At 45.4% G+C, this 72089-nt stretch overlaps 1 protein-coding gene across 1 annotated transcript; it reads right to left on the minus strand.

Moving 5' to 3' along the window:
- Positions 1-29266: 29266 nt before the first annotated feature.
- On the minus strand, positions 29267-29923 carry LOC144593106 (histone H1.0-like). Its single transcript, XM_078398563.1, has one exon. It carries the CDS (start codon positions 29891-29893, stop codon positions 29411-29413), a length of 483 nt encoding a protein of 160 aa, XP_078254689.1. The 5' UTR covers positions 29894-29923; the 3' UTR covers positions 29267-29410.
- Positions 29924-72089: the final 42166 nt, after the last annotated feature.

Below are 72089 nucleotides of genomic sequence, written 5' to 3' on the forward strand. Positions count from 1 at the left end.
TACAGACAATTTACAGAGGCCAATTAACTTACAAACTCAAGATAGACACAAGAAGCTGGAGTAACTCAACGAGTCAGGCAGCATCTCTGGAGAAAATGAATAGGTGACATTTCGGGTCGAGACACTTCTTCAGACCTACAAACCCACATGTTTTGGTGATGTGGGAGGAAAATGAAGCACCCAGAGGAAATACACACGCTCACAGGAAGACGAGCAAATTTCATACAAACAGCACTAACGGTGAGGAATGAACCCAGGTTTCTGATGCCATGAGGCAGCAACTCTGCAGCACCACTGCACTGCATACCAATCTACTCAGAACTCCACAGAAAATATGTTAGATATCTTACAGGGTATGATGGATGAGTTCTCTCTGCCACCCCCTTCAAGTGACATGGAGCTGGTATCTCAAAATCCTCTTTCTACTAACAGCTTGGCAATTTCAGTGTCAGTTATAATCAAGTCACAAGATTTACAAGAAGTAGGTAGTATCCCAGAAGAAATTTCAGATAAACCGATATGTTACTTAGTATAGACAGACACAAAGTGCTGGAGTAACTCAGCAGGTCGAGCAGCTCTGGAGAAAAACGAAGGGTAACATTTTGGTTCCACCCCCCACGTAAAACAACCTAAAGAACACTAAAAGCATACATTTAACACGTATTAAAGAAATACCAGAGAAGGAAGGGACAGACAGACTGTTGGCGAGACAGGCGTTGCTGGCGACACCCGGCGCCACCCTTCTTCAAACTGAAAGTAGAGGGTCTGCTTTCGCCTACTTTCACTCCCTACTTTCTGTCTGAAGAAGGGTCCCGAACCGAAATGTCACCTATCTTTTCTCTTCAGAGATGCTGCTGACTACAAATGAGCATGCAGGTTCATGTGGGCAGTATTCAGCAGTGTCCTTGCACCATTAATGATGCTTGCGAAAGGCCATGTACGACTTCAGCATCTGCAGGACCATCGCAACCCAGAGACATTTCTAAAGAGAACTCTGAGCTAATCATGGCAGCTACTCCATGGCAGAAGACAGGTATCTTGACATAACAAGCAGAACCACACAGAGTAGGGCCAAGTGGAGAGTCATAGCCATGTAGTAAAAGGATAATATTTAAACCACTGCACACTGGACCAATAAAATGAATGTCTTTATTTCAGGGGTACAGTAGCAGAGTGTCATAGAACGTAGAACAGCACAGCACAGGAACAGGCCCTTCAGCCCACAATGTCTGTGCCGAACGTAATGACAAATTAAACTAATCTTGACTGCCAACATGTGATAAATATTCCTCCATTCCCTATCCAAGTGCTTAAATAAAAGCCTCTTAAAAGCCACTATCTGCTTCCATCTGGATAGTGCTAGTGTACAGGGATTGTGGTTGGCGCGGACTTGGTGGGTCATTGGGCCTGATTCCGTGCTGCATCTCTAAACTTAACTAAACAAAACTAAACCTTCGGGAGTATTATACAAAGAGCAGTCAGATGAATGATGATGGGATGCAAATAGAAAACTTCTGTGGTACTTACTGCTCGTCTATACCACTATATCAATAACCTCCTGCTGGAAGTTCTTCCTTTCCTGCTTTCTCTTCCAACAGTCTGCCTGCTCTGCCTAACCTTTGCTCATTCTCCCAGTCATCCTGTACACCAGTGAAACATCTACCATTGTATTCAAACCTGGGTACAAATCGTTTGTGCAGGAGCCGGGATATCAATTAAAAAATACCTCGGCGCCACAGGTCAATCTTGCCGACTTCTTCCAGTTTGATACAACCACAGAAAACAGTAGATACTTGAAATATGGCACTAACAGTTGGAAAAACAGAACCATCAACTACCCTGGAGGTAAGTGAAAATTTCCTTAAATAACGTATGAGATCTTTTGCTATACCTTGCAAGACTAAGAGAAACCGGAGTGTTGATTTCCACAATAGTATTACCAGTGACAAATCGGCATGGGACACAGATTGACAACATGATTTGTCTGTTCTGCGTACTTCCTGCAGATGTTCTCAACCTTGGCAGTAACACCTTCGTCGGTATGATGCACTGAGCAATTTACTCCAGCAATGATGTAGATTGAAATTTAGATCACTGAAAGATAGGTGCCATTAAGCCTAATTCTTACTGATAACTGACTTACTGTTTCTGAACATTCTGAAACACAGATATATTCCTGGAGGTCATAGCTTTATAAACCAAAATCAAACCTGTTTGTTGACATTTATACTTAGTAGGAAATTCTAGGTCTACCACTGTGTACTAGTGATGCAGCCTGACATAATAGGTTACACTTTCCTTTTAATACTAAGGTCCAAAGACGTACAGGTATGTAGGTTAATTGACTGGGTAAAATGTTTTTTTAAAAATTGTCCCTAGTGTGTGTAGGATAGTGTTAATGTGCGGGGATCGCTGGGCGGCGTGGACTCGGTGGGCCGAAGGGCCTGTTTCCGCACTGTATCTCTAAATCTAAAATCTAAAAAATCAATGGAGAGATGCTTAAGTTGCAGATTTAGAATATAAAACATCTCAGCAGACAATGGTGTCTGTGAAAAACAAATCGAGGAGGGAGTCCAAGCTATTGTTAAAACAATGTGTTCGTGCATGTTTGTGATGAGAAATTATGTTGAGTAAATGAACCAAACAGTAGCAACTCAATTTATGCAGGCAAGGCTTATTTAAATAACAATATTAGGCATCTTTTCAATGCAGCCTTAAACAGCAACACAGCTCAATGAACATCCTATGTACTAATAAAGTGCAACGTATGAAGTAGCAGCTTTTTTATAAGCAGCCGCACAAAAGCATGAGTGCCTCAAACAGGCACTTAAGTTAAAATATGTGTGTTTGATACTCTTTGGAAATTCACAGTCAAATGCTACATTTAACATTGGATCGAGACCTGGTAAGTTATGATGGTGATCGGATAGATTGAGGCAAATCATTTAGAGTTTCATCTTGGTTTCTTTTGGAGAAGATGAATAATATTAAAGGATGATTTTGCCCAATTATGCATACAGATAACGTTCGGTTAAATTGTTTTTTTAAACTATTTTTACTTAGTTATTACTTATATCACAGCATCATCTTGAAAAATGAAATCTGCAAAAGCAGGGCATTTATAAATAAACAACTTATTTACAATTCATGTGAAAAGACAATATTGCAATGCAATAGTAACTGGTATTTCAATGGTATCTTTATGTAAAGAATATCATAATGTGCTTCATAGAAACATCGAAACATAGAAAATAGGTGCAGGAGGCCATTTGGCCCTTCGAGCCAGCACCGCCATTCATTGTGATCATGGCTGATCATCTACAATCAGTAACCTTTGCCTGCCTTCTCCCCATATCCCTTGATTCCACTAGCCCCTAGAGCTCTATCTAACTCTCTTTTAAATTCATCCAGTGAATTTGCCTCCACTGCCTTCTGTGGCAGAGAATTCCACAAATTCACAACTCTTTGGGTGAAAAAGTTTCTTCTCACCTCAGTTTTAAATGGCCTCCCCTTTATTCTTAGACTGTGTCCCCTGGTTCTGGACTCCCCCAACATTGGGAACATTTTTCCTGCATCTAGCTTGTCTAGTCCTTTTATGATTTTATAAGTGTCTATAAGATCCCCTCTCATCCTTCTAAACTCCAGTGAATACAAGCCTAGTCTTTCCAATCTTTCCTCATATGACAGTCCCTCCATCCCAGGGATTAACCTCGTGAACCTACGCTGCACTGCCTCAATAGCAAGGACGTCCTTCCTCAAATTAGGAGACACTGCAAAACTGCAACCTTCAACACGGTCATCCCCACCAAGCTCATCACCAAACTCCACCAGCTAGGCCTCAGCTCGCCATTATGTGACTGGATCCTGGACTTCCTGCTGGAACGACCGCAGGCAGTGAGAATGGGACCGCACCTGTCCTCCACTATCACCCTGAGTACCGGCACACCACAGGGCTGTGTTCTGAGCCCCATGCTCTACTCCCTCTTCACACACGACTGTGTTCCTGCATTTGACACCAACACCATTGTCAAGTTTGCAGATGACACAACGGTGATCGGGCTGATCACCAACGGGGATGAAACAAACTATAGAGCGGAGGTGCAGAACCTGGCGGACCGGTGCTCGGATAACAACCTGTCCCTAAATACCACCAAGACCAAGGAGCTGATCATCAACTTCCGTAGGTCACATAACGGGGAATATGCCCCGATCTCTATCAACGGGGACAGTGTGGAGAGAGTGTCCAGCTTCAAGTTTCTGGGCACTCACATTTCGGAGGACCTAACATGGTCCAATAACACTGCTGCGCTGGTCAAGAAGGCACAACAAAGACTGTTCTACTTAAGAACACTGAAAAAGTCTGGTCTACCCCAACAGCTGCTGACGACCTTCTACCGCTGCACCATAGAGAGCATCCTAACGCATGGCATCCCTGTGTGGTACCTCAGCTGCACGGAGGCAGAAAGGAAAGCTCTACAGCGGGTAGTCCATAGAGCTCAGAGGGCCATCGGAACACAGCTACCAGACTTGGAGGGCATCTACAACACACGATGCCTCAGAAAAGCCACCAGCATCCACAAAGACTCTTCACACCCCTGCAACAGTCTGTTCGAACTCCTTCCATCGGGCAGACGATACAAGGCCTTCTATGCCCGCACCTCCAGACTCAGGAACAGCTTCATCCCCAGGGCCATAGCTGCTATGAACCGGTCCTGCTGAGTCGGATGGCCACAACGCATAGATCAACTTGCACTTTACCCTGTCCAAAACTGTTACAACTGTTTCGTTTCGTTGGGTTGCTGCTGTCTAAATTACCTAAATTATTGCATGGTATGGGAGGCGCATTCCCAATCTCGTTGTACCCCTGGGTACAATGACAATAAAGATATATTGTATTGTATTGTATTGTAGATGTGGTCTCACCAGGGCCCTATACAACTGCAGAAGGACTTCTTTGCTCCTGTACTCAAATCCTCTCTTTATGAAGGCCAACATGCCATTAGCTTTCTTCACTGCCTGCTGTATCTGCACGCTTACTTTCAGTGACCGGTGTACAAGGACACCAAGGTCTCGTTGCACTTCCCCTTCACCTAACCTGACACCATTGAGATAATAATTTGCCTCCTTATTTTTGCCGCCAAAGTGGATAACCTCACATTTATCTACATTATACTGCATCTGCCATGCATCCGCCCACTCACTCAACCTGTCCAAGTCACCCTGCAACCTCCTAACATCCTCTTCGCAGTTCACACTGCCACCCAACTTTGTGTCATCTGCAAACTTGCTAGTGTTACTTCTAATTCCATCATCCAAATCATTAATATATATTGTAAATAGTTGCGGCCCCAGCACCGAGCCTTGCAGCACTCCACTCACCGCTGCCTGCCATTCTGACAGGGACCCGTTTATTCCTACTCTTTGCTTCCTGTCTGCCAACCAATTCCCTATCCATATCAATACCCTACCCCCAATACCATGTGCTCTAATTGTGCTCATCAAAGGCTTATCAAAGGCTTTCTGAAAGTCTAGTTACACTACTTCCACTGGCTCTCCTTCATTCATTTTACTTGTCACATCTTCAAAAAATTCCAGAAGATTAATCATGCAGGATTTCCCCTTCATAAATCCATGCTGACTTAGACCAATCCTTTTACTGCTCTCCAAATGTGCCGTAATTACCTCTTTAATAATTGACTCCAGCATCTTTTCCACCACCGATATCAGGCTAACTGGTCTATAAATCCCCGTTTTCTCTCTTGCTCCTTTCTTGAAAAGTGGGATAACATTAGCTACCCTCCAATCCACAGGAACTGATCCTGAATCTATTGAACATTAGAAAATGATCACCAATACGTCCACGATTTCTTCAGCCACCTCCTTGAGTACCCTGGGATGCAGACCATCAGGCCCTGGGGATTTATCAGCCTTCAGTCCTATCAGTCTACCCAATACTATTTCTCGCCTAATGTAAATTTATTTCAGTTCCTCTGTCTCCCTTGATCCCCTGTCCACTAGTACATCTGGGAGATTGTGTCTTCCTTAGTGAAGGCAGATCTGAATTACCTGTTCAACTCTTCCGCCATTTCCTTGTTACCCATATTAATTTCACCCGTTTCTGCCTTCAAGGGACCCACATTTGTCTTTACTAATCTTTTTCAGATAGGCGTCAAGGGGAAATAATGGATTGCAAGTCAAATAAGGAAAGAATCATCTGCAGAATGTAGAAACAAGGAACTGCAGGTGCTGGTTTGCATCAAAGGACACCAAAGTGCTGGAGTAACTCAGTGGCTCAGGCAGCATCTCTGGAGAACATGGACAGGTGACATTTCAGATCGGGACTCATCTTCAGACTGATTGTGGGGAGGGGAGGGGGGAAGGAAGCTGGGAGAGAGGAGAGGCAGGACAAAGCCTGGCAGGTAATAGTGAACGGGGGGGGGGGGGGGGGGGGGGGGGGGGGGGGTGATAGGCAGATGGTAGGAACAAAGGCCAGAGATAAAAGCAGAAGGTGTGAGACAAACTGTTAAAGTGTTGCAAATTGTGATGCCAGAGTAAGACAAGTCATACGAGGAAGAAGTGGATCTGCAGTTGTAAAGTGCTTTTAGTAACTTGAATGTATCAAAATGTCACACAGCCAACTAAGTACCTTTGAAATGAAGCCACTGTTTAATACAGGGACAATTTGCTCAAAGCAATAACCCTTCCTCAAGTCTGATATTGTGAACAGGTTATATGTTATTTTTGGTGATATTAATTGGGACATAATATCATCCAGGGTACTGGGAATAGTTGCTGCTGTTTTGCATGATATTTCCATCAATAATGGGGCAAATAAAATCTGGCCAGTTGCTGCTCCGTCAGCTTATCCTCACTCGTTAGTCAACATTGAAGGACTGCATGAGGTTTGCGGGAGTGTCCCGGGGAGCCGCGCGCGCGGCGGGAGTGTCCCGGAGAGCCGTGTGGATCTGATCCACCCACCGAACAACCGTGCCACCGACCGACCGGCCTACCAACCCGGTAGGCCCAACGCATGCCATAGGCCTCCTAGGGGACCGCGGAGAAGCCGGACAGCGAGGCCTGTCTAGACCAAGGAAGACCTGGAGGCGGCAGCGGTAGCCTCAGCAGCCATGACATAGGTGGCGGTAGGGCCTCGGTGGCAGCATGAGCTTCGGCCGCAACGGGCTTGGTGGCGGCAGGAGCCTCACGATCGACCCGTGATCAGCGGTCGATGAGCGTGAGGGGGGGAGGGGAAGACAATGGGGACTGCCGTGAAGAACAATGGGGACCCAGCGTGGGGGAACCGTCGTGAGGGACGGTAGGAGAACAAAGGGGGACCCAGTGTGGCGGGGCACTCTTGTTTCGAATCCTCGGCCCAGGGAATAAGCCTGCGTCTGTTTGTTTGTTTGTTCGTTCCGGTTAAGGCGATGTGCACACGTCAGCTAACCAACAGTCACTTGTCTCTTTCTTTTTGTTCACTTTTAATTTCACGTTTTTGTGTACCTTGTGTGGTGACTTTTGGCAGACCAATTTCCCTCCAGGGATGAATAAAGATTTATCGTTGTATCGTATCGTATCGTATTGTATCGTATGTGGGTGAGCTATTCTGTAGATTGATCTTGCAATGGATTTCCACATGACCACCTGCCAGCCCGGCACACCTTTACTGACCTCTCGCGCACATGGAGCACCTAATCCAACCAAATAAAACATAGCACAAAAAGTAAGGAAATTTGTGTTTGGTAGATTATTTCTTTGTTGTAACAATGCTTCTTGGCAATAAATCTTATACCGTTGGAAAGCCTGTTTATTTCCCTTTTAAATGGTGCCACATTTGTAAGGAACATGCATTTGTGAGATGAGCAGCAGAGCTGAGTATGTGGGTTGCGCCCATGAAAAATCTGGCAAATCTTCTCTGCCAATGCCAAACAGCTTATTCTGCCATTGACTCTTGTTCGGTGTTGTTTGGTGGATTGGATGATTGAAGTCTGAAGAAACAAGACATATTGGCAATTTAACAATTTATTCATTTAATAAACAGGAGCCTCAGTAGCGTGTGGAAGAACCATACACAGCCACAACAGCCTGGCACCTCCTCCTCATGCTGGTCACCAGCCTGGTCACACACTGTTGTTGGATGGCATCCCATTCTTCAACCAGCATTTGTCGCAAGTCAGCCAACGTAGTTGTGTTGGTCACTCTGGCACGAACAGCACGCCCAAGCTGATCCCACAAGTGTTCAATGGGGTTGAGGTCAGGACTGCTGGCAGGCCATTCCATCCTCTCCACTCCCAAATTCTGGAGGTAGTCTCTGAGAAACCCTGCTCTGTGGGGGCGAGCATTGTCATCTTGGAGGATAGAGTTCGGTCCCAGACTGTGGAGATATGGGATTGCCACTGGTTGCAGAATCTCATCTCGATATCTCTCTGCATTGAGATTGCCTCCAATGATGACAAGCCTCGTTTTTCCAGTGAGGGAGATGCCGCCCCACACCATCACACTGCCTCCACCAAAAGATGTTACTCTATCGGTGCAGCAATCAGCATAGCGTTCTCCGCGTCTTCTCCACACTTTGACCCTATGATCTAACTGCCGTAGGCAGAATCTGGACTCATCGCTGAACATAACGTTCCTCCACATGTTCAGGTTCCAGTGCACGTGGTGCCGACACCAGCGCAAACGGGCCTGATGGTGAAGGGCAGTCATGGCAGGCCTCCTGGCAGCCCTATGAGACCGGAGATCGGCTGCGTGCAGTCTGTTCCGAATTGTCTGGGCAGAGAGCCGTCGGCCATATCGTCCTGCAAACCTTGACTGCAAATCTGTAGAAGATAGCCTACGGTTCCTAAGTGCTGACAGGGTGAGGAAACGGTCTTCTTCGGGTGTCGTCTTCTTGGGACGCCCACTTCGCGGCCTGTCTCTGACATCCCCCGTTATATGGAACTTGGCCTTCACTTTGGAGATGGTACTAGGGCTCACTCCAAATAATGCCGCAACTTGGTTTTGCGGAACACCAGCTTGAAGTTGCCCTATCGCACGGGCCCTATCCAGATCAGTCAAACGTGGCATGCCGATTCTTGGAGCAGACACCTACTGACCACTGTAGCAGGGCCCATGCTCACAGATGCTGCCAATCAGGTGCCAATCAGGCACCTGATTGTCAGCACCTGGGGGTACCAGAAGCTCAAAACAAGAGTCAATAGCAACAGCAGAATAAGCTTGTTTGGCATTGGCAGAGAAGATTTGGCAAATTTTTCATGGGCGCAACCCATATACTCAGCTCTGCTGCTCATCCCACAAATGCATGTTCCTTACAAATGTGGCACCATTTAAAAGGGAAATAAACAGGCTTTCCAACGGTATAAGATTTATTGCCAAGAAGCATTGTTACAACAAAGAAATAATCTACCAAACACAAATTTCCTTACTTTTTGTGCTATGTTTAGTAAATGTGTAATGGGCCCAATGAGAGTCACACCCTTGAAAGTGGAGAGGAAGAAAAGAGACAGAAACCATTCACATATTTAGAATGTATTCGCAGGTCATGCAAAATGTAGTGTAGCTTAGAGATGCAATGTAGAAACAGGCCCTTCAGCCCACTGAGTCCACGCTGACCACCTATCCCCATACACTAGCACTATCCTACACACTAGGGACAATTTACAATTTTTACCGAAGCCAATTAACCTACAAACCTGTACGTCTTTGGAATGTGGGGGGAAACCGGAGCACCCAAGGAAAACCCACTTTGTCAAGGGGAGAAGGTGCAAACTCCGTACAGACAGCACCCGGAGTCAGGATCCAACCCAGGTCTCTGATGCTGTAAGGCAGTAATTCTACCGCTGTGATATCATGCCACCCGACTGAGCACAAAATACAGGAATAACTCTGCGGGTCAGGCGGTATCTCTGGAAGACATAGATAGGTGCCGTTTCCGGGTCAGTTTAGTTTAGAGATACAGAGCTGTAGGTAGCATGTAGGCACATTGGAAAGTCGACATCGTAGATTTTGTTATATTTGTGCAGTTTGATAAAAGACTTTGAAGAAATTGGATTTTGTTTCACAAGAAGGTCTATGTCCAAGGTGCTGAGATCTATGGGCAGTTTGATTGAGATTATCAGAATACTAAACAATCTGATAAAGTAACTCAGATAGATTGCTTCTTTTGGTCAACAAAAAGATACAAATTTAAGGTGGTCATTGAAGGTCAAGGGACAAAAAAATCTTGACCTCATTGATGATAAGATAGAAAACTGTTATCTTCTGAACAATATGTTGAAATAAAGCTGCCTATTCTCTCAGGCTGTTGTATTAGTTCCCATGGTGCGGTTTCAAATAGCAGAACATTTCTCCCCACTCACCTCACTTAACATTCATCTCTCAAGCAACATCACTGACAACACACTGGGATACAAATTTATCTTTGGTTGCTTGCACGAAAATCACCTGTAATTGTGGCTATTCATTGCACTCTGCTTCGGAAAGCTGGATTACTTTCAGGTGATTGTTATATTGTGGTGGCTGAACAGCTTTATTTCTGATTACTCCTCACATTATTGTTGTATTATTTTGTTCTAGTTTCAGTATAAATGTGCTGAAAAAGGAAGGTTGGAATTTTGTTAGACTTATCACTGAGTATCCTTATTTGTAGATGCTGGGATGTTGGAAGAACGATGACCAAAATAAAAATCGCTCAACCCTATAATAAATTTATAGGGTAGCTCTGATCATCATTTGACCTGCTTGAAGTAGTTCCAGAATAGAAGTATACCTTTTATAGACAATAGACAATAGACAATAGGTGCAGGAGTAGGCCATTCAGCCCTTCGAGCCAGCACCGCCATTCAATGCGATCATGGCTGATCACTCTCAATCAGTACCCCGTTCCTGCCTTCTCCCCATACCCCCTCACTCCGCTATCCTTAAGAGCTCTATCCAGCTCTCTCTTGAAAGCATCCAACGAACTGGCCTCCACTGCCTTCTGAGGCAGAGAATTCCACACCTTCACCACTCTCTGACTGAAAAAGTTCTTCCTCATCTCCGTTCTAAATGGCCTACCCCTTATTCTTAAACTGTGGCCCCTTGTTCTGGACTCCCCCAACATTGGGAACATGTTTCCTGCCTCTAATGTGTCCAATCCCCTAATTATCTTATATGTTTCAATAAGATCCCCCCTCATCCTTCTAAATTCCAGTGTATACAAGCCTAATTGCTCCAGCCTTTCAACATACGACAGTCCCGCCATTCCGGGAATTAACCTAGTGAACCTACGCTGCACGCCCTCAATAGCAAGAATATCCTTCCTCAAATTTGGAGACCAAAACTGCACACAGTACTCCAGGTGCGGTCTCACCAGGGTCCGGTACAACTGTAGAAGGACCTCTTTGCTCCTATACCCAACTCCTCTTGTTATGAAGGCCAACATTCCATTGGCTTTCTTCACTGCCTGCTGTACCTGCATGCTTCCTTTCAGTGACTGATGCACTAGGACACCCAGATCTCGTTGAACATCCCCTCTTCCTAACTTGACACCATTCAGATAATAATCTGCCTTTCTATTCTTACTTCCAAAGTGAATAACCTCACACTTATCTACATTAAACTGCATTTGCCATGTATCCGCCCACTCACACAACCTGTCCAAGTCACCCTGCAGCCTTATTGCATCTTCCTCACAATTCACACTACCCCCCAGCTTAGTATCATCTGCAAATTTGCTAATGGTACTTTTAATCCCTTCATCTAAGTCATTAATGTATATCGTAAATAGCTGTGGTCCCAGCACCGAACCTTGCGGTACCCCACTGGTCACTGCCTGCCATTCCGAAAGGGACCCATTTATCCCCACTCTTTGCTTTCTGTCTGTCAACCAATTTTCTATCCAAGTCAGTACCCTACCCCCAATACCATGTGCTCTAATTTTGCCCACTAATCTCCTATGTGGGACCTTGTCGAAGGCTTTCTGAAAGTCGAGGTACACCACATCCACTGACTCTCCCCTGCAAATTTTCCTAGTTACATCCTCAAAAAATTCCAGTAGATTTGTCAAGCATGATTTCCCCTTCATAAATCCATGCTGACTCGGAATGATCCTGTTACTGCTATCCAAATGCTCAGCTATTTCGTCTTTTATAATTGACTCCAGCATCTTCCCCACCACTGATGTCAGACTAACTGGTCTATAATTACCCGTTTTCTCTCTCCCTCCTTTCTTAAAAAGTGGGATAACATTTGCTATCATCCAATTCACAGGAACTGATCCTGAATCTATAGAACATTGAAAAATGATCTCCAATGCTTCCACTATTTCTAGAGCCACCTCCTTAAGTACCCTGGGATGCAGACCATCAGGCCCTGGGGATTTATCAGCCTTCAGTCCCATCAGTCTACCCAAAACCATTTCCTGCCTAATGTGGATTTCCTTCAGTTCCTCCATCACCCTAGGTTCTCCGGCCCCTAGAATATTTGGGAGATTGTGTGTATCTTCCTCAGTGAAGACAGATCCAAAGTAACGGTTTAACTCGTCTGCCATTTCTTTGTTCCCCATAATAAATCCCCCTGCTTCTGTCTTCAAGGGACCCACATTTGCCTTGACTATTTTTTTCCTCTTCACGTACCTAAAAAAACTTTTGCTATCCTCCTTTATATTATTGGCTAGTTTACCCTCGTACCTCATCTTTTCTCCCCGTATTGCCTTTTTAGTTAACTTTTGTTGCTCTTTAAAAGAGTCCCAATCCTCTGTCTTCCCACTCTTCTTTGCTATGTTATACTTCCTCTCCTTAATTTTTATGCTGTCCTTGACTTCCCTTGTCAGCCACAGGTGTCTCTTACTCCCCTTAGAGTCTTTCCGCCTCTTTGGGATAAATTGATCCTGCAACCTCTGCATTATTCCCAGGAATACCTGCCATTGCTGTTCTACCGTCTTCCCTGCTAGGGCCTCCTTCCAGTCAATTTTGGCCAGCTCCTGCCTCATGCCTCTGTAATCCCCTTTGCTATACTGTAATACTGACACTTCCGATTTTCCCTTCTGCCTTTCCATTTACAGAGTAAAACTTATCATGTTGTGATCACTGCCTCCTAATGGCCCTTTTACCTCTAGTCCCCTTATCAGATCAGGATCATTACACAACACTAAATCCAGAATTGCCTTCTCCCTGGTAGGCTCCAGTACAAGCTGTTCTAAGAATCCATCTCGAAGGCACTCTACAAACTCTCTTTCCTGGGGTCCATTTCCAACCTGATTTTCCCAGTCTACCTGCATGTTGAAATCTCCCATAACCACCGTAGCATTACATTTATGACACGCCAATTTTATCTCCTGATTCAACTTGCACCCTATGTCGAGGCTACTGTTTGGGGGCCTATAGATAACTCCCATTAGGGTCTTTTTACCCTTACAATTCCTCATTTCTATCCATACTGATTCAACATCTCCTGATTCTATGTCACCTCTTGCAAGGGAATGAATATCATTCCTTACCAGCACCCCCTCTGCCCACCTGTCTGTCTTTTCTATACGTTGTGTACCCCTGAATATTCAGTACCCAGCCCTGGTCCTCTTGTAGCCATGTCTCAGTGATCCCTACAACATCATACTTGCCCATGACTAACTGAGCCTCAAGCTCATCCACTTTATTTTTTATACTACGCGCATTTAAGTACAACACTTTAACTTCTGTATTTACCTCCCCTCTCACATCAGTCACAAATGGCCCTGCCCTTAATCTCTTTTCCCCTCTAGAACTTCTGTTCCCATTCTTCCGAGAGTCTTCTGCAATATCTCCTGTATTCCCTTTAACCTCATCTTCATATTCACAATTTGTTAACCCCTCCCCCCCACTACTTAGTTTAAAGCCATAGGTGTCGCACTAGCAAACCTGCCTGCCAGAATGTTTGTCCCCCTGCTGTTAAGATGTAACCCATCCCTTTTGTACAAGTCAACCCTTGCCCAGAAGAGATCCCAGTGGTCCAGAAATCTAAATCCCTGCTCTCTGCACCAGCCCGTCAGCCATAAATTCATACCCTCTATCTCTCTGTTCCTGACCTCACCAGCACGAGGTACCGGTAGCAGTCCAGAGATAACCACCTTCGACGTCCTACTTCTCAGTCTTTTTCCCAACTCTCTAAACTCCCGCTGTAGCACCTCCTTCCTCTTCCGCCCGACATCATTCGTGCCCACGTGCACAACGACTTCAGGTAGATCACCTTCCCTCACTAGGATTTTCTGAAGCCGGTCCGTGATGTGCTGAACCCTGGCACCAGGGAGGCAACAGACCATCCTCAAGTCCCTCCTGCTGCCACAGAATCTTCTGTCCGTCCCTCGGACGATGGAGTCACCGACCACTACGGCTCTTCCTGACTTCGGTCTCCCCTGTCGAGTATCTTGCCAACAGGTCCGCCACTCGGACTGGAAACGTCTTCTGCCCCGACAGTTCCCAAGAGGGTATACCTATTTGCAATAGGCACAGACACTGGGGTCTCCTGTAGTCCACGTCCACTCCCCCCTGAAACAGTCTCCCACCTTCGCTGGACCTGGACCCTTGGCGTGACAGCCTCACAATAGGTTCTGACGAGGAAACTCTCGCATTCCCGGATGGCCCTGAGGTCATCCAACTGCCTCTCCAACTCCACCACACGTCCATTCAGGAGCTGCACCTGGACACAGTTCTTGCAGGTGTAGCTCCCAGAAGCTCCAGCGACGTCCCTATCTTCCCACATCCTGCAGGAAACACACTGCACCAACTTTTCCGCCATTACTTTGTGTCTATCAACAGTTCAGGCGTAAAACAATTGTAACCTCCTCACCTCAGCCTCCTCGCCAAAGACTCGCACTGTGCTCACTGGGCACTGTGCTCACTGGGCACTGTGCTCACTGGGCACTGTGCTCACTGGGCACTGTGCTCACTGGGCACTGTGCTCACTGGGCACTGTGCTCACTGGGCACTGTGCTCACTGGGCACTGTGCTCACTGGGCACTGTGCTCACTGGGCACTGTGCTCACTGGGCACTGTGCTCACTGGGCACTGTGCTCACTGGGCACTGTGCTCACTGGGCACTGTGCTCACTGGGCACTGTGCTCACTGGGCACTGTGCTCACTGGGCACTGTGCTCACTGGGCACTGTGCTCACTGGGCACTGTGCTCACTGGGCACTGTGCTCACTGGGCACTGTGCTCACTGGGCACTGTGCTCACTGGGCACTGTGCTCACTGGGCACTGTGCTCACTGGGCACTGTGCTCACTGGGCACTGTGCTCACTGGGCACTGTGCTCACTGGGCACTGTGCTCACTGGGCACTGTGCTCACTGGGCACTGTGCTCACTGGGCACTGTGCTCACTGGGCACTGTGCTCACTGGGCACTGTGCTCACTGGGCACTGTGCTCACTGGGCACTGTGCTCACTGGGCACTGTGCTCACTGTGCTCACTGGGCACTGTGCTCACTGGGCACTGTGCTCACTGGGCACTGTGCTCACTGGGCACTGTGCTCACTGGGCACTGTGCTCACTGGGCACTGTGCTCACTGGGCACTGTGCTCACTGGGCACTGTGCTCACTGGGCACTGTGCTCACTGGGCACTGTGCTCACTGGGCACTGTGCTCACTGGGCACTGTGCTCACTGGGCACTGTGCTCACTGGGCACTGTGCTCACTGGGCACTGTGCTCACTGGGCACTGTGCTCACTGGGCACTGTGCTCACTGGGCACTGTGCTCACTGGGCACTGTGCTCACTGGGCACTGTGCTCACTGGGCACTGTGCTCACTGGGCACTGTGCTCACTGGGCACTGTGCTCACTGGGCACTGTGCTCACTGGGCACTGTGCTCACTGGGCACTGTGCTCACTGGGCACTGTGCTCACTGGGCACTGTGCTCACTGGGCACTGTGCTCACTGGGCACTGTGCTCACTGGGCACTGTGCTCACTGGGCACTGTGCTCACTGGGCACTGTGCTCACTGGGCACTGTGCTCACTGGGCACTGTGCTCACTGGGCACTGTGCTCACTGGGCACTGTGCTCACTGGGCAGCACCCGAACAGGGCTGCACCCTTTTGCAAGTCTTGCTTATATCACCAATTAAATTGCCTGATTGTCCAATTTACCAGACTTCTCACTTAAATGATCAACCAATCCACGTATTCTCTTCTAACTGACTTATTACACTGTAATTGCCACTCACTTACTTTCAGCCAACGGTCGTCCTCTCTTTTTAAACTGCCATTCCTACCACTATTTTTGCCATGGATGTCCATGGTTCATCTCTTTATATTAATAATGCTCTCTTTGTTGATGGATTTAGTTACAGATAATAGCCAGTGCAATGCTTCACAGTGAGCAATGCCTGAAACATATAAAAGATTGACTGTTATTAATTAGTTCGCTGACGGGTGTTTCATTTCATGTGGGAAAATTTCACAAAACACTCTCGATTGCAATGTGAAAAATGTAAACCCGCTGCAATTTTTTCAGATGTAGGATTAATGCTAAAAAGCAAACATTCTTTTGATGTGCTGAACAACCACCCAGATGGTCTTAATGGAATGTTATATGGGGTGGCACAGGCTTACGGTTAGGCCAGCGCAGTGTTGCAGTGGGTAGAACTGTTGCCTCACAGCGTGGTATTCGCACATTCTCCCTGTGACCACATGGGTTTTGCAGGGTGCTCCAATTTCCTCCTGCATCCCAAAGACGAGCGGGATTGATGGTTAATTGGCCTTTGTAAATTGTTCCGAGAGTGAATGGATTGGATGAGAAAGTGGGATAACATAGAACGAACGTAAGAGGGTGATCAATCATCGGGTGGACTCAATAGACAATGGGCAATAGACAATAGTTGCAGGAGTAGGCCATTCGGCCCTTCGAGCCAGCACCGCCATTCAATGTGATCATGGGTGATGTTTCACAATCAGCACCCCATTCCTGCCCTCTTCCCATACCCCCTGACTCCACTGTCCTTAAGAGCTCTATCTAGCTCTCTCTTGAATGCATTCAGAGAATTGGCCTCCACTGCCTTCTGAGGCAGAGAATTCCACAGGTTCACAACCCTCTGAGTGAAAAAGTTTTTCCTTATTTCCGTTCTAAATGGCCTACCCCTTATTCTTAAACTGTGGCCCCTGGTTCTGGACTCCCCCAACATTGGGAACATGTTACCAGCCTCTAGCTTGTCCAATCCCTTAATAATCTTATATGTTTCAATAAGATCCCCTCTCATCCTTCTAAATTCCAGTGTATACAGGCCCAGTCGCTCCAGTCTTTCAACATACGAAAGTCCCGCCATTCCGGGAATTAACCTAGTGAACCAACGCTGCACTCCCTCAATAGCAAGAATGTCCTTCCTCAAATTTGGAGACCAAAACTGCACACAGCACTCCAGGTGCGGTCTCACTAGGGCCCTGTGCAACTGCAGAAGGACCTCTTTGCTCCTATACTTAACTCCTCTTGTCATGAAGGTCAACATGCCATTAGCTCATTGGGCCAAAGGGCCAATTCATGCTGTATCTCTAAATTAAAACTGTAGCTTCACCACATATAGACAGATTCCTACCAGAACAATTCTCTTAACAAATTATATTATTCAATAAAAACCTTATAAATGCACAAAGCTTTCATTGTGGTTGATTATTTGTGAAGGAAGGAAGCTCAAATATTCTGCTGCAGAAAAAGGGATTTGTATCATCCAATTAAATACTAAATCCCAAATAAAAGCTGAAAATTCTTAATCATGTGGTTGAATGTAATGAAATGAATGTGTTCTAACTTGATGCCTACAAATATTTGCAAAATCTAAGGGAAATTAAAGTAGTTTTGAAGCTATTGTCAAACAAGTCAAGCCGTATTAAATAATATAGTTTTAAAGAATTAACTTTAAAAACTCCTATTGCATTTATTCAGTCAATCATTTTATCTACCAAACTAAATCTTTAACTATTGAATTCAACATTTTCCTCTGTTTGATGATTAGGAGTTGGAATTGAAAAGATATTTTATTCAAGCATTAAGAATTTCTTTTGCAGATATCTGGTATTATTTGAAAATGCCATTTCAGTCATCTTAAGTGGAAACACCTACTCAAATTACCTTGTGAACTTTCTGGCTCTGGTTCGAAAATCTTAGATTATGGAATTTTAGAAATACCAATTTACTGCAACACATAAGAATAGGATTAGTCATTTGGCTATTTGAACCTGTTCCACTATTCAGTGAAATCACCAGATTGTTTGACCTGCCAACTATCGGTCACTGTCGTAACTCATGATATTTACCTTCTTTAACAGGTTGGATGGTGCCCAGGTTGGTGAAGGAACATGTTACATGTCAAGCTGGCAATCCTTTGAACATTTTTTTGCTGGTTTCTCTTCTGCTTGCCTGTTCCACACTGCTGGGAGTAAGGAATTATCATCAGAGAGTCATACAGCACAGAAACAGGCCCTTTAGTCCTACTCGTACATGCTGCCCAAGATGCCGCTTCTAAGCTAATTTCATTTGCCCGCATATGGCCCATATTCCTCTAAACCTTTCCTACCAATACCAATCCTTTGTGTCCGTGAGTGGCTTGCCCTTTGTGTCAGCGATTTATTCTCTGCTGAATTTTTGCGATGTACTGGGACTACCGAGTGACAGGAGCCCTTTGGCCGTGAGATTTTGCGAAGGTACATGATTTCTGGCTGTCAGATTCTTAGGGAAAAGATTGGGAGTGTGGGTGGTTAGGTCTCCTATTTATGTTTGGCGTGTGTTCATCAGGGTGGTACAATGGCTTAGTGGTAGAATTGCTACCTTACAAGTTCACAAGTTAAATGAGTAGAATTAGGCCATTCGGCTCGTCAAGTCTACTCCACCATTCAATCATGGCTGATCTCTGCCTCCTAATCCCATTTTCCTGCCTTCTCTCCATAACCCTTGACACCCTTTCTAATCAAAAAATTGCCTATCTCTGCCTTAAAAATATACACTGACTTGGCCTCCACAGCCCTCTGTGGCGATGAGTTCCACAGATTAACTACCCTCTGACGTAAGAAGGTTTCTTTACTCCTCACTTCCTTTCTAAAAGAATGCCCTTTAATTCTGAGGCTATCACCTCTGGTCCTAGACTCTCTCACCAGTGGAAACATCCTTTCCACATCCACTCTATCTATGCCTTTCATTATTCTGTAGTTTCAATAAGGTCACCCCACAACTCTCTAAACTCCAGCGAGTAGAGGCCCAGTGCTGTCAAGCGCACATCACATGCTAACCCACTCATTCCTGGAATCATTCTTGTAAACCTTCTGTGGACCCTCTCCAGAGCCAGCACATCCTTCCTCACGTATGGGGCCCAAATCTGCTTACAGCACCAGAGACCCGGGTTCCATCCTGACTAAGGCTGCTGTCTGGATGTACGTTCTCCCTGTGACCGGATGGGTGTTCTTAGGGTGCTCTGGTTTTCTCATACATCCCAAAGACGTACAGGTTTGTACAGGTTAATTGGCTTCTGTAAATCGTCCCACATATGTAGTATAGAATTTGTGTATGGATGATTGTTGGTTGGTTGGCATGGACTCGGTGGGCCGAAGGGCCTGTTTCCACACTATATCTCCAAACTCTAAACTTACAGAGTTCATAATGAGTTCATAATGAGTTCTTCAGACTGAAGAAGGGCCTCGACCCGAAACGTCACCCATTCCTTCTCTCCTGAGATGCTGCCTGACCTGCTGAGTTACTCCAACATTTTGTGATACCTTCGATTTGTACCAGCATCTGCAGTTATTTTCCTACAAAGTTCATAATAATACATAATGATCAGGAAAAGGTAGGGGTATTGTCCAGATACATATCATGAAGGGTCAGAGTCAGGAGATCACTGGCTCTTCTGGGAATGAACTCTGCGTCAGTCTGAGACCTGGAAGGGGTGGTTGAGAAACTGTTCTGGGTGTAAGGAAACTTCAATAACCTGCAATAATGTCAGCTTACCTAATCATCCATACAGAGTGTCAATTATTGATTTTCAGTAGAATTACTGATGTGGGACATGTGCAACTGACAAGCCAATGATTCCGAATGAATTGACAACAAGTTGGGCACAAGCTTGGATAACCCACCTTTCAACATCACCCTCAGCAATAATGACCCCTCACATTGCAGTAGAGACATAGTATTGTAGAGGTTCCTTCAGCAGCTAGTAACAAAGTTAAAGCTATCAAACATGGTTTAACTCAGAAATAACATGTTGCTGAAATCGTTGGAATAAAAGTATACTCAAATCTCTTTAAAACAATTTAATTACACAATCAAACTAAGTAACTGTTTGTCTGACGGCAGCATAAAATTCATAATGTAGGTTCTAAAGCATTTTGTTGCAGCCATAAAATGTACAATTGTAGAACAAATGCGAAAAAGTGTTTTATTTCCACATTCCTTTATAATGAACATGTACTTTGGATCTGTCTTCACTAAGGAAGACACAAACAATCTCCCAGATGTACTAATGGACAGAGGCAAAAATGGCAGGCACCTGGCGAGTCTGTGAACCGCGCGAGGCACAGGTTGCAAGGGACTCCTTGGTGCAGTGCCCTCCACCCTGTTGTACTTCGTGGTCCGGTACTTGTTGTACCTTTGTTGTGACTCTGGAAGGACCACGAGTACACATGTTTAAGATGTTATCATGGTGGAGCTTAACTCCAGGCTGTTTATTCCGTGGCCACCTGCATCCAGAGTGACCGCCTAATCACACCCATCACTTATATACACAGCCATACAAAGTAGTTCTTGGATACACAAAGTAGTCCCAGCAATATCACAACATCCCCCTTGTCTTATATATTACAACATCCCCCTTGTCTTATATAAAATTGTTTTCTTTACCATTCGTGGGCTAAAATATATTTAACAAACAAAACCAAAACACCATTGCTTTTTGCAAACAAAACCAATAGCACAACTAAACACAATTAAACACAATTGCTTTTTTCGCCATCATGGTGGTCACTCCTCTGCGGAATTTCACTCATCTCCGGGTGGTCACTCATCTCCGGGTGGTCACTCATCTCCGGGTGGTCACTCATCTCCGGGTGGTCACTCACTCCGTGTGGTCACTCCACAGATATATACATTTATACAAAAGCATCAAATATAATACATTCGGCTTTCATTACACAGATCACTACACAGGTCATTAAACACAAAATATTCATTTTGTTCCATATCTTCCCCTCAAGAAGACGTGCTGTGTAGATCAAACGTAGTGTAGGCTCTAGATGCTCCACCACCATGATTTGCCTGCCACTGCTGGGCTCTCACTGCTGGGTTGGCACTGCTGGGCTCCCACTGCTGGGTTGGCACTGCTGGGCTCCCACTGCTGGGCTGGCACTGCTGGACTCCCACTGCTGGGCTGGCACTGCTGGGCTCCCACTGCTGGGTTGGCACTGCTGGGCTCCCACTGCTGGGTTGGCACTGCTGGGCTGGCACTGCTGGGTTCCCACTGCTGGGCTGGCACTGCTGGCCTCCCACTGCTGGGTTGGCACTGCTGGGCTCCCACTGCTGGGCTGGCACTGCTGTAAATCGCGGTGCGCTGGCCCCGCCCACAAGTGCCCCCCGGCAGCTGCCGTTCAACTTTTTGAACGCGCTGCCGCTGGCCCCACCCACAGGTGCTCCCGGCCCCGCCCACAGGCGCTCCCGGCAGCTGCCGCTCAAATTCGAACGCGCTGCCGCTGCCTCGGGCCCAGGGCCTCCCGACTCTCCGGTCGACGCGCCTGGGTAAGTACGCAGTGCCTCGGCCTCACCGGCCGCCGCACCTCCGCGGGTGGTCGGTCCCTGTGGTCGCCGACCCCCTCCAGTCGCCGCACACCTCCGTGGGTGTCGGTCTCCTCCGGTGCTCTCCCGGTTGCCGCACACCTCCGTGGGTGTTGGTCTCCTCCAGGGCTCTCCCGGTCGCCGCACACCTCTGTGGGTGTCAGCCTCCCCCGGTCGCCGCACACCTCCGTGGGTGTCGGTCTTCCCCGGTCACCGCACACCTCCGTGGGTGTCGGGTCTCCCGGTCTCCTCCGGTTGCCGCACACCTCCATGGGTGTCGGTCTTCCCCGGTCACCGCACATCTCCGTGTGTCGGATCTCCCGGTCTCTCCCCCGCGAAGCAGTCGCAGGCTTCTAATCTCGGGCCTACACAGGTGCTGGGGCGCGATGTGGGCCTACACGCACCGCCCTCAGCAGCTTGCAGCGTCACGTCGGCAACTCGGCGCCGACTACTGAGCAGGTAACTATTCCAACTCACACTGGCCCTGTCGGGATGCACTCCAAACGTCCCGTACTGAGCTGGAAACTTTTCTTTTGTTTTGTTTCCCTTCAGGGCTTTTTTTCTTCTTCTTTTTTTTCTTCTTTTTAACCTTTTCTGCTCGGGCATGCTTCATTCCCTCCCTGGGCGAAACACCAAGCCGCTGCCACCATGTTGTACTTCGTGGTCCGGTACTTGTTGTACCTTTGTTGTGACTCTGGAAGGACCACGAGTACACATGTTTAAGATGTTATCATGGTGGAGCTTAACTCCAGGCTGTTTATTCCAAGGCCACCTGGATCCAGAGTGACTGCCTAATCACACCCATCACTTATATACACAGCCATACAAAGTAGTTCTTGGATACACAAAGTAGTCCCAGCAATATCACAACATCCCCCTTGTCTTATATATTACAACACACCCCAGCTCCCCGATGTAGAGGGGGAGAATCCCTGCATAGAGGGACCTCCACTGGGGGGGTCCCCTCGTGACCGGAAGGCAACACTGACCGCAACTGACGGTGGACCAGGGCGAGGAAGTGCAGGGTGTGGAGGAGGAGCCCGTACAGAACACGCCTCCCTGCGTCTCGGAGGGAGATGAAGGGTGTCGAGAAAATGCAGCTCATGTTGTGTGGGACCAGCTCCCGGGAAGGATTACGGCGCCTGGGTCTGACGAGTACTTCCGGTTGATCGGGGGTTTGCTCAGCCGCAAGTACTCCACACGTTTGAGCTCCCCGACACCTGGCGGGGCGGGACAAGGGCTGGCCGCTCTCACGCCCGGGACCCCCCGACACCCAGCGGGGCAGGACAAGGGCCGGCTGCACTCACGCTCAGGCCCCCCCGACACCCAGCGGGGCAGGACAAGGGCTGGCCGCTCTCAAGCTCAGGCCCCCCCGACACCCAGCGGGGCAGGACAAGGGCTGGCCGCTCTCACGCCCGGGACCCCCCGACACCCGGCGGGGCAGGACAAGGGCCAGCTGCACTCACGCTCAGGCCCCCCCAACACCCGGCGGGGCGGGACAAGGGCTGGCCGCTCTCACGCCCGGGACCCCCCGACACCCAGCGGGGCGGGACAAGGGCCAGCTGCACTCACGCTCGGGCCATTGCCCACCGCTAGCGGAGGGGGGGCCCAGTTGACAGCAATCAGGTTCCAGACTCTCAGCAAGTCCCGGTTGAAGCCGAGCATTCCCAGCAGGATTGCTCGGCTGATGCCCACCATTGGGATCCGCGTACCTCCTTGAAGACAGCGGCCCCGTTGGAAAACGTGCGTCGCCAGCACATGCCACCTGGGAGGACGCCTTGAGTACAGGTATCTCTGCAAGGTCCTGAGGCGGAGAACCGCCAACTGGGTGCGAATGCACACCAGCGACTGACCGCCCTCCTCAATCGGGAAACTCAGGACCGCAGCAGAGACCCAGTGCTTTCCGTTGCCCCAGCAGAAGTCCACCTACTTCTTCTGGATGATCCCAGCAAAGGTGGCTGATGGGACCAATGTGGTCAATCTGTACCAGAGCAGGGAGGCCACGAGTTGGTTAATGACCAACATCCTGCCCCGGTAGGAAAGCACTCTGAGGAGACCCGACCAGCGCCCCAGCTGGACAGGTATCCAGCCTGGAGGAGTGATGGTATTTGTCCGCCTAGCTGTAGCCTATAAACAACCGCCTGATGTAAGTGTTTTCATTGTCCAAGTGCCTGCCAAAGTACAGAAATAGCTTGTAATCAAAGCCACTTGTGACATCCATATTGTTGTGACGAAGGAGACCTTTCCCACCCCCTCGCTGTCGAGTTGGCTGTAGATGTTGGCAGATTTGGTTATATATCTCCGCTATCATTTTGCTGAATTGGACAGCATTGCACATCTTAGTTGCTTTATTTTTGATGACACAGAGACAGCAATCTCTGCCCACTCCTCCTCCGCCATTTCCCATCCACACACGTTTCCTTGCCTGCATCATCAGAAAGCATTTTCTGTGTGTGTACTGGCACCACTCAGCTCTACCTCACCACTACTCCTCCTCATCCGTCCCCCTCTAAATTGTTGGACCGTTTCTTTGACTTCTTGGACTACAGGAGCAAAAATGATCTCCAACTAAATAAGGCAAAGGCCTAATCTGAGGCTTTGTACTCCAGCCACCAATTCCCTCCGTCTCTCTGGCAGCCTTCTGGAACTGATTCTGACTGCAATGTTGCTGTCACATGAGATTGATAAGATTGGCTTTGGACTTCTATCTATATCATTAAGGCATCATTTTTACCCCAATTATGTCATCTTTAACTTGCTGAAATCCCCATTCATGGTTTTGCTTCCTGCAGATTTGACTAACTCTGAGAAACCACCCAGCAAACCCCCCCCCCCCCCCCCATTCTATCCTCCATAAAAATGAATTCCCGTTTTCTATCTCCATTTACCCATCAAACCCTGTTCTCACTGACCTGCATTGCTTCATTTAATAAAACCTCAATTCTACAATTTGCATTCCGGTTTTCAAATCCCTCTCCTCTACCCTAACCTGTTCCGCCTTACGGGATGCCAATAGATCTAACTCTCCATGTCCAAAGAGAGTACATCTAGGTGGGCAGACACAGTGGGCAGCATCCAGACTGTATGCCATGGCCAGCACAATCAAGCCCAGGAGCACTTGATTTGACATTTGGCGAAGATCAGGTGGAGTATCTGTGCTTATCAGTCGAGGTCGAGGATCGCAGATCTAGCACCGATCGAAATTGGAGGTCACGTTGGTGACCAGGGGTCTGTCAGTTGCTGGCCCAGAGGTGGATCCATGCTGGTTGGGTAACCAACCAAACACCTCATCCAGTCAGAATGGCGGCAGCAAATGGAGTGGGAGGACAGGGTATCTGCAATACCCTGCCAGTCAGCATGAAGGACCTCAGTGAGGGGACTCCCTTCTCACGGGACCTGCTCGTCAGGATGGTCTTGCTGGAGGCCTGCGAATTTGAGGCCAAGGACATTTACTGTCTCCAGGACTTCCCGGGTAACGGCTACTTCGACGTTACCTTCAAGTATCCAACGGGATGGCTGCAAGACCTCCGGGAGAAGGGGAATGAAGCTCCGCTGTCGCTGCAGAAGGTGCAGCCGCTCTTCACCCTCCCCACCCAGTAGGAGCTGATGATCACGGTGCACATGTTCAACCCGCATGTGCCCATCGTGGATGTCCTCACCTCCCTTGCTCTTTATGTCGAGGGAGCGGGGAAATGTGTGGATGTGAAGGACTTGTTCGGGATCTGGACGAGCAAGCAGCAAGTCAAGGTGAAGCTGAGGGTAGATGGGGAGGGAGCCATCATCCACCCTCCATCGGTGTTCGCTATCGGAGGGATCCAAGGTTACATGACCTACGTGGGACGACCCAGGGTATGGGGGAGGACCACAGTCTAGGGTCTTTCCACTGCTGGACATGGGGGGGAGGGGGGGGCAGGGTGTGGTGGAGACCTTAAAATAAGGGATGGGATTCCATGCCAGTGGGCCACATGAGTGGCAAGGGTGGGGGGGTAAATTTGTGTAAACAGTATTGAATGTATGTATAGCCCCTGAGAATGTTGGATGGAGTCTTATAAAGATCACGTATTGGATATATTTATTTCTCGAATAAAGTATATTTTGAAATAAAATTTTAAAAAATTGACATGCAGTGCTACTTCTGATAGGTGAGGGGAGGTATGGTCCAACCCCGGTTTCAGCTCTTGCCTGCCCAAGGTTACTTCAATTCATGCGTAATTCAAATGCAAATTCAAAGTGGAGCTTTCATTCCTTTTTCTTGTGACTACTTTAAAAATACATGAATATTTATAAAATGAAAAGCATATCAAGTTGATTATATTTGTAGGAGTGAGAACTGATGCTAGAGGGGAGAGGAGCAATCTACGATAAGTGCAATATTAAAAAAAATGAAAATACCCCTATTTAAAAGTCAGTGATCGACCTTTTCTTTCTGATATTTTGAGTTTCTAATACTTACATTATACCAAACGAGCACCTTTTAAGAAATTATAGAACTTATTTTTGTCTAGTTGTGCAAACAAAGCACTATCAGATGATGAGGATATATTTCACTAACTGCTTTTTTGTCGTGAGCAAGTTTGCACACATACTTTTTTATTCGTGTCATCACACAGCTGTTTGCCAATAGCGAGCAAATTTTAGTGCCTCTGCAAGATCCTTCACAGTGCATGTGTCATGCAGCATGTCACAGCTCAGAAGTTCCATAGTCTGGAGCCCTGTCTGCACTCACAGTCTGCCGCATCTTCAGTATATCCCCACTTCAGCATGTTCGATTTGCTCTTCCCAATGCCTGTCCGCAGTGTGTTGAGACTGCGCCAGGTTATCCACGGTTGGTCGGAACCTGGTGGGAGTTTCTCAGAGGGATCGATTGCCATGTGAGTGTCTTCCGCACGTACTGATACCTTGCTTATTATTTTCGAGTTTACATTTTTTTTTATCCCTATGCATAAATAATTGCTGGCCCAATCAATATATATATCTATAATCTGGGGCTATTTCAACATCACACAGCCAGCTGTACATCGATAGGATTGGATTATCCATGCACTTACATTCCAATCAATTTTACTTTCCACTATTGTAATTTAAACCAGCTGTGCTATGTTCTGTTGCCATGGCCCGAACTTCAGTATTTGCTTCCCAACACTCCTTTGTCTCTGAACTGCTATTTCTTCCTTGAAGACATTCTTTAAAGCTTCTTCTTTGGCTAATCCCTCCATCTTTGACTCCGTTGTTCATCTGTCAATTTGCATTGCTGTAAAATAATTGGCATATCTTACAGTGCTAAGTAAACGAATGAAAAAACATCGGCTGCTGAAGTTATTTGAGAGGGAGATAAATAGGTCTAAGTGATGCCCTTTGTCTGGCCACAATGAGACTCCCAAAGTTTCAAAGCTAGGTTTCTAAAGCTGTTGTGATGAGAAGTGTACTGGGCCACCAACTGAATGTGTAGCTGATAGGTCATAACATGATACTTTTCATACAATACCAAATTGGCACAAAGGCAGCAATTTTTCTTCTCCACATTGTCGCCTGTACTTTCCCTTAACCTCAGAGGGCTGAACATCCCATTAATTCATGTGAACAAAAACATCTCCACACCCAACTACCATTCCCACTTCTGCTGCATCTCTGAAGGATACAAACTGATTCCTGGATTATTTCTTCTTACACATACTGGCACCCGTCCATCTGCGAGAGACGATGGTGCGGCTTGGCGTTGTCTTGCTTGGAGAGGGGGATTTTCATCTCACTGTGTCCAGCAAGGATGAAGTGTCCTCTCCATTTGAACTGGCCGTTAAGCCTGGGCAGGTAAATGGGAATACAAACTTGCCCAGCATCTGCATTCCCCTCTCGACCTAATAGGCTGAATCCAGAGGAACGGCGTGGCTGCTACATCTGGGGCCTACTCGGTTGCAGGAGTTGCCGGAAGGCAGACGCACGAGGGATCAGCCGGCCACCTTTTGGGACTCTAGCTCCAGTGCCTTTGGCTCTCCTGAGCCTTACCCACAAGGCAGCGGGGTGCTATTTAACCCATAGTTGAGACCTGGTTGATGGATGTCAGGATGTGTCCACACGCCGGTGGCCCTGCACGCGCATCTCTGAGGCCGAAGTTCCTTTGAGATCCCCCCGCAGTTTAGCCTGGGACAGAAGGCACAAGTTACCTTGCGGTGCCACAAGGAGGCACTGTGAGAGTTTTGATGATGCAGAGGTTATGTACTGGCAGGGGGAGGCTTATGGAGTCGGCTCCCTTTTGCACAAAAATTGCGAGCCAGCGGCATCTGGATTTATACCAGGGCACTAGACACATGCAACACCCTATGGCTTATGCCACCAACACACTTCCTACAAACCATGATGATTTCACATGTTTTGGGGATCTTTTCCTTATTCATGCTAGGCTTTCATTCAAGGCTTTATTCATTCAAGTCATTTGAATGATCTGGCTACTATAAGCAGCCAGGATTTCACCCTGGAATCACCATCTAATCCTCTCTTGTTGACTAATAGGCTTGGGGTGAAATAACCTACCTGGAGATTTTGGATAGATGAATGAGCCTTCCTGGGCATGACTAGTGGAGTAAACATGGGCGACACAGAATGGGACAAGAAGAAAGAGAGGTTGTGTGGGGGAGCAATCAGAAGGAGACCATACCAACAGGCAACAATGATCTGATCTGAAGTTTAAGAATGAAATGCAATCTCTTAACAAGGGAGGACTTCACTGAAATATACCAACTACTATAAATATTCTCTAACCTCTGTTCAAGACAAGGTTGCATTGTCAGTGATGTCGGTGTTGCTCAGCCTTGATTTACCCAGACCTTTCAAGACTCTTCCAACAGATGTGGCCTGATCTGCTAAGTATTTCCAGCATTTTCTGTATTTATTTTTGTTCTTTTAATGACCACAGAGACAACAATGTGCACAGAGTTCCTCTGTTGATCATCTAAAATATGACGCTCATGCGGCATGTGTGTCTGAACTGGTGACCACAACTGTGAGATTGTGTTTTGATACTTTCTTCATTTAACTTCTTCTTATCTCTTCCTCTACTAGCTGGGAAGATTCCAGCAGAAGAAAAGAAGAGGAGTGTTTTGACTTATGACGACAGGCGAGGAGAAAATAAGAATTGCAAGATTATACAATTTGCAGTTTCCTCATTTGAAAGAGATTGAAGGATGAGTTGGGATGAAAGGCTCTGCCTTCATCATCCATTGCTTCAGCCCAAGTAGTGACTGTAGCCCCAGCATCACAACCTCTGTTGATGGTTGGCATTGTCAACAAGGCTCAAATCAAGCAGGTTCGACTGTTCCCTCCAGTTACCTCCTGCTGCCCCTTGTTATTTATTTTTTAATTTTAATTTTAATTTTTATATATTTTTTGCGTTGATATCTTTTTATTTGAAATTTAAGGATGGTAATTGGATTCATAAGAAATTTGCTTTCCAATACATGCCTCAGCTCAATTAACCAAAGTTGTACATAAAATCAAGACATGACAATGACTACAAAGAATAGCAAATGTCAACAACGCTATCATTACTCATCTGCATCCACCCCAGTAAAAGATCAAACAAAATTTGATTAAAAAAATTAAAACAACTATATACAGAAATGGCTAAAAGTCCGTGTTGCTACTCGTTTGAATGAACCCATTCACTTCTTTTTAGGAGCCATTTTCTTTGCGCTCGTTTTGGTGCGAGGCTTGGAGCTTTTGGCTTTCTTGGGGCTCCTCTTCACCGGCTTGGCTTTCAAAGCCTTCGTTTTCGCCGGCTTGGCTTTCTTGGCGCCCTTGGCCGCGCCCGCTGCCTTCTTGACAGCCTTTTGCACCTTGGCCTTCTTGGCTTTGGCCATGGGCTTGGCCGGCTTCTTGAAGGACCCCGAGGCGCCCACTCCTTTGGTCTTCTCCAGGACCCCCTTGGTCACCAGCTTGACCAGCGACAGCTTGATCTGGCCGTCGGCATTGTCCGTAAGTTTGTACTGGCTCTTGACCAGTTTCTGGATGGCTTGTCGGGACAGGCCGGAGCGGCTGGCAGAATCGGTGATCACCCCAATGATCATCTCAGCATATTTGGGGTGCGTGGGGGGTTTCTTTGCTGCTTTGCCACGTTTGGGTTTCCCAGTGGAGTTGTCAGCCATTGTGGACACTGGCTTTTTTTTTTCTCTCTCTTTCTCTCACACACCACCACCACCACCACCACCACCACCACAAAGTGTTTCTTTATAAATCACATAAACGTTGAGTTGGCCGGGCAGCTGGGGTCGCTCCACACAAAAAGTCTCCACTCTACACCACCCTGCCCCCTCCGGCTTCAAGTCACCCTTGTTATGTTAATTCCCCCGCAAGAAAAAAGGAAGTGCTTCAACGATTGTCCTCCTATGTCTTGTCATGATAGGTTCCAGCCTGTGCAAGCTGTGGGGTGTGGTTGCTAGTGTGAAATATGTGATGGTGAGGTGTGTACAATAATGGCATGGTTGAGTTCTGACTGATCGAGATTACCACAAGATTAATGTATTTTCATTGGGTAATTGAGGTACTGCTGAGGCATGTGAGGCAGCTGGTAGAAGATTGTATTTGAAGATTATCTTACTTATCTTACCTTTAGGTCATTAAACGTTTTCTCACTTGCCATTCAGGTTCTTCCTGCTGTACATCCGCAGCTCCCTATTTCCATTAGATTTAGATTTTAGATTTAGAGATACAGCGCAGACCGTGCCGCCCAGCGATCCCCGCACACTAACACTATCCTACACCCACTAGGGACAATTTTTACATTCGCCCAGCCAATTAACCTACATACCTGTACGTCTTTGGAGTGTGGGAGGAAACCGAAGATTTCGGAGAAAACCCACGCAGGTCACGGGGAGAACGTACAAACTCCGTACAGACGGCGCCCGTAGTCAGGATCGAACCTGAGTCACCGGCGCTGCATTCGTTGTAAGGCAGCAACTCTACCGCTGCGCCACTGTGCCGCCCTTTAAGGATGTGTTTTTGTCTTGTTTCATTCCACTTCTGCTGATAAAATCTCTGGTGCAGTATCTGAAAACCACTGACATTGGCCCACTATGCATATAGGGAGACATTGGCAAACCTTCCTCTGTTCACTTTTAGAAACATAGAAACGTAGAAAATAGGTGCAGGAGTGGGTCATTCGGCCCTTCGAGCCAGCACCATCATTCAATATGATCATGGCCGATCATCCAAAATCAGTACCTCGTTCTTACTTTTTCCCAATATCTCTTGTTTCCATTAGCCCTAACAGCTATATCTAACTCTCTCTTGAAAACATCCAGTGAATTGGCCTCCACTACCTTCTGTGGCAGAGAATTCCACAGATTCACAACTCTCTGGGTGAAAACGTTTTTCCTCATCTCAGTCGTAAATGGCCTACCCCTTATTCTTAAACTGTGACCCCTGGTTTTGGACTCACCCAACATCGGGAACATTTTTCCTGCATCTAGCTTGTCAAGTCAAGTCAAATTTATTTGTCACATACACATACATGATGTCCACTCCCTTAAGAATTATATATGTTTCTATAAGATCCCCTCTTATCCTTCTAAATTCCAGTGAATACAAGCCCAGTCAGCCCATTCTTTCATGATATGTCAGTCCTGCCATCCTGGGAATTAACCTGGTGAACCTACACTGCACTCCCTCAATAGCAAGAATGTCCTTCCTCAAATTAGGAGACCAAAACTGCATACAACACTCCCAGGTCTCACCAGGGCCCCGTACAACTGCAGTAGGACCTCCTTGTTCCTATACTCAAATCCTATCGCTTTGAAGGCCAACATGCCATTTGCTTTCTTCACTGCCTGCTCTACCTGCATGCTTACTTTTAGTGACTGATGTGCAAGGACACCCAGGTCTCGTTGCACCTCCCCTTTTCCTAATCTGACACCATTCAGATAATAATCTGCCTTCCTGTTCTTGCCGCCAAAGTGGATAACCTCACATTTATCCACATGATACTGCATCTGCTATGCATCTGCCCACTTGCCCAACCTATCCAAGTCATCCTGCAGCCTCATAGCATCCTCCTTGCAGCTTATACTGCCACCCAGCTTTGTGTCATCCGCAAATTTGGAGATGTTACATTTAATCCCCTCGTCTAAATCGTTAATATATATTAACGATCCCAGCACTGAGCCTTGTGACACTAGTCACTGCCTTCCATTCTAAAAAGGACCTTTTAATTCTTACTCTTTGCTTCCTGTGTGCCAACCAGTTCTCTATCCATGTCAATACCCTAACCTCAATATCATGAGCTCTAATTTTGCACACTAACCTCTTGTGTGGGACCTTGAAATGACTACAACCACCTCCAGCAGCTGCAATGAATCTTCCCTCTCAGGCAAGCATTGAGTAGCCCCGGGCTCTTGTTGGTTTTCTGCAGCGATAATTGCAGCTAGTGAGCCATGCAGAAAGAACTGTTTGAAAATCGCAATCATTTAAAACAGCAGGTACCATAAATTTAAATCAGTCTGGCCAGCTTTGCAGCCAATGGACCTGGCTGAATCATGTGCAAATTTGTGCATTATCCAATTTAACACCTGCTGTGCTCTTAAGAACGATCAGTATGTTGAATAATTACAAGCTTATTTAATAGAGGATTAGTCGCTCAATGACCTGAAATATGAGAACATTTGGATTGCGGACTCGAATTGAAATGTTGACTCAGAGGGGTAACTTTCATGTGCCCAATTTTCTCAGATGGGATGTCACTGTTACCATTTCGCAAAATGGCGGCGCTACCCTAGCAGCTGCGGCTTACCTGCGGTCCATTAGTCTTTGTATTTTTTGTTGTTTTTTGTCTTAATTGTAGTGTTTAGATGTGATGTAGTGTTTTTTGTGGTTGTGTACTATGTGTGTGTATGGGGGGGATTGTAAAATTGTCTCTTCCGAACGGAGACCCGACCTTTTTTCTGGTCATGGAGCTGGAGCTGGCGGCGTCCACCTGGCACCACCTGGGCTCTGGTTCGCAGAGCCCACAGACCGGACTTACCATCTACGGAGCTGGTTGCCTTCGGAGGCTGTGGTGGCGCCGCGGGAGCGGCTGCGACTCGCCTTCGGAGGCTCCGAAGGCTTCTTCGGCGTGGGCCGCCTGGATATCGGTAGACCGCTGGCCCTGCCCTGGGTGGGGGCCAACATCGGGAGCTCCAGCAGCGGCAGTGTCTTCACCCTCCCCGAATCCGCGAGGCTTGGGTCGGCCCACCCCGGACTTTTCACTGTCCGGTGCGGCCTGGAATAGGTCGAGGGATTTTCTCTGCCCGGCGGGGGCTTCGATGTCGGGAGCCACAACCGGCCCGACGTGCAGCGGCAGCGTCTTCGCCCGCCCCGGATCGCGGGGCTTGGATCGGCCCGCTGCGGACCTTTCACCTTCCGGTACGGCCTGGGACGTGGCAACTTCAGCAGCCTGACCGCGGGTGAAGACGGCAGGGGAAGAGAAATGACATTCTGGCCTTCCATCACAGTGAGGAGGTGACTGGAGGAGTGTGATGGATGTCTCTCTTTTTTTTGTTTTGTGTTGGTTTGTGATTGTGTGTGTAATTGCTTATTTTTATTGCTGTTATTGTTGGACTGTGGGTGACAAAATCTCGTCCAAAAGACTTGTTTTTTTGGATGACAATTAAGGTTATTCTGATTCTGATTCTGAATAAGACATATTTCTCGACACAATTGTCTATATCTTTCATTTCCCTTATCCCTAACCAGGCTGAAGAAAGGTCTCAACCCGAAACGTCACCCGTTCCTTCTCTCCAGAGATGATGCCTGTCCCGCTGAGTTACTCTATCTTTTTGTGTCTATTTCCATACTTTTGGTTTTGTGCCCTTCAGATTGAAACTGGTGACAACTGAGGTATATTCATTCAGGCTGGATGGAGTGGTCTTGTAAATGTTCCAGTCCAATGACTCAAGACCGTCACCAAAGTGGAAAGTGATAGAATCAAATTTAATCCCAGTAGATTTATATTGCTCATTTCAAAATTCAGCTCTCAGCGGCTTTTGTCTGTCAAAGTCAGAATATTTGTTATAAATATTTATTCTTTCTGCAATTGCAATTCTCTTTAAAAAATGGAAGCTATTAGTATAGCTAGCTCTTTACATTTACATGAATACAAAGCTGTTTACATTCATAATGCACTATGAGAGATATCCTTCACTAAATGTCAAATGAAAACTGGCTATTTATCTCCCAGAGAATACTTAGCACCAGAAAGATAATCATGGATTGTTTGTCCAATACTTCTGCATCTTCGATATTTATTCTTTTCTAGTTATCCTACATTTCACTTTATACACGATCTTTTGCTATTATTTAGCAATGTTTAAGTTGTTCAGGATCTTTGAGCAGAGGAAAGCTAGCTTACTCTAAATGTAAAATGTCAGAGTGGCTTGCTTATATATTCCATTAAATAATTTTGCTGGTGGGAGATGGAGAGTGTGGAGGCCAGACTTGTTAACTCATAATTTAGATAACACTAGATAAATTGCTGTTATTTTAATACATTTATGCTGTTTCCTTGGAGAAGAAGGGTCTCGACCCGAAACGTCACCCATTCCTTCTCTCCTGAGATGCTGCCTGACCTGCTGAGTTACTCCAGCATTTTGTGAAATAAATACCTTCGATTTGCACCAGCATCTGCAGTTATTTTCTTACACTTAAAGTATGGAAAGATTTGTAGGCTGATTAAAAGTCTTCGCTATTAACAATAGGAACAAACCTTTCAAGAATATAATCCTCTTTATACCAGTCAATAGGCCAATTAAACCAGCTTTGCTGAGAGCCTTTATGGGCTCCGCAACCCATATGGTGAGCCAGAAACACCCACCAGTTTTTGAAAGGACACATTTGCCATTTGCAGCGAAAGGAAGCAAAGTGGAACTGCAAAGTGATTGCAGTGAAGTTGTGCAGCAGGAATAGGAGATCAGGGAATTATCTAGAAGATTTAACACTGCAGGTGTCAGCATGTTTGAAAAGGATACAAGAATGATGACAAGCTGTTGATAGGATTGAGAATATAGTGGTCTCATGTTAGAATAAGGAATAGTTTCTCCTATATATCAGAAGATTGGTCTCTTCAATCTTTTCCTGCGGCACTTGACAAAATAGGGTGGCGCTTCTCTCCTCTGGGAGCTCATTAATGATGTCTCATTGAGGGATTCACAGCATGTCACACACCACCACAAAACTTTAAGCATCTGTTTTTCATAAAAGGTGCCAGAAATACGGTTTCAGTTTGAATATGTTTAATGATTCTTTGCGTGGACGTACGGGTTTCATCCTACTTATAAGATAATGCCCTGAGAGACCAAAGAAACATAGACTGTACCTTCAGAAGGTAGCCTACTGAACCTTGAAACTCGACTTCATGGGTGAAGGATTCGACTGCATTAAAGTATGATTTTTGACAGATGGAAGTTTACAAAATGGTTTCAAATCAATTGAACATTTAAAATAGAATTCTTTATCGTTGTTATACAGAAGGATATCTCAGTGAGCACAGAGAGCTACAAGGATGGAAACTGCAACCTAGGGGCCTCTAAAAGTTACACTTTTTATTTTGTACATTAGCTGCCCTCTCTTGGTGTTGCCAGATGTCAAGAATGTTTTTGCTGGAACACTTGCTTGATATTATGGGACGGTAATGGGGAGAAAGCAGGAGAATGGGGTTAGGAGGGAGAGATAGATCAGCCATGATTGAATGATGGAAAAGTCAAGTCAAGTCAAGTCAAGTCAATTTTATTTGTATAGCACATTTAAAAACAACCCACGTTGACCAAAGTGTTGTACATCTGATTAGGTACTAAGGAAAAAAATGAAACATACAGTAGCACGCAAACAGTTCACAGCGCCTCCTCAATGAGCCTCAAACGCTAGGGAGTAGAAATAGGTTTTGAGCCTGGAGTCGATGGAGGGGGCAGTTCTGATGGGGAGAGGGATGCTGTTCCACAGTCTAGGAGCTGCAACCGCAAAAGCGCGGTCAACCCTGAGCTTAAGCCTAGACCGCGGGATAGTGAGTAGCCCCAAGTCGGCCGACCTGAGGGACCTGGAGTTAGAGAGGTGGGTTAGAAGATTTTTGATGTAGGGGGGAGGGAATGTCCATTTAGGGCTTTATACGTGAATAGGAGGAGCTTGAAGTTGATTCTGTACCGTACAGGGAGCCAGTGGAGAGAGGCCAGAATCGGGGTGATGTGGTCCCTTTTACGGGTACCCGTCAGGAGTCTCGCTGCGGCGTTTTGGACCAGTTGCAGGCGGGACAGGGAAGATTGGCTGATCCCAGTGTATAGGGAGTTGCAATAGTCTAGGCGGGAGGAAATGAAAGTGTGAATGATTTTTTCTGTGTCGTCGAATTGGAGGAAAGGTTTGATTTTAGCTATGGTTCGAAGTTGGAAGAAGCTGGCTTTTACCACAGCGTTGACTTGCTTATCAAATTTTAATGCAGAGTCAAATATCATGCCGAGGTTTTTGACATGCGGTTTGACTAGGCAGGATAGACTTCCAAGACTGCCTGTTTTCGATTTGATGGAGTCGGGGGGGCCGAATAGGATGACCTCAGACTTGCTCTCATTTAATTGGAGGAAGTTCTGTGCCATCCAACATTTTACGTCCTCAAGGCAGTGTAAGAGGCTGTTTAAATTTGACTGGTTGTTGGGTTTCAGGGGGAGGTAAAGCTGAGTGTCATCGGCATAGCAGTGGAAAGAAATGCCGTGCCTTTGAATGATTTGGCCAAGGGGGAGCATGTATAGAGAGAAGAGAATGGGGCCTAGGATGGAGCCTTGTGGAAATCCGCAGGAGAGGCTAGCTGGAGCAGAGGAATAACTGCCTATGTTGATGGCGAAACTCCTATCTTTGAGGTACGAAGCGAACCAGCTCAGGGCAGTGCCATCAATGCCAACCGCGTACCGGAGACGGTCAATAAGGATGGTGTGGTCCACTGTATCGAACGCTGCGCTGAGGTCGAGAAGGAGCAGGATTGCACAGTTGCCGGTGTCAATGGCGAGAAGCAGGTCGTTGTGTACCTTCAACAAGGCAGACTCTGTGCTGTGGTGGGCTCTGAAACCTGACTGGAAACTTTCCAGGATGGTGTTTTGGTGCAGGTAGGGCACTAATTGGTTTAGAATTGCCTTTTCAAGGACTTTTGACAGGAATGGCAGTTTGGAAATGGGTCTGTAGTTGCTAGGCAAGGTGGGGTCTAGGTTAGGTTTTTTCAGTAGGGGCTGGACCACCGCGTGCTTGAAACTAGTTGGAACAGTGCCAGTGGCCAGAGAACTGTTGATAATAGAGAGGATGCTGGGACCGGCTATTGCAATAACATCCTTCAGAAGGGCAGTGGGGGCAGGATCAAGGGGGCAGGTTGCAGGTTTCATAGCGGAGACAAGCTTTGCAAGGGAGGATAGAGTGACGGGTTGGAAGCAGTCCAATTTAGATGAACAGACTAGTGAGACAGCTAGGTCACGGGTGGGAGGGGAAATGTTCATTCTAATGTTCTCAACTTTGTTGGTGAAAAATTTAGCGAATTCTTCGCACTTAGCAGGGGACCCAACTAAGCTGGTACTGGGGGCGGGACATATGACAGAGGTAATTGTTCTAAATAGGACCTTGGAGTTATGAGAGTTTTTGGAAATAAGGTCGGAGAAGTATTGTGCTCTAGCAGACTTTACTGCTTCCTGGTATTTGAGAAGATTGTTTCTCAGAATTTCGAAGGAAATTTGAAGCTTGTCACATTTCCACCTCCTTTCTGATTTTCTGCACTCCCTTCTTAGGGCTTTGGTGGAGTCATTGAGCCACGGCCGACCTTTGGGCTTAGGCTTTTTCATTTTAAGGGGAGCGATAGAATCCAGGATGGAAGAGCAAGTGATATTAAATAAAGAGGCGAGATCCTCAGTGCTGAGATGGAGGGGAGAGGCCTCAATAGTGCAGATGTTGGGGGCAGCTGTGAGAGCCTCGGAGAATTTACTGGCAGTCAATGAATTTATGTCGCGGGAGTAGCGAACAGGGAGATGAGATTTTGCGGAGATAAAGGCAGAGATGCGTCAAAAATGATAGCGCTGTGGTCCGATAGACAGGCTTCAGTAGTTTCAATGTTGTTGATTGGGAATCCGGACGATAACACTAGGTCGAGAGTATGGCCTAACTTGTGAGTGGGTCCCGTGGTGTGAAGAGTCAGATTGAAGGACTCAACCAGGTGCATAAATTCACTCACAAGAGGCTTAGTGGGACAGCAAACATGAATATTAAAGTCACCAAGAATCATGATCCGGTCAAATTTGGGCAAAATGCTAGAAATCAGGTCAGCAAATTGGGTGATGAAGTCCTTATGCATTTTTGGTGGGCGATACACAAGAACAATAAGAGGGGATAGGCTAGGCCTACTTTAATTAGTTGCACCTCGAAACTGGAGAAATGATCAGCGTTTAGGAGGCGGCAGTTGAAATGTTTCTTAAACACAGTGGCTAAGCCCCCACCGCGTCCGGAGAGCCTAGGCGAGGTGAAGAAGTTACAGTCATCAGGACAGAGTTCCACGAGTGGAGCAAGCTCACCAGGGTTAAGCCAGGATTCTGTGAGCAGTAAGAAGTCCAATCCACGGGTGGTGAAGAAGTTGTTGAGGATGAAGATCTTGTTCTGTAGGGACCTAAGAAAAGACTTGATGGGCCACATGGCCTAATTCTTCTATCACTTATGACCTTATGATCTTATGTTACGTCTATGATTGTGATTTTCAAAGCCAGAGATAGTATTGGGCAAGGGTTTTGGGAAAAGGGTACTTTGTATCATGTTGCAAACTCTAATCGTAGCCCTGTGAATCACAGCAAATACTTGCAGTGATCATCAGAGGGTTGCATATACTGTATATCTGTATCTTTGTCTAATTAAAAATGTCTATAAATGTCTCTAAATATATGTGCAAGGGTACTGACACATTAGTGTATTGCAACTCGATCAGTGTGGAAGCCTTCATCATTCTTCATACAACTGTTGGGTGGGGGTGTGGGTGGTGAGGGTCCCTAGATGGAATATTGTGATTAGATTGGATTAGATGTTAATTTCTATAAAAACCAATGACGTTAAAATCAGGAGAGATATAGAAGAAGCTGCCTATTTGCCCACATGTTTTACATTTCTATGTAGTTATTAAAAAACATTTCGAAAGGTGCATGGATAGGAGAGGTGTAGACGGATAATTTAGTAAGTGATTCAGGAGAAACTTTACATGAAAAGCGATAATGGAAAACTATCCACTACATGAAAAGGCTGAGGAGAAGTTAAGTAAGTACATGGAGGAAAAAAGGTCATATTGATGAGGCAGATAGAGTAAGTAAAGTGGGATGACTTCACCTGTAGCATTAAGGTAAACATATACTACTTAAACTGAAGAAGGGTCTCGACCCGAAACGTCACCCATTCCTTCTCTCCTGAGATGCTGCCTGACTCGCTGAGTTACTCCAGCATTTTATGATACCTACGATTTGTACCAGCATCTGCAGTTATTTTCCTACTACTTAGACTAGATGACCTACTTGGATTACTTAGGAAAGCAGATGAAACTTTGATTTAAAACCACACTCCATGGTGCAGTCAGTTTTCAGTAAACACTGGTCTCAGCTTTGACTTTTATGCTGAATCACACAACCTGAGAGACCACAGGTGAGAGTGAATCACTGAGCCATAATGAACAGCTTGAGAGGTCTGTGAATCATGGAATTAGTGTCATTGTGACTTTCAAAGTCAAATTCTTTGTGGAAGTGAAGGAATTTAATTAAAAGTCACTGAACAAGTGGTGCAAGTCAGTGACTTCCATGTTAATAGGGTTGCAGATAGGGTTGCCAACTGTCCAGTATTAGCTGGAACATCCCGTATTTTGGGCTAAATTGACTTGTCGCATACTAGGCCCGGGGGGCAGCCGTTGTAGGCCTGGACGCTGTAGGCCCAAACAGTGTAGGTCTGGACAGTGTAGTAGGAAAAAAACTGCAGGTGCTGGTTAAAATCTGTGCCTACATTCCGGACAATGTAGGTGCGGACAGTGAAGGCCCAGAGGCCCGGGCGCCGCCTAACGGAGGTTGCGTAGCAACCCGCCTCCCGGCCCAGGAGGTGACCATTGGTTTGGTAATTTTACCAAAGCTAATTAACCTGGAAACATGCACCCGGAGAAAACCCACGTGGCCATGGGTAGAATAATACAGACTCCGCACACAGTACAATTTGAATTGCCATTCGGGGACAAATCAACAGTTCAACAGTTCAACAGAGCTTTATTTGTCATTCGGTACCAAGGTACCGAACGAAACTACATAGCAGTCACACACAAAAAAGAACACGACACATGACCCCAACACAAACGTCCATCACAGTGACTCCAAACACCCCCTCACTGTGATGGAGGCAACAAAACTTCCACTCTCTTCCCCACGCCCACGGACAGACAGCTCATCCCCGACGACCCGCACAGTCCCCGCAAGGGGATGGAAGTCCCCGCGGCCGAGCCGCACTGGGCGCTGAAACGTCTCGCGGCCGAACCGGGCGGTGGAAGGCTCCGCGACCGAGCCGTGCGCAGCTAAGTCCCGCGGCCGAGCCGCACCGGGCGATGTTAGGCCCCGCGGCCGAGCCGTACCAGGCGATGGAAGGCCCCGCGGCCAAGCCGCACCAGGCGATGTTAAGTCCAGCGGCCGAGCCGCACCAGCGATGAAAAGTCCCGCGGCCGAGCCGCGCCGGGCGATGTTAGGCCCCGCGGCCCGGGCACTGTTAAGTCCAGCGGCTGAGCCGCAACAGCGATGTTAGGCCCCGCGGCCGAGCCGCACAGGGCACTGTTAAGTCCAGCGGCCGAGCCGCATCAGCGATGTTAGGCCCCGCGGCCGAGCCGCACCGGGCGATGGAAGGCCCCGCGGCCAAGCCGCACCGGGCACTGTTAAGTCCAGCGGCCGAGCCGCGCCGGGCGATGTTAAGTCCAGCGGCCGAACCGCACCGGGCGATGTTAGGCCCCGCGGCCGAGCCGCACCCCGCGCCGTGAGGAAGAGACCTAAAAGAGAAAGGTTTCCCCCACCCCCCCCACCCACCCCCCCACCCCCCACACATTCACAACAAAAAAACAAAAAAACAAAAAAACAAAAAACCCCATCCCAACGCACAACAACAAAAAAAAGGGAAAAAGACGGACAGACTGCTGGCGAGCCGCAGCCGTCTAGACTATGACTAGACAACACCTGCGGTCAGGATCAAATCCTAGCGGTGTGAGGCAGCAGTTCTACCTGCTGCACCACTGGGTTCAGGTATAAATGAGAGGGGGGGGGGGGGGGGGTCACAGTGAAAGGGAAGCAGTGGGGACAGAGAAACCTAGCGGGTCAGGCAGCGTCTGTGTAGGGAGAGTTTAGGTTTATTATTGTCACGTGTGCCAAGTTACAGTGGAAAGCCTTGTTTTGCATGCTGTCCAAACAGATAGTAATACAATCGTCAAGCTCAAATACAATAGGTAGAGCAAAGGGGAAGCTCCATTGCAGAATATAGTTCCCAGCATTGTAGCTGCACCAGTTCCATAGACAAAGTCTAATCTCCGCAATGGGGTAGGGGTGAATCAAGCTTCTGTACTTTCAAGCTTCTGTACCTTCTGCGGACGGGCGTGATGGTTCACCTCTGGGGGTCTCGGGGAGGGTGGGATCAGGGTCCGTCTCGCCTCCTCTCACTCTTCTCTTCCTTCTCTCCCTCCTATTTCTCCCACTTATCTCCTCCCTCTCTCTCCTCTCCCCTCTCCTCTCTCTCCCCTCCCGCTCCTCCTCTCCCCTCTCTCTCCCGTCTCTCCATCTCTCCCGTCTCACCTTGTTCTGGTCTCTCTCATATCTCACCCCTCACCCATCTCCTTGTCCCTCTCCCTACCCCCTAACCTCACTTTACCCCTCCCCCCTCTCCCCTTGCTGTCCACACTCTCCCCTTTCTCTCCCCCCTCTCTCCTCTCTCCCCCCCTCTCTATCCCGCAGTTATAACCTGGGCAGTGGACCGGTGTCGGTGCTGATGAACGGCTTCTTCCACGATGACCACTGGCACCTGGTCAAGGCTGTCCTGTGAGTCACCTCCTGCCGGTGTGTATGTGTGTGCATGAGTGGAAATTATTCAATAGAATTATCTATCATACAAATCTACGCACATGTATGCCTATAACTCCATGCGCGTGTACTTGTACAAACCCACGTGTTTGCATACAAACCAATTTGCACCAAACTGCATATGTGTACAGATAAACCCGTGTATGCATGTGTGTATTTGTTGTGTGCTTATGTGTGTGTGCATATGTATGTACTCGTATGTGCGTGTTTGCGTATGTACGTGTGTGTCCATTTGTGCATGAGTGCTTGTGTATGCACGTTCATGTGCATTTGTGCGTGTGTGTTTGTGTATGTGCATGTGCATTTGTGTATGTATGTGTGTGTGCATTTGCGTGTGTGTTTATGTATGTATGTGCATGCATTTGTGCATGAGTGTTTGTGTGTACGTGTGTGTGCATTTGTGCATGAGTGTTTGTGTGTACGTGTGTGTGCATTTGTGCATGAGCGTTTGTGTATGTATTTGTGTGTGCATTTGTGTGTGTGCGTTTGCGTATGTTTGTGTGTGAGCATTTGCGCGTTTGTGTTTGTATGAGCGTGTACGTTTGTGTATGTTTGTACGTGTGCATTTGTGCGTGTGTGTTTGTGTATGTACACGTGTGCACACATGATCCTGCGTATCGTTGATGCCTGTCTGTTGCAGGGATGGGGCGTTTGGGGAGCTGACCGTTGATGATTACGCAGCAGACTGGCTGCTCCCCAGACAAGATGCGGCAGCTCAACGTCAATGGCCCCATCTACGTGGGTGAGGAGGAGCAGAGGGCACGTGGACCATGCACAGGGGATGGCTCTCAACACACGGGAAATGAATCCCTACACACAGGAAACGGGTCCCTTCACACGGGAAATAGTTCCCTACACACAGGAAATGATTCGCTACACACTGGAAATGGCTACATACATACAGAAAATGTCTCCATATACTCTGCAAATGGTTCCCCTAAACATGGGAATCAGTTCCCTAAATACAGGAAACTGTTCCCCTACACACAGGAAATGGTTTCCTACACACAGGAAACGTTTCAGAATGCAAACAAGAAATGGTCCCCTACACACTGGTAATTTCCCAAAATACGGGAAACGGCTCCCATACATGCAGGAAACGGGTCCTTAAAGACAGTACCTGGTTCCATATACACATGAAATGGCCCCGTACATATAGGAAATAGCACCGCACACACAGGAAATGGTGCCCTAGACATGGGAATCAGTTTGTCGAAACACTGGAAATAGCCCTCCTACACACAGAAACGGTTTCCTACAGCCCCTCTGACCTCCACACTGTGTCTGTCACTGTTCGCTAGTCCCCGGTGGGATTCCTTGCCTGATGCCGGGCCTTCCCTCTTGTGGCAGGGGGAATGAAGGAGATCGCGCCGTGGATGGGACGGTGGAACATGCAAGGGCTGGTGGGCTGCATCTCCCACACCCTCTCCGGCGACTACCACACCGCCCTGGAGGAGGCCAGCGGCGGCAAGATCACGACCTACGGCACCAGCTCGTCCGGATTGGCAAGGGGGGAAGGGGGGGAGAAGTAAGGGGGAGGGGAGGCAGGAGAGGGTTGTGGAGGGAAGGGGGGTGAAGAGGGGAAGAAAGAGGAGAGGGGATAGGTAGGGGAGAGGAGGCAAGAGAGAGAGAGGTAGGGTTGCCAACTGTCCCGTATTAGCCGGGACATCCCGTGTATTGGGCTAAATTGGTTTGTCCCCTATGGGACCGCCCTTGTCCCCTATTAGGCCCGGGGGGGGGGGGGGGGCACTGTAGGCTTGGACACTGTGGGCCCGGGGGGTGCAGTAGGCCCGGACACTGTAGGCCCAGTCAGTGTAGGCCCAGACAGTGTAGGCCGGAGTCCTGGGAACGCCTAACGGAGGTTGTGTAGCAACCCGCCTCCTGGCCCAGGCGGCCACCATTGATAGAGCGGGAGCGCATGGCTGATGGCTGGGTGAGGTCACGTGAGGCGTGGGGAGGTGATGTCACCTTTTGTCCATTATTTGGGAGTGTGAAAGTTGGCAACCCTAATCTCTGGAGAAAAGGAATAGGTGATGTTTCGGGTCGGAACCTTTCTTCAGACTGCATTTTCCTAATCTCAGTGAATTTATAAAAAATATTTTCTTACTACAGTTATTAACTCAAGTTCATCCCAACTTTTGTAATTATGTTTCTTAACCTGAAGTGCGAAACATGGGGCAGAAAAACACATTGTTTTTTTACCAATATTCTTGGATTGAATTGAAAATACTGACAATTCATAATTACAATGAAAGTCGATATTTTAAGAAGCAATCACAATAATGATGATTCATGAACATGAACAAAACTACAAAGCAATTTCAACTGTCATTAAGTATTAGTCACATTTCTAATTGCCAAATAATCTTATTAATCATTATCCACATTTTAGTTTAAAACATCTTCTTTGTCAGTTTAAAGCAAAATTTAATTAAATTTTTTCATTGGTAATAAGCAGCCAGCAAATAATTCAGTAAAGTTTAATGGTGCTGTAATCAGTCGTAATCCTAAAACTAATTTAGACTGAAAGCTTTTGTGGTTTCTTATCAGTGAGGCCACATTAATATTTAGACTTGTTTAGTATGACTGACAGATATTCATGTAACAATTAAAATGTAGTCAAAAGCTAAATGGTTTTCCTGGACAATGCAGGATTAAATGTTTATATAATACATTTAATATCACAAGTTTTGAAATAGGTTTAAATGTTAGTGATGAATACGATCGGAGGATTCAAGGTAGACATTTCAATAGTAACAGAGTGCAAACTACTCATTGTAGCAACATTGTAAGTCCATGGGTACCTGAATCTTGTGAAAAGAGTTGTTCCTCCATTTTTAGATGTTTTTTAACCTAATCTAAGTTATTATACGTGACAGTAATTGGCACTGTCTATTCATCATCTCTTCGATGATCTGAAGCACCATCTATCTTTTTGCTTCAGATTCTAATATCTGCAGTCTCTTGTGCCTTCATATTAAGGCTTTGTCCTGCACCATATGGAATGTGAAGTTTAGTTTAGTTTTGAGACACAGGCCCTTCTGGCCACCGAGTCTGCACCAACCAGAAATCCCTGCACGTGAACACTATCCTACACACACTAGGGACAATTTTTCCATTTATACCAAGCCAATTAACCTACAAACCTAAGTCTTTGGAGTTTAGTTTAGTTTAGTTCAGAGATACAGTGCGGAAACAGGCCCTTCGGCCCACCGAGTCTGCGCCGACCAGCGATCCCTGCACATTAATACTATCCAACACACATAATCAATAGTGGGGAAGATGCTTGAGTCAATTATTAAAGATGTTGTAGCAGCGCGTTTGGAAAGCAGTGACAGGATCGGTTAAAGTCAGCATGGATTTATGAAGGGGAAATCATGCTTGACTAATCTTCTGGAGTTTTTTGAGGATGTAACAAGTAGAATGGATAATAGAGACCAGTGGATGTGGTGTATCTGGACGTTCAAAAAGGTCCCATACAAGAGATTAGTGTGCAAAATTAGGGCACATGGTATTGGGGGTAGGATATTGATATGGATAGAGAACTGGTTGGCAGACAGGAAGAAAAGAGTAGGAACTAACGGGTCCTTTTCAGAATGGCAGGCAGTGACTAGTAGGGTGCCACAAGGCTCGGCGCTGGGACCCCAGTTATTTACAATATTTATTAATGATTTAGACAAGGGAATTAAACCTGACATCTCCAAGTTTGCGGATGACCCAAAGCTGGGTGCCCAGTGTGAGCTGCGAGGAGGATGCTATGAGGCTGCAGGGTGACTTGTATAAGTTGGGAGAGTGGGCAGATGCATGGCAGATGCAGTATAATGTGGATGAATGTGAGGTTACCCACTTTGGTGGCAAGAACAGGAAGGCAGGTTATTATCTGAATGGTGTCAGATTAGGAAAAGGGGAGGTGCAACGAGACCTGGGTGTGCTCGTTTAGCAGTCACTGAAAGTAAGCTTGCGGGTACAGCAGGCAGTGAAGAAAGGTAATGGCATGTTGGCCTTCATTGCGAGACAATTTGAGTTTAGGAGCAAGGAGGTCCTACTGCAGTTGCACAGGGCCCTGGTGAGACCGCACCTGGAGTATTATGTGCAATTTTGGTCTCCTAATTTGAGGCAGGACATTATTGCTATTGAGGGAGTGCAGCGTAGGTTCGCCAAGTTAATTCCCGGAATGGCAGGACTGACATATGATGAAAGAATGGGTTGACTAGGGTTGTATTCACTGGAATTTAGAAGGATGAGAGTGAATCTTATAGAAACATATAAAATTCTTAAGGGATTGGACAGGCTAGATGCAGGAAAAATGTTCCCAATGTTGGAGGAGTTCAGAACCAGGGGTCACAATTTAAGAAAAAGGGGTAGGTCATGTAGGACTGAGATGAGGAAAAACCTTTTCATCCAGAGAGTTGTGAATCTGTGGAATTCTCTGCCACAGAAGGTAGTGGAGGCCAATTCACTGGATGTTTTCAAGAGTTAGATTTAGCTCTTCGGGCTAAAGGAATCAAGGGATATGGGGATAAAGCAGGAATGGGGTAATGATTTCAGATGATCAGCCATCCAAGATGGCTGCGCTGCCATGCGGCTGCGGCTCACCGGCAGTCTGTTTGTCTTTTTTCTTTTTTTGTCTATGTGTTAGTGTTAGATGTGTGTAGTAGTCTATTTTTAGCTGTGTATATGTGTTGGGGGTGGTGGGGGGGGGGGGGGGGGAGGGGGGTGGGGGGGTGGGGCAAACCTTTCTTTTTTTTTAATCTCTCCCTTCGACGGAGATGCGACCCTTTTCCGAGTCGTATCTCCGTGGCGATGCGGCCTAACACCGTGTAGTGGGCGGCCTCCAGCTGGGATAGATCCCGAGGGCTCCAGTCGCAGGGCCAGGACTTACCATCTAGGAGCTGGCCGACTTTCGGATGCTGCAGCTTTACCTCCGGAGGCTCGGCCACGGGCCCTGTGGACTGCAACATCGGGAGCTCGCATGTCCCTGGCTGGCGACCGGCTCCAGCCGTGGCGGCTTCCACCACCCCGTTGGAGGGCTTGACCGACCCGCTTGTAGGACCGTGGCCCGGCGCGGCTTGGCCGCGGGACTTTCCATCGCCCGGCGTGGCTTGGCTGCGGGACTTTCCATCGCCCGGCACGGCCACGGGACTTTTCAGCGCCCGGCGCGGCTTGGCTGCTGGACATTCCATCGCCTGGTGCGGCTCGGCCGCGGGACTTTTCATCGCCCGGTACGGCTCGGCTGCGGGACCTTCCATCTCCTTGCGGGGGCTGCGCGAGTCGGGAGCCTCGGTCGCCTCGGCAGTCGTCGAACTATCTGTCCGTGGGAGAAGCATGGGGGAAGAGAGAAGAAATTTTCTTGCATTCCAAAACAGTGAGGGGGTGTCTGGAGAAGTCACTGTGATGGATGTTTGTGTTAAAATTATGTGTCTTGTGTCTTTTGCTCTGTACTGTTGTTCAATTCATTTTGAATGACAATAAAGGTAATTCAGATTCAGATTCAGATTCAGAATTCAGATGATCATATTGAATGGCGGTACTGGCTAAAAGAGCCAAATGGCCCACTCCTGCACCTATTTTTCTATTTCTATGTTACTAGGGAAAATTTACACATACACCAAGCCAATTAACTTACATACCTGTACGTCTTTGGAATGTGGGAGGAAACTGAAGATTTTGGAGAAAACCTACGCGGTCACGGAGAGAACGTACAAACTCTGTACAGAGTTAATCGGGATCGAACCCAGGTCTCCAGCGCTGCAAGCGCTGTAAGGCAGCAACTCTACCACTGCGCCACCTGTAGCCAGGATCGAACCCAAGCCAAATCTAGGCTGCAGCACTCCCCATGCTGCCTCTTGGAAGGATGCCATTCCTATCTCCAAGTTTCTCTGTCTCTTCCGCATCAAGATGAGATCTTCCATTATAGAACATCTGAAATGTCTTCCTTTTTTGGGAAACGTGACTACCTTATCTTCCAGCCTACCAGACAGCCTTGATTCACTGCAGTAACAAGGAACTGCAGTTGCTGGTTTATACATAAGGACACGAGGTTTTCTTCCATCCACCATCGCTACCATCATGAAGGGGTATGTAGTTTTATTCAGACATTTAAGGTAAAATCTTGAGATACGTAACCATAATTAGGGTTTGTTTGGTAAAATAGGAATGGTTAAAGTGAAGGAGGTCTGTCTATCATCATTTATTTATTTATTTATTTTCAATAAGAGATTGGGTTAAATGTAAAAACTGAAATTAACTTTGATTATTTGTTTCCTAAAGGAATGAAAGACATATACATAGAACTTTTATGAGCCCAATGCTTTCCAAATGTTTCACAGCCAATGTAATATATATTATGCATACATGATTGTAGGTAAGAATTTTCAAGGTAAATAAGTAGCATATTTGTTTTTACAATGTTGACTGTTGACTCAATTTTGGCTTTTAAACAATGAAAATCCGACAGTTTTTCTTCTTATAATACTACATGACATATTACGATCACCTCAAAGGAAAGTGGCTCAATTCCAATTAATTGAAGGAAAGATTTGGTGAAAAAGGCATGAAAACTGGTTAAAAATACTGAGCCATATTTAGATTTTTTTGCTACACAATTTCCACAACCAATGTTATATCGAAGGTGTGTGATTTACTGACATACTAAAAGCTACAAAATGGAATCCTCAAAATGAAATGAAGTGGCTGTCCAAATTCATTCATCCGTATCAGAGATAAAAGTAAGATGGGGTCCAGCTGTACTATTTCTGGAGAAAAAAATTCAGAAGAACCTAGAGGTTTTTATGTGCTAGTGCACCAAGATAGAGTCCCTGTCACTATGATATCACAGGAATGATGGTAATAGGCGTGTGCCCACTCAGATGGTGATTCAAGGCTTACAGATCGTAGGATGCAGGCTGTTGATGTAATAGGAAAGACCTGAAGTTCAGAAGAACGAGTGAAAGATATAATGTGAAACATGATCTGCCCAGGCATAACTCACCCTGGGCCAAAGCAGATCCAGCCAATTTAAAACTCTGTCAAAGCAATTAAGATAGGCCAATGAATAGCATGAGTATTTCTGACAGTGAAACTATGTGAATACACTATCCAGTTCTGAACAATCATTCCTTAAAAATATTTTTTTCCAGTTAAATCTAGCGTGGTCTTTTTAACTATATCTCTCATGTAATGGACAGTGATGCACTGTTCACTGACCTGAGGCTGAAAAGTTCATGATGAAGATACACAATATAATGAATTATGCCAGAGTCTGCATCAAATGCACGATGATGCAAGTAGAAAGAATCTGCATCATTTAGTGTGACCACCTTTTCAGATAGCTGATTTTTGATCATGCTAATTGGTAACCTAATCAACTCTGATTCGCATTGTGGGTATATCCATTGCTAACCACAAACTGAAGGCTAATCCAATCAAACGATGTATTCCCCTTGATAGACACAAAAAGCTGGAGAAACTCAGCGGGACAGGCAGCAGCTCTGGAGAGAAGGAATGGGTGGCGTTTCGGGTCAAGACCCTTCTTGTATTCTCCTTTCAGGTTTTATTATCAAAAGGATCATCCTTCTGTCCTGTTTTAGTTGTTAATGCTGTTACAGTCACATCGATCTTCTCCTCTTTTCCTAGTAAATCTAAGATCACAAGCCATGGAAAGTCCACTGGAATCAACATGCAAGTAACTGATTGCACTTGGATTATTCTGTCATCACTCCAGCTTGATCCTTAAGTATAGTGGAAATTCATCTTGTCAGTAAGACCCCACTTGTGTGTGCAAATATTAATTTATCGTATTGTAAATCGTATGAAAGCAGCTTGCCCTCAATTTCTAAGGGCAGTCATCTGTCTCTTGAGCAGGGTTTGAATCCATTATTTTCTGGTACCTTTCTGGTCTGAAGAAGGGTCTCGACCCTAAACGTTACCCATTCCTTTTCTCCAGAGATGCTGCCTGTCCCGCTGAGTTACTCCAACATTTTGTGTCTATCTTCAGTTTAAGCCAGCATCTACAGTTCCTTCATACACACTTTCTGGTACCATTGAGCAAAGATCGTGCATGGGTAGATTGGTTTGAAGTGTGAACCAAATTTACTCAACTGTTGAGTTACAAGATTAAGTGTCATGAGATTTCTCCTTGATCTTTCAATTAGTCCAAGGATAAATTTGGTAGAGTGTTGAGTTTTAATCAACATTAGCATGATCAGAGAATTAATTTTAACTTTATATAATAAATTATAATGTGTAATTAGGAATACTGCAAATTTGCATGACATCTCTGAAGCAGAGTTCATAGTTTTGATCCAAGATGTTTAAAATAGGGGAATCTGTCTTTAAAATGTAATTGCTGAACTATTAGTAGACATGCCAACTAGATGCCAACTCTATGAGAGTTATATTGAGATTTTTAGGATTTTGAAAGGAATTGATTGGGCAAAAGAGAATCAAACTTTCACCTTCAGTGAAAAAGTCCAGGGCAAAGAATATGCAATTGGTCACTCAAGAGAGAGATGTGGAAACTCTCTTTCACACAAAGCGTGGGAGAAATGTGTCATTCTCTTCAACAAATGTTATGTCTGCTATAGGTTTAAAGTTAACAATTTTAAACTTATAGCAGACAAGTTGTATGAGCAAAGGTTCAAAAGAGATGTAAAGGTAAAATGTGTAACTAAGTTTGGTTCTGATGACTAACAAGCTTATTGAATAACAAAAATGTCCCTAGGGACTGAATGACCTAGTTCTGTTCAATGTGCTTGTGTGCCAAAGGATATTTTCCCTCTTATAATGATGGGCATATCCTACCTTTTTTCATTGCTATTAATTGACATGGCATACCAGTCCACATTGATGTTGAGGTTCTATCAGTGCCTGGTATTTGGTTTTCATGAAAATGCTTCAGGATTAACAGCTGTATCTATTCACATCCAGTCAGAAAGAGAAGCAAAGACTGAGTCAATATCGCTCACAATTTGGTCCTGTCCAGGATCACAGGTATATTCAAGGAAATGTTGACTCTTCCTCTTTCTGCAGATGCAAGAAACATAGACTCTGTTTCTCTCCTCACAGGTATAGCCTGACCTGCTGATTATTTCCAACTTTTTGTGCTTTAGTTTTAGATTTCTAGCATCCGCAGTTTTGTTTTTGATTTTCAGTTGAAAACAGACATGGTAATATTAAATATTCGGACCGAGCAATCCCATTCCGTTCATACTACTTTACGATTAAGGTGCCTGGTTCCTCAAAGTCCTAATCTCCAGGTAAAATAGAGGCATTGATGTGCTTTCTTGGCCATAGGGTCAACATGATTGATCCGAGACAAATTGTTACTGATGTTTACATCCAGCAACTTGAAATTCTTGACCATCTCCACTTCAGAACCATTGATGCTGACTGGATGCACCACCTCGCTTTCTGAAGGCAATGACCAACTCCATCTTCCTGACATGAGGGAGAGGTTGTTGTCATGACACCATGTTACGAAGTTCTCTGTACCCTTCCCTTGCTTCGTCTGTCTGAGATCCAGCCCATTGCAGTGGTGTCATCTGCAGACCCATGAGTTAGAGCAAAATTTGGCTGTACAGTCATGATGGTGTAGGGAGTATAGTAAAGGGCAGAGAACACAACCTTGCAGGTCACAGGCACTGAGAATTATCATGGAGGTGGTATTGTCACTTAACCTCATTGATTGTGCAGAGAGGGGTGCTGACTCCGACTCTAGGTGTTTGAAGGTGAATTTGGATGGTAATATGATGTTGGAGGCAGATCTGTAGTCAATGATAGGAGTCTGACATAGGTATCCTTACTATCCAGATGTTGCAGGGATGTGTCTGGCCAGGGAGAGGGCACCTGCCATGGACCTGTTGCAATGCTATGCAAACTGCAGTGACTCAAGACTACCTGTCTAACTGGTTCATAAATGTTGGGATGGTCCCTGCCTCAACTACCTCTTCTGGCAGCTTGTTCCATACATCCACCACCCTTTGTGTGAAAACGTTACCACTCAGATTCCTATTAAATCTTTCCCCCTTCACCTTAAAGCTATGTCCTTTGGTCCTCGATTCACCTACTCTGGGCAAGAGACTCATTTACCACATCTATTCCTCTCCTGATCTTATACACCTCTATAAGATCGCTCCTCGTCCTCCTGCGCTCCAAGGAACGGAGTCCCAGCCTACTCAACCTCTCCCTATAACTCACATCCTCTCGTCCTGGTAACATTCTTGTAAATCTTTCTGCAATCTTTCTGCTTTCTGCAGGTTCATTCTCAGGAAGACCATGCTGACATCTGCCACAGTGACCATATGTCACCACAGGATGTATCCCTGGTGTTGGGGAGGAGGACATCATTCCATTGAGATTCTGCACAAAGCGAGCATAGAATGCTTTGAATAGTCTCATCTAGTCGGGCTACCTTGTGGAGCTTTAATGCAGAAATGAGGAGTTTAGCACCTTCACTGGCAGGAGAGGGTGAAAGGTTTGCAGACAATGATTTTTCCTTCTTCTTCTGTCGTATGTCTTTTAGACCTGCAGATCCGTTGAGGCGAGCCAAGCCAATGTGTCAGCGTCCAGGTCAATCAGACCTCGTTCACCATTCGGTGTCCGGTATTTGGGGCAACTTGTGACTATGTGCTGCACATCTGCAGACCGCAAAATGCCATGCCTCCCCAGGCCAGTCGGCATCGTCAAATGCCGCCAACTGTCGAGGTTTAGCGCTACTGCAGCTCAACGTTGAAGGCCGTACACCGCCAAGCTCAACGTTATCGAACTATGATTTTTCCATAACCTTAAGAATTGTAAGGGGTTTTCCTCACTGACCTGTATTCACCGAAGTCATTCCCTCTTCTCCCCTTTCCCACCAGGCAGAAGATACATAAGCTTGAAAGGACATATCACCAAATTAAGGAACAGCTCCTTCTCCAATGCTATTGAACGGATCCTTCCTTAAGCTAGGCTATAGCACCGATCTTCCAACCTACCTCATTGCAGACTTTGCAATTTTTTTGTCTGGACTTTCTCGGTAGCTGTAATGTTAAAATGCTGTCACACTATATTCTGCACTCTGGTATTTTTATCTTTGCACTACCAGTTGAATTTGTATATGGCTTGACTGTGCACATGTGTTGTATGATTTGACTGGATATCACGTAATGAAATTTTTCACCGTATTATATATGACAATAATAAACCAATGATAAGCCAATACACCAGAACCACATTTATTGGACTTATTACTATTTTAAAGATTCTTTATAGATTCCTTGTGTATGTTAGTACTTGGCATGATGATATTGGGCACCTACTAGAGGTGACACAAGAGACTGGAGATAAGAAAATAACTGCAGATGCTGGTACAAATCGAAGGTATTTATTCACAAAATGCTGGAGTAACTCAGCAGGTCAGGCAGCATCTCGGGAGAGAAGGAATGGGTGACGTTTTGGGTCGAGACCCTTCTTCAGACTGGAGATGCTGGAAACTGGAGCAAAAACACATTCTGCTGGAGGAACTCAGTGAGTCAGGTAGTTTCTGTGGACTGAATGATTTGGGTCAAGACCCTCCATCTTCCACAATCCAGAGGAAGGGTTTTGATCTAAAACGTTGACTCTGCAATTCTCCCCGTAGATGCTGCTTGACCCACCCAGTTCCTCCAGCAGTTTGTTAGACAATAGACAATAGACAATAGGTGCAGGAGTAGGCCATTCGGCCCTTCGAGCCTGCACCACCATTCAATGTGATCATGGCTGATCATTCTCAATCAGTACCCCGTTCCTGCCTTCTCCCCATACCCCCTGACTCCGCTATCCTTAAGAGCTCTATCTAGCTCTCTCTTGAATGCATTCAGAGAATTGGCCTCCACTGCCCTCTGAGGCAGAGAATTCCACAGATTCACAACTCTCTGACTGAAAATGTTTTTCCTCATCTCAGTTCTAAATGGATTACTCCTTATTCTTAAACTGTGGCCCCTTGTTCTGGACTCCCCCAACATTGGGAACATGTTTTCTGCCTCTAACGTGTCCAACCCCCTAATAATCTTATACGTTTCGATAAGATCTCCTCTCATCGTTCTAAGTTCCAGTGTATACAAGCCTAGTCGCTCCAGTCTTTCAACACCAGGGGTGGGTGGCCTTCACTGTAAATGAGATTCAATCATTGAATGCACCGATATCCCCACAGCAATTGTTGAACAGTCTGCAGACTGAAAACCTAAGGGTTAAAATTCCCTTCCAAAACATTTCATATCCATTGCTTTAAGTACACAGCTGTGTTATTTCCCTCTTTGTTTGGCAAAGAATCAGTTTGCACCCTCTTAGTCACTCTCTGTGTCATTTTAAATTTCCAGCAACAGCAATTAAAATAATTACAAAGAACAGGATGGGTGGTATTGATGTGTAAAACTGGGTGGGAGTTATTACTCTCCTGTATCTGGAAAATAATGGCAGTTGTAATTTGTGATAGTGGCACTTGTGGTGACGTAGATGAGATAAGATTGTTCCCAATAGAAAAATAATGCAAAATAAAGCAACATTTCTATACGTACAAATGATAAGCAACTCAAACTTGGTGAAGGATGATCTGTTGTCTGCCCAAAACCTCTTGGTCTCCCAGTGTAAGGAAATGGCCTTAAATTAAGTGCAGAAGTACGTTTTGAGGGTCACACTGAAACTCCATGCAGACTTTGTGCGGATGGACCACTGCCTAGGGTATCACAAAATGCTGGTGTAAATCAGTGGGTCAGGCAGCATCTCAGGAGAGAAGGAATGGGTGACGTTTCGGGTCGAGACCCTTCTTCAGACTAGGGTTCTGCTCGGTGACCAAGGGTGTGGGTTCTGAGTAACAACCTCTCAATCATTTCACGGGTGTATTGCTCAAGGGGGTAACATCAGTGCTGTTGATGCATTGTAAGAGAATATATTTTGATAGGGGAAGATAGGCACAAAATGCTGGAGTAGGGCTGCATGGTGGCGCAACGGTAGAGCTACTGCCTTACAGTGCTAGAGACCCGGGTTTGATCCTGACTGCGGGTGCTGTCTGTAGAGTGTTTGTATCTTCTCCCTGTGACCTGCGTGGGTTTTCTCCGAGATCTTCAGTTTCCTCCAACACTCCAAAGATGTACAGGTTTGTAGGTTAATTGGCTTGGTAAAACTGTAAATTGTCCCTAATGTGTGTAGGATAGTGTTAATGTGCGGGGATCGCTAGTCGTGCTGACTTGGTGGGCCGAAGGGCCTATTTCCATGCTGTATCCCTAAACTAAACTAAACTAAACTGATCTCAGTGGGTCAGGCAGCATCTCTGGAGGAAAGGAATAGGTGATGTTTCGGATCGAGACCCTTCATTCGAAAGACGATATAGGAACAATCAGAACAATCAGATCAGATCGATAGGAGAAGATCTATCATGTATCTATTGTGAATATACTCTGAATAAAGTATATCTACTGTGCATATATTGTGAATAAAATATATTTGTAAAAGAAAATCAGCGACGAGAGAAATAATGTTTCAACACAATGACCTTTCATCAGTTCTGATGAAATATTATCTGATCTTTGTTTGTTTCTCTCTTCACAGATGTTGGCTGGCCTGCAGTGTATTTCTACCATTTTCCGTTTTCAGTTTTCACAAGGAGCAGGAGCTGGTGAATTATTTCCACGGAAACATTTCATCCATTCCTGTGCACACCAGTAAACTAAAATCAATGCTTGACTGTATCCATAGAAGGACCCCACATGGGCACGGGCAACTGGTGATTGATCCAAGCAGTGGACCAAAGTGAAAGGACAGGGGAGGGCCAGGATTAGGAGCTGGAGGACAAACTCCTTCCCTGAAAGAGTTATGATTTTTGGAATCATCTCCCCATGAGATCTGTAGGACTGTTGCCTCACAGCACCGGAAACATGGGTTCGATCCTAACCTTGAAAGCTGTCTGTGTGGAGTTTGCACGCTCTACCTGTGTCCGTGTGGGTTTCCTCTGGGTTCTTTGGTTCTCTCATGCATCCTAAAGATTTATGGGTTTGTAGGTTAATTGGCCTCTGTAAATTGCCTCCAGTATGTTCGAGTGAACATGTAAGTATGATACCATAGAACTGTTGTCAGTGTGCACTCGATGGGCTGAAGGGTCTGTTTTCAATCAATTAATGAATCAATCAACCTATTTAAGGCACAGATCAATTCTCTACCATATCAAGGATATGGGGATAGAGCCAGGTGAGGCTGAGGTAGATGTTTGCCCATGGCCTTATTCAACAGTGCAGCAGGCTCTACAATGACCTGCTTGTGCCCTATTTTTTGTTACACAGTACAAAGCACCCATAACAGCTCATAGCATAGTACAATTGCTGTCAAGTCCCTGATTAAATTGGCTCTCCAATTAATCAAGGCTTAGCTGCAGAGTTAGAAAGCACAATTCATCATCCTGATAATTTTGCTTTGAATGCTGTTTTATTTTCCCTTTTGTAAATCTATGACATGCCGTCTTTGTTTTGGGAATTTCCTGCAACTTGTTTCCTAGCAACATCCAACTGGCATCTCAGGGTGCCATGTCTGACCACAAGATGAAAAAAGCAAAGTCTGGCTGCTCTGACAGCTGCCTTCATAATTCTAACTTCGCAAATGAATGAGTCCACACACTTGGTTATCAAAACACAGATCTGTATCTTCAGGACTTACTAGAAGAATCTTGTCACATCTCTGCAGTTTGATTTGAGGTCATGCTCTTATTCCACAGAATATTCCAATGTGACAATGCTATTTTGGTCACCTTGTGTCTGAGCCTGATGAATTCAATTCCTTTCTAATTGCATAACAATCCAATAGATTTCTTTAAACATAATCAGTTCTTGCAGCTATTTCCATCTTCATTATGAAAATTTGCCTCTACATTCTATAACCGTAAATCATAGAGTCCCACAGCTCAAAAACAGATCCTCTGGCCCACCATGTCCAACCTTTTTATCCATCTTCACTAATCCTGTCAGCCCACGTTTGGTCCATATCCTTTACACCTTGCCTATTCCTGTCTCTATATAAATGTCTCTCTGAGTCAATGTATCTATTCCACCACCTTGTCTGGCAGTTATAGAATCATAGAGTCATACAGCACAGAAACAAGCCCTTAGGCTCAACGTGCTCATGCCAACTAAAATGCCCCATCTATACTAGTCCCACCTGCCATCACCCATATTCCTCTAGAACTTGCCTATCCTTGTACCTGTCCAAATGTCTTGTTAATGTTTTGTAGTACCTGTTTCAACTACCTATTCTGGCAGCTTGTTCCATATACCCAACCCCCACTGTATGAAAAAAGTTGCCCCCCAGTTCCTATTAAATGTTTTCCCTCTCATCTTAAAGCCATGTCCTCTAGTTCTTGATTTCCCTACTCTGTGTAAAAGACTCTCTGTGTTCACCCTACATGTTCCATTCATGATCTTATTCACCTCTATAAGGTCACTCCTCATCCTTCTGCACTCCAAGGAATAAAGTCCTAGCCTGCCCAACCTCTCCCTATGGCTCAGACAATTAAGTCCTGGCAACATCCACGTAAATCTTCTCAGCGCTCTGTCTAGCTTAACAGCATCGTTCCTATATCAGGGACACCAAAACTGAACACAACAAGGTTGGTAAAACATTTGGAAGGGTATACCACCTTCCATCACTCATCTCCATGTGGGAGGAACTGAGACTACATTTGTTCATCTGTTCTCATTAATAATCTCTGGCCACATATGTTTTGTTTTTACAATCATAGAAACATAGAAACATAGAAAACAGGTGCAGGAGTAGGCCATTCGGCCCTTCGAGCCTGCACCGCCATTCAATATGATCATGGCTGATCATCCAGCTCAGTAGCCCGTACCTGCCTTCTCCCCATACCCCCTGATCCCTTTAGCAAAAAGGGCCACATCTAACTCTCTCTTAAATATAGCCAATGAACTGGCCTCAACTACCTTCTGTGGCAGAGAATTCCACAGACTCACCACTCTCTGTGTGAAGAAATGTTTTCTCATCTCGGTCCTAAAAGACTTCCCCCTTATCCTTAAGCTGTGACCCCTGGTTCTGGACTCCCCCAACATCGGGAACAATCTTCCCGCATCTAGCCTCTCCAACCCCTTAAGAATTTTAAATGTTTCTATAAGATCCCCCCTCAGTCTTCTAAATTCCAGCGAGTACAAGCCCAGTCTATCCAGTCTTTCCTCATATGAAAGTCCCGCCATCCCAGGGATCAATCTGGTGAACCTTCTCTGTACTCCCTCTAAATCATCTATTGATTAAGTTAAAACCTTGTTTTGCAGCTTATTGGCCTAAATGTTAACAGGATGAATTAGACAGCAAATTCTGGAATCGTCAAATATGCAGATAAATGCGGAAAACTGTACAGTATAAATTTAAACATATGATAAATTGTAGCCAAAAAATCTCTCTGCCTGTTCAATTCACAATTGACTCATTTCATTTATGCTGATATTTTAAAAAAAGACTCATTTCTTTTATCTCACTTATTTTTTACTTTCCTTAATCTTATTTGTTTTGACTAATCGATAGTCTATATTCTGCCGAAGGTATTTATTCACAAAATGCTGGAGTAACTCAGCAGATCAGGCAGCATTTCAGGAGAGAAGGAATGGACGACGTTTCGGGTCGAGACCCTTCTTCAGACTATATTCTGGCAATGATTTAGACCTAATTTATGTTTCTTGCTCTATTCTGCCTCGTTCAGATCGTACCTGTGTCAATTAGATTTTTTCTGATTGAAAGAGCTTTGTTGCTCTTTCCAGATCATGGATTTGATCCCCTGCAGAGGGCACTCTGCCAGAACAGACACCTGATTAGAGCAAATCTCCAACCAGAAGCCCTATGAAGGTTTTTCAGTGAGGTGAACAGCAAGTGTTGTTTGTTTGACACCTATTTTAAAATGTAGGCACATTATTTAGTTTAGTTTAGTCTATTGCCTCGTGTACCGAGGTACAGTGGAGAGCTTTTGTTGTGTGCTAACCAGTCAGTGGAAAGACTGAAGAAAGGTCTTGACCCGAAACATCACCCATTCCTTCTATTCTGAGATGCTGCCTGTCCCGCTGAGTTACTCCAACGTTTTGTGTCTATCTTCAGTGGAAAGACTAAACATGATTACAATCGAGCCATTCACAGTGTACAGGTACGTGATGAAGGGAATCACATTTAGTGCAAGATGAAGTCCAGTAAAGTCTAATTAAAGATAGTCTGAGGGTCTCCAGTGCAGTAGATGACAGCTCAGGACAGCTCTCTAGTTGTTCCTGAGCTAGAACTCACCATTAGAATGTTGGTGATAAAATTCTGACAAACAATTTGGTCTGCAGTTATAATGTCCTGGAGTGCTGGAGTAAACGCACGGCTCAGGCAGTCTTTGAATTATGTGGATAGGCAACATTTCGGGTCAGAACCCTTCTTCGGACCAACCCAATGCATTACCTATTCATAATCCTCCAGAAATGCTGCTTGACCTGCTAAGTTACTCCAGCACATTGTGCTTTGCTAAAGATTCTAACATCTGCAGTTTCTTGTTTCATTATTAAATATCCAACTGCTCACCTTTTCTGCAGTTGTTCCAATGATATATCCTGCTGATGTGATATAATTTACTTATATAATTTACTATCTTGTGATACATACCAAAGAGTTTTAGTCATTAGTGGGCTTGGAACTATTAGACCTAATGCAATACTTAAAAATGTAATAATTATTTTAGTTATTCTGAGCTTTCTCCAGTACAGAATTATGCAGATATAAATGGTGAAGTCAGACCACAACATAAGTAGTGACCAGCTTACTGTGCTTTCAGTGAAGCAAAGGCTTGCTTGGCTATGACTACGTTGAATGTATGGACACATTATGACTCTCTTTTGCCTGATCATGGGGAATCCAGATTGAGAATAATATCTGGGTTTGGGGAGAATAATCATAATTTCCCAGAAGCTATCTGATAATTAACAAACTGAGCTGGTGTGGAGGATGTGTCTGCTTTATTAAAACAGTTTGGCAATTTGCAAAATTACCAAAAAAGGAGTTAAAGCACATTTAAGTTAAAGTACACAAAGGAGTTAAAGTGGGATGATATGCAGGCCTCAAAAGAAATAAGAAGAAGGAGAAATCTGCAAGAAGAAAGTCCCAGCTGCCTTAAGGTTGATGTGTAGGATCCTACTGCTTTTATCACTTACTGGCTACAAATTTAATTTAAGGAACAGTACCAATTTTTGCTCATAGAAAATATTGCATTTTGTAATGGCACATTGATACCCACAATGGTGCAATCCAGTGTCATTTGAACCCTTGCCCAACTGCAGAAAGCATTTTACATTGTTTCACTGAAAATCTGAGTCTCAATTACTATGGCACAGAAGAGAGGCCATTCAGTCCCTGTCCATGCTAATTCCCAGCAGAGCAATCCTAACAATTGCATTCCCCTTCGTCTTATTTCCCTGTAGACATGCAACCTATCCTACTATGTGCTTTAACTTATTTTTTTGGTACTTTTGTTACTTACCAAAGCTAAGCGGCAATTTACAATGACCAACTAACATACCGGCAAATCTTTAGGAGGTGTGAGAAATCATTCAATAGAGACCTACATTGTTACATGCAAACTCCACATACATTGCACTGAAAAGCAGGATTAAATCTGAGTTTCTACAGTTACGGGGCAGCAGCACTAACTACTGCACAACTGCGCCAGGTTTTGGGGAAAGTAGAATAAACTAACTCATGAACAAAATGCTATCCATTTCAGCAGTGAAAACTAGCTATGGCATATTGCGGAAGAGGAGTGAAAGGAAACCAAGAAAGAAAAATTATTTTGTCTCAATACCTTCTTCTCCAAGTTAGATCAGTGATCCATCTGAACTCACCTTTCAGCTTCCTTTTTTTAAATATCGCTGAGCAAAGTGATTGGGCTTGCTGACTTTTCAACTCATAAATGCTGAAATATATATAACGTGAAATGATGCATTTAAGTTTGGAGTGCTGCAGGTTTTTCACAAATAGATATTGTTTTCCTCTTAGACACCTAGAAAGATGTGGCAGAGAAACAGGGCCTTCTATCCACTGAGTCACTGCCGCTTATCAAGTAACCATTTTTACATTAATTCTACCCTACATAATTTTATTCTCCCTTTATTCCCATCACACCACATCCCACACCCCCAGCGAGATTTAGACTATTCACGTGAATTACTTTGTTCCAGCAAAGGGATTTGAATATTCAAAAATGCCTTGTCCTGTTATGATGTGCTTACATTACATCGTTACATAATTTATTGAAATCATCTGTCTGTGCACAAACTATTGAAATATACTATGTCATCGTAGTTATTTTTATTTCATATATATATATTTTTTTCATATTTCAGATTTCAGATACAGCGCGGAAACAGGCCTTTTCGGCCCACCAAGTCCGTGCCGCCCAGCGATCCCCGCACACTAACACTATTAACACTATCCTACACACACTAGGGACAATTTTTACATTTACCCAGTCAATTAACCTACATACCTGTACGTCTTTGGAGTGTGGGAGGAAACCGAAGATCTCGGAGAAAACCCACGCAGGTCACGGGGAGAACGTACAAACTCCTTACAGTACAGCACCCGTAGTCAGGATCGAACCTGAGTCTCCGGCGCTGCATTCGCTGTAAAGCAGCAACTCTACCGCTGAAGAAGGGTCTCGACCCGAAACGTCACCCATTCCTTCTCTCCCGAGATGCTGCCTGACCTGCTGAGTTACTCCAGCATTTTGTGAATAAATCGATTTGTACCAGCATCTGCAGTTATTTTCTTATATAACTCTACCGCTGCGCTACCATGCCGCCCTTGTAATTATATTCCATCACCTGCTATTATGTTTGCCATAAGAGTATAAAAACTTGATGGACTTTGTGTTCGGAAAGATTCTCCTGTGTTTCTTACAGGACGCGGTCTCCCACTAGGTCTCTTCCAGCTTGCCCTGCTGAATCTTACCTCTTACATCTACTGCTCGGACTCTGGGTGGCTCATTCACAGTCACAACAATTCATATTTTTGGGATGCAGGAGGAAACCAGAGCATCCTGAGGAAATCTATGCAGCCAGAGGGAGAGCATGCAAACTCCACATCAAAAGCACTAGTGGTCAAGATTGCAACCAGATCGCTGGAGCCATGAAGCAGCAACTCTCCATCACTGTGCTGCCCTTTTAATACTTAAATGTTTAGCATGAAATATTTGTGCAGGTGGACAAATAATTCAAACATGATAAATCTTCAAAGTGTCACTATATTACAGAGGAAGCACTGTCGATAGTAATATTGCTAACTGATGCATTTCTAGCAGGTAGAGATGTTATTCAGGATTGTTGAAGCAATCAACTCCTGCTCAACATTACATTTCTGGTTAAAATTTTACTATATTGCAAACAGTTTCATGTCTTCACTGTTTATTTCATCCTCATGACTCAGAGAGCAATTTGCTCTGACAGCTGGTAATTTATTGAAGCCTGTACCCTGCTGTGAACACTTCCAATTATTTTTTTTGCCAGGTCAGTCAGAGATGTGGAAATGTTTGTGCAGTACCCGTAAGATGCAATGAGGTCGACACTTGGCAAAATCATTCGGCTCCGCGTTGTTTTAAGAGCTGCTGTTAACCTATCATTTTGATACTTAACATCAGGCTTGCTGAAGGACAAAATGCATTAAGCGACCTTTAATATATGTGTTTCTGTGCTGATAGATCTTTTGTGGAACAGAGCAATATAAAATAATAGGTGCGAGAGTAGGGTCTGAATAAAACCATGAGTTGAGTGGTACAGTGGAATAAGCAAAGAAAGAGATTTGATTGATAGAGTGAAAATATTCCTAAAAGTATTGGCTCTGTGCACAATTTTAGTAAATGCTGATCCATGCTGACTTGAACAATCTGCCCAACATGTGCCTGAAGTCTCGCAAACCCTTCTGGTCTTCAGCCAAATCCCTGGAAGACTTTGACCCCAAGACTGAGTGGCGCAGAGCCTGGAAAGATGCCAACACCAACAACGGAGAGGTCATCACAGACCCCACAGTGAAACCACCAGGATTTGACCTCCATCGCAAGCAATGGCTAACCCTGAACAGGATCCGCACCCTCCATGCAAGAACAGCCCATCATCTGCACAAGTGGAGGATGACAGATAGCCTTGCTTGCGACTGCGGATATCCAGACCAGACCATCCCACACATCGTGAATGACTGCTCACTGAGGCTTTTCCCTGGTGGCATCAAGGCCATACCCCCAGCAACTGATGCTGCCCTGGCCTGGATGTCTACCCTTGACCTACAACTTTAGGCTGTGCACGCCATAAGCAAAAAGAAGAAGAAGCGGAAGAGGAATGGAGTTCAAATGAAAACTGGGATAATTTTTTGCATTTTTGGGTGGATTCCACTTCAAAAGTTAATGGGGTTTTTTCAAAATAATTCTGTTCAGAAAACAACAAAACATATAGAATGATAGAAAGTTAAAGCACACAAAGAGGCCATTCAAACTGAAAGTCTACAGTTTCTCTTTGGTGGAGCAATCAAAGAATAAACTGACTTCCTTATCTTCTCCCTATATCATTGCCATAAAAAGGCATCAAGCTGGTTTAGTGCCGGCCTCAATAATGGCATTACCATGGCAATTGCTCTTGCTTATGAGATAGTTGAGGCAGCCAGGCCTGCAGCTTGGTTGGAACCAAGGGGGCATGAAATGTAAGCATAACAATGGAATTACCCCAACCGCTAGTGCAAAGAGCAGTTTGAATTGAAAATCATCCAACCCATTCTTTGCAAAGAAGTTTTTAATTTTCTATAGGGTGAAATCATCAATATCATAGGTGGAATGGACACAAAACATTGGAAAAGTCAAGGTTGGAGCCTGAGCACTGGAAAGTGTTTTGATATTTTCAGTCATTTCCTCATCCCTGGTATTTCTCTCTGAACACATGTACCACACAAGCACACTCACACCTGCACACACACTCACGCATGCGCACACACACACGTACACCTACACACGCACGCACGCACGCACGCACGCACGCACGCACACACAGACACACACACACACAGTAGAACATTGCACTTTCAATCATTGGTCCAGATCGCTCTGTGCAGACTTTACATTTATTGTGTATGTCATGTGTTGGTTTGACATCAAACATTCCCCACTTGTCAGCTACATTCCATTTGTTATTCCTTGCTCCACCTTTTCAACTAATCTAGATTCTGTGTAAACTTAGATATCCTTCCTCTCTGTCAAATACACACTAACTTTGGTGTCATCTGCAAATTTACTAATAATGTTAACTACATTGTCATCCAAATCATTAATGTTGATAACAAACAACAGTAAAACCAGCACTGACTTCTGCGACACACGACTGGTAACAGGCCTCCAATTAGAAAAACAACCCTCCACAACCACCCTTTGACTCCTTTTTTCAAACCAATTTTGCTCACCTTGAATTCCATGTGATCTAACTTTCCAGACTAGCCTACCATGCAGGACCTTGTCAAAGGTCTTACAGAAGTCCATGTAGACACCATCCACTGCACTGCCCTCATCAATCCTCTTGGTGACCTTTTCACAAGGCTCTATCAGATTTGTGAGACACGATTTCCCATGCACAAAGGCATGTTCATCAGTCGTTAATGTGTGCACCGTCCTGTCCACCCGGAAGCTGTCAGGAGTTCAGGGGTGCTACAAGTAAAAGTTGCTCTTGGCAGTATCCCACCGGGACACAGATAAAGAAGTGCTGGCAGATATTTGAGTGACTGTCAAGCATCAAGTGGAGCAGCTGAATCATAGCTGCAGTGACTCAGGATCAACCTTGACGTTTGATGCTGTTTATGTGGAGTTTGAACATTCTCCCTGTGCCTGCATGGATTTCCCCAGGCACTTTGTATCCTCCCATATCTGAAAAACATGCCTATTGGCAAGCTAATTGGTCACTGTAAATGGTGAGTGCTGGGGGCACAATCTGAGATTAGCTTAGGTTACAGGGTTTATATGTGAGCAGGCCGAGACCCGATGGGCTGAAATTACTTCCTTCATAAATTCATAAGTTCATATGGTCTAAGAGCAGAACCCTTTGGTTCTTGAATATGGGTTGGGACCTGAAATGTCACCCACCCTCTATTAATTTTATCTTCTTCCTTCCCTCACAAATGCCACCCTCAATTTATTTTTCCTTGTAAGAGCCATTTCCATCCTTTGTTTCCTTACATCTCTCCGATCTCCACCCGTGTCTCTGAAAAGGAATACAAATTTAAAAATTCTGAGTCTTAACGTTGGACAACAGCTTTGCTCAGTTGTATAATAACAATTAAAACAATATCATTTAGTTTAGCTTAGAGATACGGACCTTTGGCCCACCGAGTCCACGCCAATCACGTACACTATCCTACACACACTAGGGACAATTTACAATTATACCAAGCCAATTAACCTACAAACCTGTACGTCTTTGGAGTGTGGGAGGGAACTGGAGATCCGAGAGAAAACCCACACAGGTCATGGGGAGAACGTACAAACTCCAGACAGACAGCACCCATAGTTAGGATCGAACCCGGGTCAATGGTGCTGTAAGGCAGCAGCTCTACCACTGTGCCACCATGCCCCCATAGATTTAATCAATAAGATTTTATCATGGATACAGTACAAAAATTAATAGGTATATTGATGAAGAGATTTTTCTCTGGTTACTTTCACTGCTGTGTGATTTAATGGATGTCAGGCAGTTGTTGGAGTTTCTAGTAGAGAATACTATGGAAGTTTTGTGATAAAATTAGTAACAGTTCAGATAATTGGAAAGCCCGGTGATGTGACTCAGAATAACACTGCAATTGGTTCAAGTGATGTGACGTTCTGGATGAACAAGTGTTATTATTCATTTGTTAAAGATCCATATATGGGAAGGTTTCCAATGGTGACAAATCAGCCTGACAACATGAGCAGAAGTTCAGCACAGGCACCACACACCTATGGAGTGGCTTTATCAAAAGAAAAACTTGCATTCATATCAACTTTTATCTCCTCAGGAGATTTCAAAGCACATCAGTGCCAATTATCTGGGCCCGTTGGAGACCAGAGGGAGATCACAAAAATAAAGAAGGCAGAATTCACAGAGTGAATAACCCATAGAGATATACATTTCAATCGCGATGACTGGGGAATGTTTTTCCTTTATCCATCTGTGTCAGGGTTTCGGCTACGTTTCAAAATTACCTAAAAACAACTTGAAATCAAGTATTACCTACTCAAATTCATAGGAAATATTAATTATGTCAGAAAGATTAAATTACTCTATCGCATTTAATCAATCTTTATCATAACATGTTCAGTCATTTGATGTCAACGGAAGCTTCTCTCACCATGTTGAACAGGTTTTGTTACAGTGAATATGATTTTTTTTTGTTCATTGCAGTGATTTATGATCAGCATAAATAAAGGTTTTTCTATTGTCATAGCTTTAATATTTTTTTTTCATATGCTTGATACCAACAAGAAAAATAAACATTTTTTTGCAAGGACTGAGCCATATTGTCCCTGGTCAGGATTTGCACACATTGCTCGGGTAGTCCAAAGGACACATTTACTTTTTACAGCCCCACAATAGGACAAAATAAAGAGAAGAGATCGAGAACTAAGTGTCATGGTTGTGGCTGTGTTCTGCAGCTGCGGCTCACCGGCAGTCTCTCCGTTTTTGTTGTTGTTTTTTTGTCATTGTCGTTGTTAAATGTGCGTTTTGTTTTATTTTTAATTCTGTGTATGTAGGGGGGTGGTGGGGGGGTTGGGGGAAACCTTTTTTCAAATCTCCTCCTCAACGGAGATGCGACCTTTACCGTGTCGTATCTCCGTTCGCGCTACGGCCTAACACCGTGGAGTCGGCGGCCTCCAGCTGGGATCGACCTCAAAGACTCCGGTCGCAGGGCCTGGACTTACCATCTCGGAGGCTTCGGCCGTGGGCCCTGCAGACCGCAACATCGGGAGTTCGCAGGTCCCTGGCTGGCGACCGGCTTTTGGGAGCTCCAGCCGTAGCAGCTTCGACCGCCCCGAAGCGCGAGGTACGATCAACCCGCCCGCAGGCCCTTCATCGCCCTGCGTGGCCCGGCCGCAGCACTTTCCATCGCCCGGTGGGGGCTCAGGACTTTCATCGGCCTGCTCGGCTCGGCCCTGGGACTTTCCATCGCCCGGTGGGGGCTCAGGACTTTCATCGGCCTGCTCGGCTCGGCCCTGGGACTTTCCATCGCCCGGTGGGGGCTTCAAAAAGTTGGGAGCCTCGATCACCTCGTGGCACCACGGGAGAAGAATGAGGAGGAGATAAGACTTTGCCTTCCATCACAGTGAGGGTATGCCTAGAGCAATCACTGTGATGGCTGTTTTGTGTAAAAAATTATATCTGTGTGTCTTGTGCTTTTTAATGTCTACTGCCGGACCCTGACGTGAGAGGACGCTGGCGTTGTGTATTCGCCGCTTTTCCGTCAGGATAGTTTGTCTGTTTGTTTCTATGTTAATTGTTTTTGTAAAGCGCTTTGAGCATGTGATAAGGCCCTATATAAAATAAATGGATTATTATTATTATTATTATGGTGTCAGGACAATAACCAGCACTTAACATCAGCAAGACGAAAGAGTCGGTTGTTGACATATGAACCGTTGTAGAGATGGCCAGCATTTTCTAGTTTCTAGGCATCCATATCACCAGCAACCTAATCTGGTCCTTTCACACTCATGAGATGATCAAGAAAGTGCACTGGCACATTTACTTTCTTTGGCATCTGAGAAGATTTGCCATGTCCACAGAGATTTTCTTGAATGTCTGCAAATACAGGTTAGAACATATTCCGAGGGGTTGCATCTCAGCCTGGTATGAGCTGTTCTGTTCTTCGCCATCTGAATCTGCAGAGAGTGGGGAACACCAGCCCATCACAAGCTCATTACTTCCATCCATCCTCACAGTGCCTAGCATTGGGAAGGCTGGAGGTAATGTCAAGGATGACTGCCACGCTGGCCATTCTCTTTTCTCTCTTTTAAACGTCTGGGAGAATATACAGGAGTTTTAAAGATCCAACTTAAAACCAGATTTATCCCACAGCATTCAGGCTCCTGAAGCATTCACCTCTTTCACATCCCATTACTCGAGGGCTTGCAATGTCCTCTTATGCCCAAATCCACCTATTTGGTCAATCTGTTATTGTACTTTAATATTCTTTTGTGTTACTTAAATTTTGCATTACAGCTTTCACAAAAGAGGGGAACCTGTAGGTGGAAATGTTCACATGAGCCTGCTTCCCTTGTCCTTCCTGGATATCAAACTCTTGGGTTTTTGGGCAACATAGTTAGAGAAGCCTGACTGAGCAGCTCATGTGCCAATTGTAGATTTAGCTTCGTTTTTAGTTTTAGTTTAGTTTTAGAGAAACTGCATGGAAACAGGTTCTATGGCCCACCAAATCTACACTGACCATCCATCACCCGTTCACACCCGTTCAATGTTATCCAATGATCCCATGTTTGCATCCACTCCCTACACACCACAGAGGGATGCAAACCGGAGCACCGGTTTGGGATGTGGGTGGAAACCGGAGCACCCAATGGAAACCCATGTGGTCACAGGTAGAACTTGCAAACTCTGCGCAGACCGCATGAGAGGTGAGGATTGAATCCGGTTATCTGATGCTGCAAGGCAGCTGCTCTAACAGCTGTGTCACTGTGTTGCCCATAGCTGCGTTATTATGCTGCCTACAACTCACACTCCATAGGAAATGTGCTTGACATGGTTCAGGGTATGATGGATGCATTTACCCTTCAGATGACATGGAGCTGGTATCCCAATTCCACTCTGCTGCTCATGGCTTGGCAATTTCAGTGTCGTTTATACTTGAGCCACATGGCAAGAAGTAGGTGGTAGGTTGCATGCCAATCCAAGTGGCTTCTTTGATCTGAATAGTGTCAATTCTTTCTTTACTGTTGGAGTAATCTTGTCCAGACCAAGTGTATTTCATCACACTCCTGAACCTTGTCTTGTACTTGGTGACTTCTGTCATAAGAAGTAGAAATAGGTCATCATATTAGTGCTTAAATTCATGTGTCTGATTAGCATTTAATTCCACAGTTATAAATAATGCAAGAATGTGGCACCAGCTTAACATATCCTTCATGTTGACAATGTTTTAAAGCTATTTACAAAAAGGGAAATTTAATGATTTAGTATATTAACATCAATAGATAAAGGTTTAAAAAAGACTTATACAATTATCAGGATCAAATGAGATAAATAGATTGAGGTCATTTTTTCCCATATCAGTGTAACCAAATAACTTCATTTTTGTTTTGGAATAATTTATGCTTTTTAATCAGTTAAAATCCAGGACCTGAGATTACATTCTACCTTTATATTTTATAAAGTATATAATGCCCAAATAAAAATAAGAAGGTAGGATTAATCTATTAATTGTCTGTTTGCAAATTCCTCACAACATAATTTTAGAATCATTGATTAATCTGACCGTCACAGTAATCAATTCCTTCTGCTTTAATTTCAGTTCATCGCTTTCTGTTCTATTTTTGCCCTTTTTTTTAACACTGCCAGGGAGAGTCTCTATCACACTTGATATTTTCCCATGCAAAGTTAATCTCAGCAGGGCACACTGATCCCCTGCTAGATTCCCCAGGTAATGTAGTGGCTGCCAAGGCGGAATGCTTCATGTGCCTGCTAAAACATATTTAGGATCCTGCTGCGAAATCCAACACCTACTTTCAGCAGCACTTAAGGCAAATATTACCAGGGTTGTGATGGCTAAACAGTATTCCTTAATAGTACTGGACATAGCCAAAGAACAGACAAAGTTATTTATCCAATGGAGAACCATGAACCAAAATTAGGAACCAGGAATGCTTTTTCTAGAGACAGACACAAAAACCTGGAGTAACTCAGCGGGACAGGCAGCATCTCTGGAGAGAAGGAATGGGTGACATTAAGGGGCGAGACCCTTCTTCAGATTAGTCTGAAACACCACCTATTCCTTTTCTCCAGAGATGTTGCCTGATCCTTTGAGTTACTCCAACGTTTTGCGCCTATGTTTGGTGTAAGCCAGCACCTGCAGTTCTTTCTGACACATGCTTTTTCTGGATCTGCTGCTCTAGAACTGCAGCAGTAGACAGTTCACTTTCCTAAACGTCGGAAGAGGTTTACGCTGTTCTTGTGTGTATACGTTTTGTATATATTTTTTATTCTGAATAACGTCGATTTTTGGAAATAAAAACATTGCCTCCTGCCTGGATTTACTTCAGGTTGGTTTGATATCAGTGCTGTCAGATTTAAGAAAGTTGCTGATTTATACCCTCCAGGGGGAGAGCAGACTGATGTCCACAGGTTACGCAGTGCCATGGAATTGAGTGTTTAGGCCCAAACTACAGCAAATTGTGGAACGCCATATTTGGAAAGACTTCCAAATTGACTTCCTGCTTTAGACCAAGAAGGGGAGACCAAATTCTTGCAAATAACTACTTCAAATTAGTAAAATACGAAGTGCTGGAGTAACTCAGAGGGTCGGGCAGCATCTGTGGTAGGCAATGAATAGGTGGCGATCCGGATCCCAACCTGAAGCGACGACTTTCTATTCCTTCCACTGATGCTTCCTGACTCATTGAGTTACTGCAGCGCTTTGTGATTTACTCAAGATTCCAGCATCTGCAGTTCCTTGTGTTCCTAATTCTTAAAATGTAGTAGATCTCTCCTCTGCAATCTCTCTCAAGGGGGACTAAAGGGGGAATAAAGAATCAATGCTCAGGCAAATGGTGTTGTCTTGGGCAGCTATCCAAATACAATCATGGAAACTCAAAAGAGCTAATAGAAATTTGTTGGATAAAAATTGTCCATTCAGCTCCGTGTGTCAGAGAAGCCTCTTTGATGGTATCATGACACCAATGACACTGTTCATCTCTTTCATTGTCTGATTTCATTACTTTTCTCATTTTCCTTTATAAGATGCAACGATTCTTCCTCAATCATTCTCATTGCAATAGAACGTAGAAAAAGGATAGTACCATAACCGGCCACTTGGCCCACAAAGTCTATGCCAAACATGATGTTAAGACCAACTCTTATCTACCTGCATATAATCAATATCCCCCCCATTCCCTGCATATACATGTGCTTATCTAAGAGCCTCTCAACAATCATCATCATATCTGCCCCCACCACCAGTGCATACCAGGAAAAACATTCCATTGTAAAAAAGCTTGCCTCGCACATCTCCTTTAAACTCTGTCCCTCTTGCCTTCAAGCTATGTCCTCTAGTATGTGACATTTCCACATTGGGAAAAAGTTTCCGACTGTCTTCCGACTGAAGTTCCCTATGGTTCTCATAATTTTATATACTTCTATCAGATCTCCCCACAACCTCCAGCTTTTCAGAAAAATGCAATCTAAGTCTGTCCAACCTCTGGCTGTAGCCAATACCCCTTAAACTAGGCATTATTCTGGTAAACCTCCCCTGCATCCTTTCCAAAGGTTCTACATCCTGCCTGTATTGTGGCAACCAGAACTGCATGCAATATTCCAAACGGTGACCTAATCAAAGTCCTGTGAAGCTGCACCATGAGTTCCTGACTCATACGCAAGGCCCTGACCAATGAAGGCAAGCATGTCGTAGACCTTCTTTACCACTCTATCTACGTGCTGCTACTTTCAAGATGGTACGAAATTGGACCCCAAGATCCCTTTGTATCCATATATGACATAACAATCTGCACCTTAACAATGTCTTCATCAATTGTGGGGGGGACCGAATGGTCATCAGCAGAGGAAAAAAGTAACAGAGAGGGACTCCCAGCAGTCAGCTGCGGGGGACATGTATCCGGGCCTCCCCATGCAAAAGATCTTCCAGTCGGGTAGGTAAAGCGCATAACAATTACGTAGTAATTGTTCAACTGTCTATCTGCACACTCTTCTGTATTTATAAATCTCTAATGTTTCCTTCCTGCAAGGTACAATTCTGAGGCTCAACAAAGGTGTAGGAAGTCTACTCTGATGGCTGAGATGCTCTTGGCCAACGAGAGCCCACCAAAGACAACTCCACTGGTATCTTGCCATCAGAATCGAGGCAGGGTACTGGCTGAGTGGGTGAAGTGTCGGGGGCACAATCGGCAAGACGTAGGTTTCCTTTAATGAAGTTCCCTTTTCTTTGGTCCCCTTAATCTCCGATTGGGCTGGCGAGATTTCCT

This window comes from Rhinoraja longicauda, chromosome 4 (genome assembly GCF_053455715.1).
Source record: "Rhinoraja longicauda isolate Sanriku21f chromosome 4, sRhiLon1.1, whole genome shotgun sequence".
In the NCBI taxonomy this organism is placed as follows: domain Eukaryota; kingdom Metazoa; phylum Chordata; class Chondrichthyes; order Rajiformes; family Arhynchobatidae; genus Rhinoraja; species Rhinoraja longicauda.

Coding starts and splice junctions, on each gene's coding strand:
- LOC144593106 (XM_078398563.1), bottom strand. CDS start 29,893: ATGGCTGACAACTCCACTGGGAAACCCAAACGTGGCAAAGCAGCAAAG.